This window comes from Sorex fumeus, unplaced genomic scaffold (genome assembly GCF_029834395.1).
Source record: "Sorex fumeus unplaced genomic scaffold, SorFum_2.1 ptg000126l, whole genome shotgun sequence".
NCBI lineage: Eukaryota > Metazoa > Chordata > Mammalia > Eulipotyphla > Soricidae > Sorex > Sorex fumeus.
Window position 1 is genome coordinate 6,382,041 of NW_026606183.1, and position 68,457 is coordinate 6,450,497.

Below are 68,457 nucleotides of genomic sequence, written 5' to 3' on the forward strand. Positions count from 1 at the left end.
TGGTCTGACCTTTGCTGGGAGTACACCTGGTGATGTTCAGGGACCATGCAGTGTCCAGGAATAAAACTGCGGCACCCACACGTAAAGCGTCTGATCCAACCTTTGACCCTTGGTAGAGCCATGACCCCTCAGTACGCATGGGTTAGTTTTGGTGACCCTGGAGGGCATTCTGGTTTCGTCTTTTCCAGTATGTACTGAGCATTTAGCACAGGTCAAGACTATTTAAGAACATAACTTTGGGGGGGCCAGAGAGATAGGCCTTGCATGTGACTGGCCCTGGTTCATTTCCCTAGTACCACATATGGTCCCTTGAGCTCTGCCAGGAATGAACCCTGAGCACAATCAGGTGTGGTGCAAAAGCCGAAAAATAAAATAACATGATGTGTTAGTTCATTGAATCCTGACAGCAATGTCTGAGCTAGGGGCTGTGATTATCTCTCTCGATAAGGAAACTGAGACACAGAGAGTCTTTAGTCCTCTAAATCACACAGCTAAGAGGGGATGAGGAACTCTCAGGATCCGATTCTGCCTGAGTTGTCTGGCTCCAATGTCTGTGTTCTTTATCTTTTGGAGGAGTCTCAAGCAGTACTTAGAGAGCCAAAGGGCTACTTTCAGCCATACTCAGCCAAAGAGTGCTCAGGCTTGGTAGTGCATGAGGACCATGCAGCGCCAGAATGGAATTCAGATCCTTGTGTTTGCCACGTCCTTGAGCCAGGGCTGTCTCCTTGGCCCCATCAATGTTTATGCTATTTTTGGGGTGGGTAGGGGGGCTTGGTTTCTGTTTTTCTGGGGTTTGTTTTGTATTTATTTGGGACCACACCTGGCAGTGCTCAGCGCTTTACTCCAGACTCTACACTCAGGGATCACTCCTGGCAAGGTTTGGGGGACCAAGCATTGACTCCTCACTCCCTGCCACTGCACAACATGGTCCATGTGGCCTCCCTGTGCCTGCAGAGGGTCAAGACAGCATCAGGCTGGGTGACTGCAGGCTCTGCCGTGGCCTGGTCATTTCGGCCACTGTCCATTTTATGCGGCAGACACGCAAGCAGGGGCCCTGGGCTGAGGCCCTGAGAGGGGTGTTGAGCCGCCCAGGGTCACGGAGCAAGTGTTGGTCCCTCCCAGCCCAGGCCAGGCAATGACACCCCACTGCTCTCCCTGGGGGCGGGGCCAGGGGAGGCGGAGCAAGGGGGAGACCCGGCGTCTCTTGGAAGCCAGCGGCAGAGCGGCCTGGAGCAGCATGAAGCTAAGTTGGGCACCCGGACTGCTCAGCCTGGGAGTGGTGGTGCTCATGGAGGGTGAGCCACTGGTGTCGGGGGTTGGGGTCCCCGCTGCCACCCAGAGTGTGCTGTGTATGAGAAAGCCTGCCTGTGGGGAGTGGGGTCTTGTGCCTGACTGGGTGTGACCTCAGCTGGGTCTGTCTGCCAGGACAGGCACTGTCTCTGTCTGCCTGTCTGTCTGCCTGCCTGTCTGTCTGTCTTTCAACTTCAAAATAACTGTGGGCAGGCTCAGGGCATCTCTGGTCTCTCTCTCCACGGCTCCTCTGTGAGCAGGCGGGGAGAGGTGAGGTGCTTGGGTCGAATCTGGCTCTTGCTGTGAGGTGGGGAGTCATGAGAAGAGGGGTGCAGTCGTGCCCATCTCGATCCTCTGCTCCTCAGACAACACAGGTCCCCGGGTTTTCTCGGGCCCCGTGGCTGTGTGCGCAGGTAAGCTGAACCCAGTGGCGGGGACAACAGGTGGGGGTTTTAAGTGTGGATGCGGCCTAGGCTGGGCCCAAGCTGAACCCCAGGCCTGCTCCTCAGGTCTAGGAGTGCTGAGCACAGCTGAGAGAGAATTAATTAGAGTGTAGACTCTGAATAGGTTCCAATAAAAGCTGCTATTTGACCTCATATAAATATTTTCATTCTGGGAGGGGCTGGTGAGGTGGCCGGAGAGTCATAGGCAAAGGACCTGGGGCCCATCCACCCACCCCATCTCCCCGCCACCCGCAGCCTGCAGGTCAGGCTCCCCCATCTCACGTGCATCTCTCTCTCCCCAGGTCTCCAAGCTGCTCAGCGTGGTAAGTGCTGGGGCAGGAGGGGTGGTGAAGGCAGCACGGGGCCTGTGGTCAGCCTGACTCGCCTCTCTCCACAGCCTGTGGACAGCGCGGCCCTGGCCCCCCTGAGCCCCGGGAGGACCACACTGTGCCCGGCGAGTGGCCATGGCAGGCCAGTGTGAGGAAGGAGGGGGTCCACGTGTGCAGTGGCTCCCTGGTGGCAGATACCTGGGTCCTCACTGCTGCTCATTGCTTTGAAAAGTGAGTCCTGGGGGCCAGAGCAATAGCACGGAGGGTAGGGCGTTTGCTTTGCATCTGATTGACCAGGGTTTGATCCCCGATACCTTGTATGGTCCCCCAAGTACTGCCAGAGTGATCTCTGGACAGAGCTGAGAGTAAACCTTGAACACAGCTGAGTGTGGGCCTCCCAAAACAAAAAGTCCTGGGACCAGAGAGATAGTACAGCAGGTAGGGTGCTTGCCTTGCACGTGGCCAACCTGGGTTTGATCCCTGGCACCCTATATGGTCCCCTGAGCCCTCCAAATGTGATCTCTGAGTGCCGAGCCAGGAGTAACCCCTGAGTATCGCCAAGTGTGGCCCCCAAACAACAAAAAAGGGAGTCCTGGCTAGACTCTAGCAAGGTTTCTGGGTTTGGGGGTGGGTGATTTATTCCCAGAAGGTGGAGCCCTGCTCCCAGAGTAACAAAGTACCATTTCATCTGAATGGGAACACCTGAGGCAGAAGCCTGACAAATAAGAAGATGAGGCTGAGAGCTGGAGGGGGTTCGCAGCCAGTCGGGAACTCATCTGCCCTTTCCCGCTCCCTTGTCTCCTGGTGTGTCACCTTCCTCCTATGCATGCAATGCCTGGGCCTTGTCCCTCCCTTTCTAGGGCGGCAATGACAGAGCTGAACTCCTGGTCAGTCGTCCTGGGTTCTCTGCAGCGAGAGGGGCTGAGCCCAGGGGCTGAGGAGGTGGGCGTGGCCGCCCTACAGCTCCCCAGGGCCTATAACCACTACAGCCAGGGCTCTGACCTGGCCCTCCTGCGCCTCGCCCACCCCATGGCCCCAACACCCCTCTGCCTGCCCCGACCTGCCCATCGCTTCCCCTTTGGGACCTCCTGTTGGGCCACTGGCTGGGATCAGGACATCAGTGATGGTAAGCGCTACTTGGACTGACACCCACCCACAGAGGGCTGTTGCCAGGGTCACCCAGCTGCAGCTGCCCAAGGGCCCTGCTCCCGGTCTTATTAAGTCTCCTTTTTGGCCAGCTCCTAGGACCCTACGGAACCTGCGCCTGCGTCTGATCAGCCGCCCCACATGCAACTGTCTCTACAACCGGCTACACCAGCGGCTACTGGCCAGCCCGGCCCGGCCTGGGATGCTGTGTGGGGGTGCCCAGCCTGGGATGCAGGGGCCCTGCCAGGTCAGAGCTGGGGCAGAGGAAGCAAGCAGTGGGCGGGGGAGGGTCCTGGCCTTGGGCTGGGCAGAGCGGGAGGGGATCTGCCCGATTCCATTGCTTGGCTCCAGGGAGACTCCGGGGGCCCTGTAATCTGTCGTGAGCCCGATGGACACTGGGTTCAGGCTGGGATCATCAGCTTCGCATCCAGCTGTGCCCAGGAAGACACGCCCGTCCTGCTGACGGATATGGCTGCTCACAGCTCCTGGCTGCAGGCTCGAGCGGAGGGGGCCGCCTTCCTGGCCCAGACCCCTGAACCCCAGGAGATCAGTGACGAGGACAGCTGTGTAGGTAGGAGCAGGGCTGTGAGGCGTGGCACACATGGGGACAGCATGGGCAGGAAGGAAGGTGCAGGGTAACACATTTCAGCTGGGAAGAGAGAAATAGTCCCACATTGCACCCCAGGGGCAGGGTCGGAGTTGGGGGCTCCTTTCAGAGAACTGGGGTATGGATGGCGTGGACTTCATAGATTTGTAACTTGGGTGAAAAGAAAGATCTCCAAGGTCTGTTTGGTTTGCGGGGGGCACACCTGCTAGTGCTTGGGGGCCCTTCCCAGTGAGGCCAGGGGAGCCTCACGCAGCTGGGCTGGGGTGGAATCAAGGCGCCCACATACAGAGCACAAACTCGTCCTCTGAGCTGCTTGTTCTGGCTGAAGGTCTGGGGTTTGATCTTTTGGGGTTTGATCTTGATCTTGCTGAAGGTTTGGGGCCCAGAGGTCTGGGTACTAGGGCTCCACTCAATTCTGGCGTTAAGTGACTAACATGCTAATCCCATGCAAAAGGGTTCCCGGGAAGGGAGCGCTATCTTGATAAGCAGGGCAGTGTTGGTAAACCAGGAATTCTGGGCCAGTCCAGGTAGTGGGTGGAGCTGGACCATCAGGATTCACAGCCTCCTAGAATCTCGCTTTTCCGTTTTGATGCTGGGGACCAAACCTAGGTTTTTTTTGCTGAACCATATCCCACATCCCTGGTTGGCGTTTCGAATCTCAGTTGGTAACTTGCCTGTGATTACCGCGGCTATAAAGTCCTTACTGGAAGTTTGGTTACCTTCAGGAATGAGAGAAACAACATTCAACTTGAAACGTTGTTTTAGAGCTGGGAGTGCTGGCTGAACTGAATGCTTTGCATGCAGGAGTCCCTGATACGATCTCTAAAGCCAACAATGAGCAGGGATCATGTAGCCCCTCAAAAGCAACCAACTGAAGGTTATTTCCCAACTTAATAACTTGGGGAGTGCTTAGCACAGGGGGTGGCAGGCCATGAACACTTGTCCCGGTGTAACGTTTCAGCCTGCGGATCTCTGAAGGGAGGGCCTACTGCGGGAGCCCCGTCCCCATGGCCCTGGGACGCCAGGCTAAAACACCAGGGGAGGCTGGCCTGCGGCGGAGCCTTGGTGTCGGAAGAGGTGGTGCTGACCGCCGCCCACTGCTTCATTGGGTGAGGACCCTGTCCCTTGCTGCCCCAGCCCCCAGCCCTGCTGGCAGCCTCCCCATATAGTGCTGTCAACATTCCCCTGCATAGGCGCCAGACCCCAGAGGAATGGAGTGTGGGGCTGGGGACCGAGTCAAAGGAATGGAGCTTGAAGCAACTCATCCTCCACGGGGCTTACACCCACCCCAATGGGGGCTACGATGTGGCCCTCCTGCTCCTGGCTCAGCCCGTGACACTGGGTCCCAGCCTGAGGCCCCTGTGCCTGCCCTACGCCGACCACCACCTTCCTGATGGGGCACATGGCTGGGTCCTTGGGCTGAGCCACCAAGGCACAGGTATGCAGAATGGGGGGACATCAGCGACTGTCCAGCCAGCCAGGAGGCACGGGGAAGCTGCATCATAACCCTTGCCCCACAGGCCTCAGCTTGCCTCAGACAGTGCCCGTGACCCTCCTGGGGCACAGGGCCTGCAGCCACCTGCAAACAGCCCTTGGGAGCAACAGCACCCCCATCCTGCCAGGGATGTTGTGCACCAGTGTTGTGGGGGAGCCGAAGCACTGCGAGGTGAGCCCCCACCCCGATCCCTGCCCCCACCCTTCAACTCTGGAGCACCTGGGCCAGATATGGCCTCCAGGTGTATGTCTCCCCAGCCCAAGTGGCTCCCACGGCATCAGCCCAGCTCATCCTTCTGACTCCCTGACCCCCACGTGCCCATCAGTGTCCCCTGACCCTGACAGGGTCTGTCTGGGGCGCCAGTGGTACACGAGGTGAGGGGCACGTGGTTCCTGGCCGGACTGCACAGCTTTGGAGATGCCTGCCAGGGGCCGCCGAGGCTCGCAGTCTTCACGGCACTGCCACCCTACGAGCACTGGGTCACCAGCCTAGACTGGCAAGTCTACTTCGCCGAGGAGCCTGAACCCGAGCCTGCAAGCTGCCCGGCCAACACGAGTAGGTGGCCAGGGGCCTCCCTGAACACTTCCGGCCCTTCCCCTACCACCCTCCTACCCAGGAAGGCAGAGTACTGGTCAGAGTCTGGGCGCCCGCCTGGGTGCTTGGCGGGGTGACCGGCTGGGAGTGCCCGAGCTGTTTGGCTCCGTCCTTCCTCTCCTTCGGGAGGGAGAAACGGTATGAGGCCGACCCGCCCTCCTTCCTCTGACAGGCCAGCCTGGCAGCTGCTGACAGACACACAGACACAGGGAGGCCGCTCCCATCCCCCCGCACGCCACTGCAGGCCTTGGGACAGGCCCAACAGCTGCCTGTGCCCCCACCCTGCTGGACAGGGAGCTGCCACCGTGGCTGACCCACCCGGCTCCACTCCCCAACATTCTGTTCTCAGGCGCCCCTGTTCTACAGCCCCTTGGACACAATCACACCATGCCCTTACTTTGAAAATTTCTGTTTTTTGGGGGGAGCAGTGTTCCTTTTTTTTAAACTTAAATAAATTGTTACAAAATAGACTTTAGAAAATAAGTTACAAATTGTAGCAAAAGGCTCCCCTTCCACAGGCAGCGCCCCCGACCCCTGTGGCTCTGGCCTCTGCCTCACCCTGGGTTTCTTGCAGGAAGAGCAGAGTGAGGAGGGCAGGCCGGGGGTTCCCCCCACCCAGAACCAGATGGGGGGTCCTCTTCTCAGTGGGAGAGAAGGCATGAGGATGCCCCAACTACTCCTGAGAAAAACCTGGAGATCACTTCTGTCCCTGCACCATCCCCCCAAATTCTGATCTTTGGAGATTTGAAGTTCAGAGGGAGAAGCTGAGGTCTGCAGGCCACTGGGGTGAAGGGTCCAGGAGTGGGGTCGAGGAGGTGGGTGCAGGGGATGACAAATCCCCTCTGCCTGCTGCCGCTGCCTTTGGGGCACCTGAGGAGAGAGCAAGAAAGGTCATCACTGGCTGAAAAGGCCAACTCTGCCCAGCCTTAGGGTCCCGGCCAGCCACCGCCCCCTGGTTAGGCACCAGAGGCCTGAATAACAGCACCAATGGCATCCCTAGCCCTGGCTAACTGGCTCCTCATTCATCCCCAAAAGGTGAAAGGCGTCTCTCAGCTCTCTGATGGCCCCCACCCTTAGTGACCTTAGAACGGGTCCTGATGCGAGAGGCCAGGACCACGCCCCACTCTGCTGCAGCCTCTGTCCACAGGGCTAGGTGGAGCGGCCGGGAGATGCCCTGATAGAGCTGGAGACAGGGCTAATGACTGTTGTTGCTAAGTGAGGCCTGACTTCAAAGAAGCAATTACCCATGACTCAGTCCTCCAGTTACAGGGGTGCTGCTGGGGAAGGGGGTGAGGGTGGGAGGGGTGGTTTGGTGGGATCCTGAAAAGGAGATAAGTAGCAGAGAAGACAAGGGGTGACTAAAAGGAAGAAGTCATGTGGGGACTTACTGGTAGGCAAGATGCCAAACCCAGGGTTGGGGAGGGGGAGAAAGGGGAGGGCAGAAACAAGATGCAGGGAAAGAGGCTGGGGAGATGCTCCAGATGTGGGAGCCCCAGGAACTGCCCCCAAGCACTGCTGGGCATGGCCCCAAACACAAACAAAAAAGATGCAGGTAGAGATGCAGTGACCACTTTCCCCAGCTAAGTCAGCACTGGTCTGGGGGTGCCGCCCATGCCCTGTTCCTCACTCCCTGGCTCCCCGTCCGCTCTAGGAGCCGCCACTACCTCTGCCCTTTGTTATTTCATTCGTTAGGGGAGTTTCCAGAAGCCAAATCTTCCTCCACCCCTGGCCAGTCCTCTGCGGCTCTTGCATAACAGAAGGCCTGACCATTGCCTACCCCGATCTACTTTACTGACCCAGACACGCAGGTCTCAGCCCTTCTCACCCAGCATCCCAGTGCTCCTGGAACCCTCACCCACCACCTTCCACCTGGGGGCCAGACTGAACCCCGGAAGCATGCACATTTAGGAAGTGACCCTTCAACCCTCGGCCCAGCCCCTCACAATCCCCGTACCAGAACTGGCCTCTGTCCATTCCTCCTGGTGCTGCTGCTGGTGCTGTAGGAAGCTGATTCGGCGTCGAAAGTGGCGGGGACAGTGGGGGCAGGTGAAGGGCCCCTCCCGGGGTGCGTGGACCCGTCCATGACCTTCCAGCCGGGCAGCTGTCCGGAAGGCTTTGCCACAGATGCTGCAGCGGTGGCGCTTAGGGTCCGTGTGGGTCCTACCATGGTTCTTAAGGGACAGTAGATTGGGGAGAAGTTTGGGGCAGAGGGCGCAGGGATAGAGGCCAGTGGTGTGGGCTTTCTGGTGGTTTAGCAGGCTGCCGGCATGGCGGTAGGAGCGCCCACACTGGGCACAGCGGAAGGGCCGCTCCTCATCTGCAGCCACTGGGGACTTCACTCCTTGTCCTGGCGTCCCTTCATTCCTGGCATTCTCTTCTGAGACCCTCGAGGGTGCAGACAGGGCTTGCCCTTGACCAGGGACAGCCACTTCATCCTCCTTGGCCCCAGCATGAGCCTTCAGGTGGGTGGTTAGCTCGTGGTGGGACTCAAAGGTCTTGCCACAATTGGGGCTGGCACACGCATGGGCAGCTCCGTGACTAGGACTGTGGCTCTTCAGGAACTCCTTGGAGCAGAGCTGGCAACAGTGGTTTTCTGGCCGGTGGGCACTGTGGTTCAGGCCCTCTGACTGGAAGGTCTTGCCACAACGGCTGCAAGACAAGGAGCGGCCCTCTGGCTGAGTGAGGGCATCTCCGTTGTCCCAATTATCGACATGACTCAGATGAGGCCCATTGTGTTGACCATCAGCAACATGGCGAGAACTCCTGGGGACACTACCTCCTGCCTCATCCTCTGGTTCGGCTGGTACCTGACCCTGAGGCACCCATTCGCCACCATGCTTCACTGGGCCCCCATCTTCTCGCCACCCTTCTGCTTTCTCCAGCCAGGAGACTGGCTCTACGGCTTCTGGCGCTGCCGCCGTGATGGGGCCCTGCGTCTGCTCCCCCGGCCTCACGGTCCCAGCCTCCAGCTGGGGTACTGACTCAACCCCATCTAAGCCGACTTTCTGTTCCTGGCCGCCGGCCACATTCCCCTCACCACCTTCTGCGCCATTTGGGCCATCTTGATCACTTCTGGTCTCCTCATGCTCTTTCAAATGCCGCTCCAGAGACGCCCGGCCAGGGAAGCCCTGGCCACAGAGGGCACAGCGCACAGCTACCCGGCGTGAGCGCCCCGCGCGTCTCCGCCTGCTCTCCGAGTGCAGTCTCTGGTGGTCCTTCAGGGCCATGCGGTTGGAACAGGTCTTGGGGCATGTAGGGCAGCTGTACTGGCCTGTCTCATGGCTGCGCCGGTGGTTCAGGAGGCTGCCAGAATGGCGGTAGGTCCGTCCACACTGCCCACACCGGAAGGGCCGATCTTCCCGAGGCAGCTTTCGGGTGGTCCCACTCCCACTCCGGTCGGTGTGGACCCGCTGGTGGCTGGCGAGCTGCTTCCGCAGGCGGAAGGCCTTCCCACACTCCCCGCAGCGGAAACGCCGGGGGTCGGCATGGATACGCCGGTGGTTCTTGAGGGACATGAGGTTTGAGAAGCCTTTGGAGCAGGCCTGGCAGCCAAAGTGGCCAGTCTGGTGACTCTGCCGGTGATTGATGAGGCTGCCAGCATGTTTGTATGACCGGCCGCACACCTCACAGGTGAAGGGCCGCTCGGTGCTGGCCTCGGTTTGGCACCCTTTCTCTGCGGTCTCCAGCTTCAGCTCCATCTCTTCCTCTCCCTTCACGGTGGTCTCCTCCCAGGCCTCTTCCTTCACCCCGGAGCCCTCCTCCAGGGGCTCCACTTTAAATTCTTCCTGGAGCTTCACCACCTCAGCCTGTCCCAGCCCCTCCTCTGTCATGTCCTGGGATTCAGTGCTGCCTGCCTGCTCCGGAGCGGGCCGCACCAGGGGCTCAGACCCTTTGCAGCGTGGGTGGTTCCGCAGGTGGTTCCGGTAGGCCGCCAGGTTGGGGTAGCAGCGGGAGCAGACCGGGCAGAGGAAGTCTCCGGTCTGGTGGATCTTGCGGTGGTTTACCAGGCTGCCCCCGTGGCGATAGGTCTTGCCACATTGATTGCAGCGGAACGGGCGGGGCTGGGCCTCAGCCTCCAGAGAACTTTCCTCCCCCTGCACACAAAGGTTGTCTGCTGCTGTGGCGCCTGCTCCCAAATCAGACTTTGTGTCCCCACACTCCTCAGAGAGAGACATCACAGAGCTCTCAAACACGCTATCTGCGGCATCACCTGCCTCCCGCAAGGGGCTGGGGGCCTTGTCCATGGTGTTACCAGAACTCTGACTTTGGTGGTGACGCTGGAGGCTCCCCAAGTCATCATAGGTCTGACCACAGCAGCCACAGATGTGCCCATAACCAGCTCCATCGAGTGCCTCGACTTCCCGCTGTAGCTGATTTAGCAGCTCTGCTTCCGAGAGCTGCAGTGGGGGGCTCCGGTTGCAGCCTGCCCCCGCGGCTCCTTCCTCTTCTCCCTCCTCCTCTGAGCCCTCAGTCATGCTGGAGGAGCCATGGGCCTGGCGCTGGTGAAGCCTGTAGCCCGCCCGCCCAGGGAAGATCATGCCACATAGAGAGCAGAGGAAGGGTTGGGCTGAGGCTGCCTCCCCAGGCCTGTGGTTCTGGAAGTGGCTGCGCAGAGCAGGCAGAGAGTCAAACTCCTTTGGGCACAGGGAGCACTGGTAGATGCCAGGTGGATGGCAAGGCCTGTGGTTCAGCAAGCTGCTGGCATGGGGGAAAGAATGGCCACAGTCAGAACACGTGTGGGAGGCCTCAGCCTGCCAGCTACTGAGAGCTTCAGCACAGTGAGAAGGGCCGGGCTGGCCAGGGGTTGGCTTCTGATCTTCATCCATCCCAGTCGGGCTGTTACAGAAGCGAGTCCCACTGCTTTCCTCATCACCTGAAACATCCAAGTTGTCAAGGAAACAGGACTCCTTCCGCTCCACTCCTTCCTCAGTACCTCTGCTCTCTTTATCACTCTGGAGACAGGCCTCACCCCTTTCAAGCTCACATTTGTCCCTTTCAGAGTCAGCCTGCAAACAGCCCTCATCATTTTCCAAGTTGACTTCAGCTCCACTAGAACTTTCCCGTGAACGATCTTGGCCACAGTCCAGGCGCACAGTACCTCCCACTGATTCCTGAGCCCAGATTCCAGCAGAGGGGGCTTTGGCTTCTCCCTCGCCACCAACGCTACTGACTCGCCTCCGGTGCCGCCTGTTCCGCCGTCGACTGTGGCGTCGCAGATGGTTCTTCATAGCAGCCATGGTGTGGAAATGCTTAGCACAGGTCCCACAGCTGAAGTCCCCCGTCTGATGAGTCTGCCTGTGGTTGATAAGACTGCCTGAGTGGCGATAGCTCTTCCCACAGTCGCGGCAGGCAAATGCACGCGGAGGCGACTCCCTTGTCTCTGTCCTGCTCTCCTCCCCTTCCTCATGGGTCCGGCCATGAAGTTCAAGGCTCTTGGGGTCCTCAAAGAACATCCCACACACACTACAGATCTGTGGTGCTGTCATCTCTGCTGCCGGGAGGAGGGCAGGGGCCTCTTCCGTGGGTTTGCACCAGGACCCTGAACCTGTTGGTGGGGATGCCTCTGCTCCCACTGAGTCAGGCGGCAGCTCCCCCTTGAGGTGGCCAGGGGTACCCTCAGTCCCCAGGTCTGCACTGTGCCGAGCAGCCTTGCAATGTACGCGCACATGGTTGCGCAGGGCCATAAGATTGGGGTACTTGCGGGGACAGAGTGAGCACTGGTACTCTCCCGTCCGATGGCTGTGGCGGTGATTTACCAGGCTCCCTCGGTGACGGTAAGCTCGACCACACTCATTGCACTTATAAGGGCGGTGGTCCAGGGTGCTGGTGGGCCCCTCTTCCTCTTTGGGGGTGCTTGCAGCCAGAGTTAGGGGAGCCGGCGGCAGGGATGACCGCCCATCCTCCCCAGTTCCTTGCCGAGGTCTGTGGTGAGCCCGCACATGGTTCTTGAGGGCCGCTGCATTGAAGAGCTGCTTGGAGCAGATGGCGCAGGGGTACACACCGGTCTGATGGCTCTTGCGATGGTTGATGAGGCTTCCAGCATGGCGGTAAGTACGGCCACAGTCCCCACAGCGGAAAGGCCGGTATTCCTCCAAGCCACTGTCCTCTAGCTCCCCTGAAGTGCTGAGCTCCCCCGAGCCATTCAGCATCTGAGAACTAGGGAGTTGGTCCTGGCAGTTCTTGTCTATGTGCCCATTGGTAGTGGGCATCCCCTTCTCTTTCCACAGTTGCCCCTGACTTTCTCCTTCGTGGGACTGCTGGTGTTCTAGAAGGTCTCGGGGAAGCCGAAAAGCGCGGGGGCAGTGGGGACACTGGTAAGGCCGATACTGGGCATGGAGTCGTGAGTGGTTCTTCAAAGCCATGAGGTTGGAAAACTCCTTAAAGCAGATGGCACAAGGATAGACACCCAAGGTGTGGCTCTGGCGATGATTGGTGAGGCTCCCAGCATGCTTATAAGTCTTGCCACATTGATTGCACTTGTACCTCCGCTCCTCCTCAGCAGGAGGAGACTGGGAACGCTCCTGGCCCCCTGTGAAATTCACCACTGATTCAGCCAAATACTGTTCCAAATTGCTAAGAAGACTGCTGGCTTGTGATGGGAGTGGTGGGGCTCTGGCAGAGTTGGTGGAGGGGCCCCAGTCCTCTGCACCTTCCTCAGGACCTGGTTGGCTTTCCCAGGCTTCTTGTTGGAGGGATGGATCTCCCCAGTTGCCCGGAGCTACTCTGGGTTCGGACCCAGACTCACAGCCAGAAGTCTCTTCAGCATGCTCTTTCTGGTTCCCCCAGTCTTCTGCAGGGCCAACTCTTTGGGCCCAGGAGTCAGTAGACACTGTTGCACCCGGGAGATGTGGAGTGGCTTCCTTGGGGCGAGGGGGCCTGCGCCTACGGCGGCCCTCAGGAGTATGAGTTCTCATGTGGCTCTTAAGGGCCACGGGGTTGGTGCAGTCCTTGCCACAGGTGGTACAAGGGAAAAGGCCAGTCTCATGGGTTCGGCGGTGGTTGACGAGGCTCCCTGGGTGACGGTAGCCCCGCCCACACTGCTGACAGCGGTAGGGCCGTGGTACACCGTCAGCCTCCTCACTGTCCTGACTGGAAGACGGATGGAGCAGTTCGCGGTGCCGTGATAGTTCCGGGAGGCTAGGAAAGTGGCGTTCACAGTCAGAGCAGCTGAAGGAGGTGGGAGTGTCCTCCATGAGGCAGAAACTTGGAGGCTCAGGAAGAGCACAGAGGTGGCAGCAGCATCTTCCTCTGGGGGAGAGACCAAGACCTAGGAAGATGGGGGCAGACGTCAGAAGAAAGGGCTGAATTAACCTTGTCTCCTGGCTCAATAAACAGCAACTATCCCCAGAGACATTCCCCAATAACCTTTTTCTTCTCCATTCCTCCCTCACCATCATCATTTTACCCCACACACCTGTTTTATAACTAATCTAATATGGAAGCACCAACATTTAAGGCTTTCCTGCATATAAGTTCCCCCAGACACGAGCGCTCCCTTTAGAACTAACTAATCCTTAGAGAAAACTAATTCTAAAAGCATGCAAGCTATTTCTGATCACAGACTTCTATTCTTAAAACCAAACCCAGTGGTCAGAATGATAGTAGAGCAGGTCTGGTGCCTGTCTTGCACGCAGCTGACTCTAGTTCAATCCTGGCACAACATATGGTTGTCAAGCCTCACCAGGAGCAAGCCCCCAGCATCACTAGGTGTGGTACCAAAAAATTACAAGAAAAAACTCGAAACGTTTAAAAGTGCCTAACTCTGTTTTCTAAAATTCTGAAATCACAGGTCAACTTATCCGCCGTAATTTCTTAAAAAGGAATTCTAGTTCTGCAATAAGAAAAGTCCAACACTCCCTTCTACATCCCTCAGTTACAGACTAGACCAGAGGCACTGAAAAGGGAGCCTCTTTCTCCAATGACAGCAGAATCTGAGGTGAGGTTGGAGCCCAGCAGGAAAATGTCAGGCTTCTTCTTCACCTTCCCAGGTCCTTTTAGGGAAACTAACTTTTCTTTCCAAAGCATCTCACTTTCCTGCACTTATCTGCCCTTAACCCAAATATCTTGGAACTTCCACTTCATTTCTGGTTGTTGTCCACCCCTTATCTTTTTCTTCCCCCTGCCTCCTTCACCATCATTCTACGCTCCCTAACCTTTCTCATTTTTTCCTCCTACCCCGTTCACAGCACTGATGGAGGAGGCAGTGCAGGCTAAGCCAGGAATACCGTGCACAGGGCAGAGAGCACCGAGGCCCACGACAGGCTTATCCTAACACTGCATTGCCTCTGCGGCGGCCGTGGTTTCCACAGGCGCAACCTCAAGGGCTCGGGCATTCTTTCCACAGCACTTGCTCTCTCCTCTGCCGCCCCTCCCCCACCCCGGCCGGCGACATCACCTTGGCCTTTTCTCACTCTGATTCTTCACTCCGGTGGAACTCCATACAGTTCCTGTCTCCGACTCGACACTCGCGTCCGACTCCAAAACGCTCTCCCCTCACGAATCCCCTTCGCTCAAAAAACCCCCTCTTCCAATCAACCGCCCAAGAGGTCCTCTGGCTTCACTCATCTCTGCTCTTATTTTCCTCTTAGGATCCCTACCTCGAACGGGTGGTCTCTTCTTCCCGCCGCGGGTGAGTCCGTTGGGGACCGCGAATGGGAGCGCGCCTGCGCACTGGGACCCTCAGCCTAACTGCAGCCGCGCCACTGAGGGGAGTTCTCGCGCTCCCACACACGCACACGCAGCCGAGACTCTGAGAAGTGGGAATGGAGGGAAGAGGAAAAGGTTAAAAGTGAGAAGGAAGGAGGGAAAGGGAAAAGGGCGCAGCTGACTCTAACTAGGAGTCTACCGCCAGGTCCGCGAACACTTCCTATTGTTACTAGGAAACAGGAAGTGTCCTGGCAGCAAAAGCTTCCCCGCGAAACCGCCGCCACTGGAACATTTCCTGTCCCTCCGCCAGCGGCCGTTCTACAAGGCACTTCCGGTGCTAGGGAGAAGTCGCTGAACGCGACTCTGACTCCGCCCCCGTAGGTCAAAGTACTTGCTCGGTAACCCACTAACCTTAGCCACACTTCCGGCAAGAGCAGCTAAAATCGTTCCGGCGCGGAAAAGGCCGAGCGCAGAAAAGAGAAAAAGGGGTTCTCCGGCCCTAGGCGCGCTACTATGGCGACGCTTTTCGTGAACAAGCTTCCCAAGATGGTCGATTCATTCATTCACTCCACACATAAAAGGAAATGTTGTGTAACACTAGAGGAACTAAACACTCTTAAGTTTGGACACGATTCTTTCTTTCCTCCCACCTTCGAGTTCTGGGTGACCTGGCCCCAAGCTAGCCCGGTGTATACCATAAACCTGTCCGACGTTCCCTGCTATTAGTACCCACTGAGGCCCCTCGCAAGATGTTGCTCCACCTCCTTCAGCTGGGGGTGCTCGGGGAAACTTTGCCTTCTTTCGTAGCCGGGAAAGCTTCCGTCCACTTCCGTTCGCTGGCCCCGCCCCCCGCCCTCCCACTCAGTCACACCCCACCCCCCCACCCCTGCTGGGTCCTAGCGCCTGCCAGTGTCACGGGCTCTGTCGGCTAGAGGAGCTGCCTCTGATTCCACGGAGCCGGCCCCAGTCCATTCAGGTAGGAAACGCCCGCAGGGAGCCGCGGGCACCCCCGAGCAAACCCAGCGTGGAAGCAATCCGAACCGTCCTCAGTTTCTCTGTGAGGGCTGAGGGCGGATGGGGTTGGCCCCGCGCGGGCGGGGCAGGCGGAGTACGGCCCCGGGAGAGCGCGGGCGGGCTCCGGGCCCAGCGGGTCCTAGAACCCGCCGGCTGTCCCCGCGGGCCCGCTGCTGCCGACGCTTGGGCTCTGGCGGCGGGGTTGCCCGCCTGGCGCGGTGCGGGCCCGGGGGTCCTAGAGCCCGCCATGTTGCGGGCTTTTGTCCCAGGCGCGCGGCTCGCCTAGCGAGGTCCGCGGCTCCGGCAGAACCCCCTCCCGGACTGAGGTTCTGACGGCCCCTCCCGCGGTCCTAGAGAACGCCATTTTGCAGGCCTTTGTCCAGCGTCCCGCCCTCGGTCCATTCATTTGTTCGGCCTGTCATCTTTCGTTCGCTCCTTCTTGCCACCTTCTCTGAGGCCACATTTTTTCCAGGGCTTATACCGAATCGAGTCATCCCAGTGCCCTGCCCTGCCCTGCCCTGCCCTGCGGCACTGTACGTCTGGAAATGGTTGCAGGGAGCCAGCCACAAACGGTTTCCGCGGCCCTTGAGCCCCCTCTTTCTCTTGCGCAGCTCTTAGGCCCAAACGTTGTCAAGTTTTCTCGTATGCCTGAGTCCTCCCTGTTGTAGTGATGAAAAAACTGAGGCCCAGAGTACCTGGGGCCCGTTCCTCTACTCCTTTTTAGGTATTGAGAGCAGTGGGGAAGGATGCAAGAATTTTTATTGGGAGAGGTCAAGAAAGGATTGCGCCTGGAGCTGAAGGTGGAAAAGTGGGTTGGGGTTAGTTAATAAACTGACCAGATTGGAGTTCTTAGAGATGATTAGGGTTTTATTTATTGTGTGTGTGTGTGTGTGGGGGGGGGGTTATACGGGCTGTACTCAGGCTTACTCCTGGCTCAGTGCTCACTCCCAGTAGTGCTTAAAGGACCATAGTCTATGCTGGGGATCAAAGCCAGGTGGGCCATGTACATTGCAAGCATCCTGGCCCCTGTACTATCTCTTCAGCCCCTGGAGATGAACTTTCACCTCTGCATGCTTCTCATTTACCAATACACCATCTCTCAGATCTCTCCTGGCCTATTGGGACTACTTGTTTAGAAATTAAGAGTGGAGGGCTGGAGAGATCGTACAGTGGGTGGGTGCTTGCCTTCCATGCAGCTGGCCCAGGTTCAATCCGCAGCACCCTGTAAGGTTCCCCAAATCACCAGGAGTGATCCTTGAGAGCAAAGCCAGGAGTAAGCCCTCAGCAATGGCCAGGTGTGGGCCAAAAACAAGCAAGAAAAGAAATTAGAAGAGTGAGTAGAGCAAATACCCTCACAGTTGTGAAGCCCTGAGTTCTGTTGCTCCAAAGACAGGGGAGTGGGTAGGAAATGTCTCCTTTTCCACCTCATCTCTTAGGTTAACCCTCTGACATTACAGCCTGTTAAAACTTCATCGCTCTTCTAAAATAGAGGTGAAGTAAAGACAGTTTTGGTCCCTCACTTTGAACCCACAGTATGGGATGGGAGCAGTAGTTGAACCTTCTGACTTGAAAGGCAAAGAAATTTAGTTAGGAGTTATTTACCAGCATTCTCATTAACTCTTACTGTGGAGAAAACAGAAGTCTAGGCCTGGACTAGAATACTGTGGCAAATGTTGATTCATTTGTTTGGGGGCATCAAGCACCATTCTTGTTGTAATGAATACAGAATTTAGGGGCTGGAGCAATAGCATAGCGGGTAGGGCATTTGCCTTGCACGCGGCCGACCCAGGTTCGATTCCCAGCATCCCACATGGTCCCCCAAGCACCGCCAAGAGTGATTCCTGAGTGCAGAGCCAGGAGTAACCCCTGAGCATCAACTGGGTGTGACCCAAAAAGCGAATTAAAAAAAAAAAGAATACAGAATTTAAAAAAGCTTGTGGCTCTTCAGCTTATACCAGAGATTGAGTTAACCAGTTGTGTTCGCAAAGCAGTAATCAAGGGACCAAGAGTTTGAGCAGCATCACCAGTTGTGATCACCACCAGTTGTTTTCCTTCTGTGTGCTTCACTATCCTTGTCTGAAAATGAGGAAAATAATATTGTTTATACCAACAACAGTAAACCCCAGGCTGGGTGGCTGAAGCAACAAATGTATTTCTCAGTGTTCTGTAGGTTGGGAAGGGCAAAAGCAAGATGCTGACCTTTTTTTTTTTTTTTTTTTTGCTCAAGGGTTACTCCTGGCTCTGTACTCAGGAATTACTCCTAGAAATGCTTGGAGGACCATATAGAATGCTGGGAATCAAACCCGGTTCAGCCGCATGCAAGGCAAACGTACTACCCGCTGTCCTATTGCTCCAGCAATGCTGACCTGTTTAGTTCCTAGCGAGGCTCTCTTTCTGGCTGCAAGATGACAGAGCTTTCATCGTATTCTATCCTCACGTGGTCTTTCAGCCTACATTCATCTATCTGGCTGACAACAAACTTTTTGGCTTAGTTCGGGTAGTACACAAAAATATTTCAAGGGGCAGGAGAGATAGGGCACTTGCTTCGCTGACCTGGGCTCAATTCCCTGCATCCCATATGGTCCCCCAAGCACCCACCAGGAGTAATTCCTGAGTGCAGAGCCAGGATTAACCTCTGAGCACAGCTGAGTGTGACCCCAAAATCAAAATAAATATATGTTTTTAAAAAGTATTTCAAGGATTGTTGAAGTGACTCAAGTGAGGACCTGTATTTGTGAGGCCGTAGGCTTGATCCCTGCTTCTCTGACCTCCAGGTACTGCTGGGTGACAAAGGAAAGAATAGATCATCAGCCTAGGGAAGTTAAAGGTGGAATAGTTATTAGCTAGCGTTATCAGGGGGCTGTCATGAAGACGGTCTTGCATGCAGCTGACTTGGGTTCAATCCCTGGCATCCCATATGCCCCCCGAACCCTGCCTGGAGTAGTCCCTGAGCATTGCCTGGTGGAGCCAAAAACAAAAACAAAACAAATTTGCAAACAAACCAAACCCCAAAGATAGTTGGCGGCCTGAGAGATAGTACAGTGGGTGAGGGGATAGCCTGGCTTGGCTGCTCTCACCCTGTTTGGTTCCCTGAACACCGTCCGAGGTAAGTCCCGACTCTACTTGGGTAGTAGTGCTTCTGACACTAGTACATGGACCCCACTGGGGAGAATGTGACTCACAGAGTGGGTAGACTTCCCTGAACAGGAAGGTGAGGAGCGAGAAAGGTAGAATTTGGGATCAGGACCTGCTTATCTCACCCTCCACTTTCCACAGAGCTGATACCTGCTAGAAATATCGCTCACTTCTACCAAAGTGCCTTAGGGGAGGGGGTTACCCTTCCAGCCACGTGGTTTCTGGTTCAGAGGCAGGAAGACAGAAGCCCAGAGTGGAGAACCAATGACCGCTGCCTCCGAGAGGAAACCTTGAGGCGAGTTTCTCAGGCAGAGTTGCAGGAATGAGGAGACCGGGGTGTGGCCGTAGCTCAGGCCGTGGTCACTGTGGCTGACCCAGGCATCTTCAGATCAGCTATACCCCTAGATTCCAGTCCCGTGCTGACTGTGGCCACGGAACCTCAACTTATTCTGTCAAATGAGGACCATTATTCTCAGGCAGTGGTGAGAGAAACAGCAAAGTGCCTCTGAGAAAGAACAATTATCTCATTCAACCCTCACCCAGCCGTGTGAGGTAAAGACTTTTTATCTCCATTTTTCAGATGAGAAAACTAAGTTTGAAGGCACAAATTAGTTGTACAGGGCCATGGCTAGGAAGTGAGGGAAGTAAGACTCAAAGCCAATCAGTTTGATTTAATAAACCGTGATGGGACTGGAGCAATAGCACAGTGGGTAGGGCGTTTGCCTTGCATGAGGCCAACTCAGGTTCTATTCCCAGTATCCCACATGGTCCCCCGAGCACTGCCAGGAGTAATTTCTGAGCTCATGAGCCAGGAGTAACCCCTGTGCATCACCGGGTGTGACCCAAAAAGGAAAAAAAAAAAAAGAAACTGTGAGCTTTATTCCTGGGTTCGGAGGCCACACTCAGCAATGCTTAGGAGCTATTCCTGGCTCTGTGCTCAGGAGTGACCGCCGGTGGTGCTCAGGGTGTTCTGGGGATTCATTTGAACCAGAATTGGCATGAGTGAGGCAAGCAAGAGCCTGAACTGGAGAGGGACCTTTACCACAATGATATTTTGTTTCTCTGGACCACACTATCTTGCCTGTGAAAAGAATGATAATAGAAGTTCTCATTCTGTTGGAGAATGTGAAGAGCTTAGAGTACCCTGTCATTTAGCAGTTTCTCTAAATGTAAGCAATTGCTTTTGTTCAGGAGAATCTGCTCAGTCTACTGCCCAGGGCTCGCTAGGAAAGTGCCTCAGCCAGGGATAGTGAAGGATCCCTGGAATTCCAGGGAGGAATTTCAGCTCTAGAGAATGTTGGGCCCTCAAGCCCTTTAACTTACTTTCCAGTCGCAGAATGTAGTAGGAAAAATGAAGAAACCAAGCTTTGGGTGAAACAGTTTTGTGATATTGGGGCTAGTAACAAAAGAGGAGAATACAGGAAGTGCTTCCTGAGTGAAATGGTACCATGAATTTACAAATCCAGTATTCTAGCTATTATTTCCTTATGCATTGAGATGTTTTTTAACCTTATTCCATGAGAACTCAGTCACATTATATAGCATAAGTGTTATACAGAGTAAAGCAGTATTCCAATCCCATTTTAAAGACATCTGACAGCGGAGACTAGCTAAATACTCACCAAGCAAAGTAACATTTCTAGGCACATCAGCCAATTCACACTGCAGTTTGGAGTCAATTTGTCCTTGAGTAGTCCATAATTTCCCAAAGGTCTCACGCCATTTCTGGAGGAATTCCACAGTCTACGTTCTTTGCTTTAGAGCTAAGTCTGCCATGGCAGTTGTTATTGTCACTGCAATGATCCCCATGATAGCAGCGATTGAGCAGGCCAAGGAATCTCTTGATCCATCGAAGGAGATAGATGATCAGTTGACAACGCACTCCAGTCGTTGAATTCTCCTTCCATGGTCGATGAAAAGGCACCAGCATTCAAACATCTACTCAGGCTCTGGAAAAATAAAAACTTCTTCAAGGAGTCTCACAGATGGGTAAATACAAGTATACATGGAACACTGTCTACAGGAAATCATTCCTTCATATCACATAAGGAAAAGGCACACAAGCTAAAAAGAAAGGATTAAATTTCTGTTGAAATACATCAGATCAATAGTATCATTCTTAATTTGGCCTCCCTGCCAAAAGGCTGATTCATACAGAGCAAGGCCAATTTTCCATAAGTAAATTCGCTTTAAAAATCCAAATTAAAATGATGTAGGAAAGGAAAACCCCTCATTCCAATAAGTGGAGTCATACGATAGGTAAAGGTAAAGGTAAAGACCCTCCCGTTGATCATCGATTTGCTCGAGCGGGCCCAGTAACATCTCCATTGGAGACTTTGTTGTTACTGTGTCTGGCATATCGAATACTCTCGGTAGCTTGCCGGGCTCTCCGAGAGGGGCGGAGGAATCGAACTTGGGTCGGCCATGTTGGCTGCGTGCAAGGCAAATGCCCTACCCGCTGTGCTATACTGCATCCATATACTGATCATCTTTAAATTGCCATAGCAGGCTTATTTCTATTCCTCTTGTCTGTTTAAATAACATAACTTTTAGGATTCCAATCTATAATTTCAACAGAATCATTAACATAAAAGTTCACAACTAATTCTCTACAATTTTTCCAAGAAATCTAATAATATAAATTTTCTATACTTTTCAGATAGATATATTTGCAACCAAAAGATTTCCTTATTTTATTTTGTTTTTGTTTTGTTTTGGGTCACACCCGGCAATGTACAGGGGTTACTCCTGCCTCATGCACTCAGGAATCACTCCTGGCGGTGCTCAGGGGACCATATGGGATGCTGGGAATCAAACCCGGATTGGCCGCGTGCAAGGCAAACGCCCTACCCACTGTGCTATCGCTCCAGCCCCAGATTTCCTTATTTTAAATAAGTATCACTTCGTCCTATTAGGACGCACTCCTTACTAAAGGTAAATTAGCAAGATAAGCCCAATAGGTTAGATTTTGAGTAGAGGCACTTACTTATTGTTTCATTAGAGATACGATAACTAAAAAGAAAGCTTCAGGAGTTTTCTTTGTGTTAGTGTTGTTACCTTCTCAGCTCGGTTCATCAGGGCCCTAACTTCTGCCTATCTTGGAGTCACCTCTTGCAGTGTTATTGGAAGGCATCTAGCCTGAGGGAGTGCATTCTGGTCCAGATTCAGATCATTAATCCAAAAGTTTTTTCATCTGAAATTTTTCATAGCTGTTTCATCTATTTCTTCTTGATCAGATTCATGGAGAAGTTTGAGCCTTTTGGTGGGACACCAGAAACGTTCTTTGTCTGTGGAAATAAAAGCAAAATCTCACCCCGATCTTTCTGCCTGGCCTAGTATCCAATTTCCAGAGACTGGGTCCCTATAAAGGACTTTACATTTCTGAATAGTTTTATCTGAGTTATTTCTGTTTGCATTAGAACTTGTTTCTTCTGAGCTATTTTGAACTTCCCAATGTTTTTCTGCAGGTGTTACGTTATTAGAGCAATTCAACAAATTTAAAGTAAACAATGCTCTGGATAACTGCTGTTTGGGAGAATCCGTATATATTCCCCCTTTTTGTTTAAGCAACATTTTCTTTAAGTGAGCTATTTGCTCTTTCAATAATAACTTGTCCAGTACTGTTATAGGGAATTCCTAGTAATATGATTGATACCATAAGCAGAGAAAAAAAGCACGCAATTTTGCTGAAATATATGCAGGGGCATTATCAGTTTTCATAGTTTTAGGAATGCCCATAACAGCAAAGGCTTCTAACAAATGAGTAATCACAGATCCTCTTTTTCTGTAGGTAAGGCAGAAGCCCATCTACAATGAGAGTAAGTGTGGATTGACTGATCCAGTGATCTTGTAAGAGAAATAATTGCAAACAATTCATTCTTTTGAATCAAATTACATGGAGTTTGTAAAACTTTATCATTTTGCGTATCAGCATAAACAGTAAATTTAAGAAATTGACACATCTTTTGCTTTGGAAAGCTGTTATGAATTTTGCCCAGATAATCAGTACAAGCAATTTGCCAATCCTCATCAAGTTCCCATAGTGCTTGGATTTGTTCATTGGTCAATGACACAATAATTTCATCAGGATCACTCCCTATTAATTGTCTAGTTATTTTTCTTCCCTTTAAAATTATTTGAGATACTTTATACACATAAGCGGCCAATTTTTAATAGGCTTATTACGTAAAAATCTCCGTTCCACAATATTAGTTCCTTGTACCAGAATTCCAGTGGGAGAATGTGAAGTACGCAACACTATCAGATTTAAATTTTCTAAAGAATCAATTCTATCTATCTGAGCCTTATTTACAGTTTCCTCAATTAATTCCAATTCACATTCAGCTGCAAGGCTTAGTTGCCTCGTGCTCTAAAGAGAAGAATCACCTTCCAATATATGGAACAATTTTTTTTCAGATGTACTAAAGTTTCTTTCTTTCTTTCTTTCTTTCTTTCATTTTTGTGAGTGAGACACCATGAGGTATAGTTGTAGACTTACAAATTTTTGTGCTTGGGTTTTAATTATACAATGATCAAATACCCATCCCTCCACCAGTGCCCATTTCCCACCACCACAGATCCCAGTATCCCTCCCACCCCCCACCCCCCATCCCACCCTGCCTCTGTGGCAGGGCATTCCCTTTTGTTCTCTCTCTCTCTCTCCTCCTGGGTGTTGTGGTTTGCAAAAGAGGCATTGAGTGGCAATCATGTTTGGTCTATAGTCTACTTTCAGCATGCTTCTCCCATCCCGGGCTGCTCTGTAACCAATTCAAAACAAAGCCAAGTTTTTCTTTTGTCAAGGGCCACTGCTCAACCCAAACTGGATGAATCTGTTTCCAGACTATTGGGAGAGCTGTTTTTTGAGCAGCGAATTTTTTGGGAAATGCGATCAATACCCGTTTACAATGGGTCCTAGTTAAATCAACAGAAGCATTAAGTTCTGCAGAGACAGAATATAGTTTAACAACATCATGTCTAACTAAACGTTGGTTTCCAATTATCTAGGAGCACTGCAATGGGAGTCCAGATACTAAAATAACTCTACAGATATAATCTAGAGAGTTCTTAAGAAGATTGTTAGTCATTCTCATTTTCCATGACCAAGCTATACCCTGTAGTACTCCTTCAAAAGCATTACATTAGTCCTATATATTTTCACGTCCTTTATTTATTTATTTATTTTTTGCTCTTTGGGGTCACATCCGGCGATGCACAGGGGTTACTCCTAGCTCTCTCTGCACTCAGGAATTACCCTTGGCAGTGCTCAGGGGAACATATGGGATGCTGGGAATCGAACCCAGTTCGGCTGCGTGCAAGGCAAACGTCCTACCCCCTGTGTGTGCTACTGCTCCAACCCTAGTCCTGTATATTTTCAAAAGGTTTGCAATGCTCATAAAGATCTTATGATATAGAATTCCAAACTGTAGAACACGAATAAAAGAGGGTTAAAATGCTCACAAGATTCACATATTTCATCCACCTACACGTTCTTTCAATCTTTGCCCACCTCATCACTTCCAGTGGACTGCACCTTGCATTTTATTAAACAACTTTAACCTAAGTTTTTAATTTTCTCTCCAGTATGCAACTCAAATGGTCATATATGTAGTTCAAGCCTGTATTTTAAATAATTCTTGAAAATCACATAAGATGAAAAAAGGGAGCAAAGTTTTAGATTGTTGATATCTATCTTAGTATGAAAGCTAAATATTCCTTCCAATTTCTTGCTTTATCTCTTATTTCTTTTGATAATTCTTAAAATAAAAATCTTCTGCCAGAATACTTTAAACCTTAAATTTCTTTTTATCACAAATACATATTTTGTTTTCTGGACATACTCAATTTGAAAGCCATTCAAAACTTTTAACACTTTAGATATTAACTTCCTAACTTAAAAACTGAAATCAGAAGGCTGAGAAAGGGCGGAGGGAGAAAAGGAAAAAAAGATGGGAGGAGGCAACTTCCTCTCTTCCCCTGCAAGATCACCAAAGCCCAAAAAGGGCAGTTTTCAGCCACTTTAGGCTGTCAGTCTGATATCTGAGATCAACCCATCATAAGAATATTGCTAATTAGCTCCAGAAATTTTAGTTACCAAAACCTCAGATCAAATAAGACACTGGTATGATAAGTTTTGCAACCAATTTTATAACTCTAGAAACTCATGTTTTCAACCAAACCAGTACTTTTTGAACCTGTTTTTAGATCCCACAATTATTTCAACTCTCATTTTAACAATCAAAGCAGTGCAGATGCAAACAAATAAATACATATTTATTTTTACATAGCAGCATAAGAAGAACTTGGAACCAATTTTTACGAAGCATGAGGAAAACCTCTTTTGGCTTAATTTCAATAGTTCTTATACCTTAGTTCTTTCAAATTATGAACTTCCTACGCCAAATACTTTAACAATTCCACAATACAAACATGCTGAAAACACTTGAACTGCCAATGTTTATGGAAGCAAGAAAACTTTCTTGGTTTATTTTGATGGCTTTTGTTTGTAAAACAGCCTAAATTCTTCATTAAAATTGGCTGAGGCTTGGGGGCTGGAGAGATAGCACAGCGGGTAGGGCGTTTGCCTTGTACACGGCCAATCCAGGTTCGATTCCCAGCATCCCATATGGTCCCCTGAGCACCGCCAGGAGTAACTCCTGAGTGCAGAGCCAAGAGTAACCCCTGTGCATTGCCGGGTGTGACCCAAAAAGAAAAAAAAAGTAAAATAAAATAAAATTGTCTGAGACTTGTAAAATAAAGCCTTAGATTCCCTGAACTCTTATTTCACTTTAGTTCCAGGCTCTAGTTACGCAGCTCTTCCTAGATAGAACAGATTCTTAAGTTAAAAAGAATTTCAACTGTTAATAACCATTAATGTTTCTCCAAAAAGAGATTTTAGATTGAGAATTTCAATTTCTCTGTAGGCACCACATTCTGATTAGTAATCTTTGTTTAAACCACTATCTAACAAGTTCCAAAAACGCCTAAACTTTTTAAATTGCTGGATTGCATATCACTGACCTCTGTGATGGGACTTCTTGCCCAGGTTTAATTAAGGATTCTACTTCTGATTTTAGCCTTACTCTAACATTTGAGTACTTAAGACAAACAGACAGACAGAACAACAAACATCACATGTACAAGTTCATAGATATATATTTGATTGATCAATCTGACACTACAAAAATGGTAGGGAATAAACTGAGAGACTAAGAGAGGGAGGGCAGTCCCCAGGGTAAAATTTCCTGTTGCCGATGAGATTGTTCCCTGTTTCTCAATCTAACTAGCCTATCTCCTGCTTAAGATTGGGTGAAAAAAGCGCTTTTGTTACTATAAAACCGGCAAAACAAATTATTACAGTTACTGAAAACCTAAGGTGGTGAAATGTTGGCCATCTTTTACTTTGACTTCAAAAAGTTCTTAATTACCTTAAATCATAAAATCTTCACACCAGACCTGGACACTTTAACAATTTGACACTACAAACATGCTTTCAGATACACACACACACACAATAAAGCCATTGGCATTCACTAAACTTTTAAATAGCAGCATAAGGGACTGGAGTGATAGCACAGCAGGTAGGGTGTTTGCCTTCCACCCGGCCAACCCAGGTTCGATTCCCAGCGTCCCATATGGTCCCCTGAGCACCGCCAGGAGCAATTCCTGAGTGCAGAGCCAGGAGTAACCCCTGTGCATCGCCTGGTGTGACCCAAAAAGAAAAATAAATAAATAGCAGCATAAGAAAACACCAGAACTAATTTTATCTCTGCACTGTTTCACAAAAGTTCTTGTTTTTAACTAGGCCAGTTAAAAACTTGGAGTTCAGCTAACTCCTCCCAGGCCAGGATGTCCTACCAAACAGTGTCCTGTTCCTGGGGTGTCCTGGGGTCAGTGGAGATGTCTCCCACACTCCCCGACCAGTGACCTCTCCAGCGGGCCATGCATTTTGCATTCATACTCACCATCCTCTCTGGGAACAAAGGACCAGGCTCATACGGAGGAGCCTCTTCTGACTCTTCAGACTGGAAAGGAAAGGAATTAGGGCCGTGGTGATTGCAGCGTATGCAGCGTATCCTCTGCAGGGATCAAATCCCCTTTCTGATGGGCATGAAACAATTCTTTTCCTACCCTTTTCCACAGTTCTAAATCGAACTGATCTCTATTTCTGGGCTCAAACTAATAACAATACTTATGTACCCTCTCAAGGAGGGCTCGCACTACTTGTTCCTTTCAAAGGTAGACCAGCTGCTGTTGTCAGTTCAAGATATCAAAATCAACTTCCCTGGGCGACATTACGGAATTGCCCATCGTCCCTTTTTTCTCCGATCTGCCGAGAGGCTATGCAAGCTCGGTGCAACGTTTTCCCTCTTGGTTTCTTCCATACCGGTCCTTACCTTTGGGCATACATGCTTGGGCGCCAGATGTTGCATAAATGTTTGTTCAGTCGGAGGCACTGAGACAAGGAACGTGAAAGAAATTTATGTCATGGAGGGCCCAGGTTCTCTCAGACCTGTGACAAAGGTAGAAAGTCTCGAAATCTCCTTTCATTGATCATGGTACCTCTAAAGGGTGCAATACATTGATGTCATCAAAAGGAGTTACAGAAAGAACACTGAGACAGGAAAACATTGTTTCCTTGAGTCAGTAGGCCAGTAATTTTGGCCTCCAGAAAGATACAAAACCAAAACCTAAATCGAAACCTTTCTTGGGCTATAAGTATTTGGATTTTCATCCCAAAGACTAGTCTGGCTTGGGGCTGGAGTGATAGCACAGTGGGTAGGGCACTTGCCTTGCACGCGGCCCACCTGTGTTCAATTCCCAGCATCCCATATGGTCCCCTAAGCACCGCCGGGGTGATTCCTGAGTGCAGAGCTGGGAGTAACCCCTGTGCATTGCCAGGTGTGACCCAAAAAGCAAAAAAAAAAAAAAAAAAAAAAAAAAAGACTAGTCTGACGGGAGCCTGGAATCTACATCCCAAAGATCAGGCTTGGCTAGCACCTGAGATCTGCATGTCAAAGACCATCCAGGCTTCTTGTGAGAAAGAAAAACTGCCCCTTACAATATACTGAAATTATTGTAATTTTGAATTATTTTAATTATTTAATTTTGAATTAAATTATTGAAGGCAGTTTGAAGGGGAAAAATGTTCAGCCTCATCCAAACTAGTCAGGACGCACGAGAAATCTTGTCCATTTTCATGGGTCCCTATGTTCCTGCCCGTTGTGCGGTGCAGTCTACAAGGGCTCACCTGGACAACTCAGTCCAGCCCCAACAAACTGACAACCAGGAAGGACTTGTCTGGTGCAGTGGATGTCATGGAAGGCTCCTGAGCACGGGAACGTGAGGGAGACGATTCTGGCTGCCTGTGAGACCGTGTATACTGGGGTACAAAGGCAGGACCACAAGAAAAGCGTGCTGACTACAGTGGTCACCCTTGCTCCTCACCCCTAGGGCTTCAAGTATCTCTGGTCATAGCATAGATGCCACCAATCCCTGAGATAAGTAGATAAGGGAACAGGCTAGGAACACAGGCCTCCCTGCCTAGTTTCTCTGCACACCTGGCTCCCCCTGTGGCACTATCTTCCCCCACCCCCACCCACCCCCAGCCCCAGCAGCAGCTACTGAGCTCTCCTTAAGTGGATCTGCCATAATCCTCTTCCCTTCATCCCCAGGGAGGATGAGCTGGTGTTAAACTAACTACAGCCATTAATCCTATTTCCTCCCAACCATGATCTCCAGGAACAGCTGGGGAGAGGGTATATTTGGGTTCTGAATGGACAGAGAAAGAGCCTGAGCTAGAGCAGGTGTCCCAAGAAGCCAGCTCAGAGCAGATACAACAGCAGTCTAAAAGAAGCTGCATCTCTCTCTCTTTCTCTCTGTAGTGTGAAGAATTGAATCCAGGGCCTCCCATATACAAGGCAAGGTCAGCACTACCCTGAGCCACCCTCCACCCCCCATCCGGAGTGAGTGCTGGCAATGGCAGAAGCTGCTAAAGGCTAATTGAGCTCCTCATTACCAGAATTACCCCAGCCAGGAGCCCAGCAGTTCCAGAGGGTGGACCCGGATTCCTCTCTTGGGTGGGGTCCCTTACAGCTGCACTAGGCCAGGCTTCTTTGTGAACACTTGAGCTCACCAGGCAGCAGAGGCAAATACATGCGCTTCGAGAGAGAATTGCCAGCCGCTAGTGAGCTTAGTGGTGCCCCCTCTTCTGGCCCCACATCTGGGTCTGAAGGAGGAATATGATGAGATATGGAGCCTGGGCCATCAGCAGTACCACTGTAGCACTGTCCTCCTGTTGCTCATCGATTTGCTCAGCAGGCCCAGTAACGTCTCCATTGTGAGACTTGTTACTGTGTTTGGCATATCGAATACATCACGGGGAGCTTGCCAAGCTTGCCAGGCTCTTCGAAAGGGGTGGAGGAATCGAACCTGGGCCAACCAGGTTGGCCTCGTGCAAGGCAAATGCCCTATCCTCTGTGCTATCACTCCTCACAGGTTTTAGAAAAGCCAGAGGCCAGTAGGGGTGAGGGGAGGCACAGGTGGACACAGTCATGACCCTGGCTCCCTGTCTTAGCCTTTCTGAGGTTGCGTGGTCCAGCTCCTTTCATCAAGGAACAGGCCAGAGAGGACCCTTCAAACCTGACCCATAGTGTTAAGAGTCCCAATGCCTAGGAAGGAACTGGCATCTGGATGGGAAAAGCAGATGAGAGGAATCCCACACCCCCACCCCACACCCGCATCCTGGAGGCTTTGGGGAGAAGAGACCTGGTTTCCCTCTAATTGCAACTGTAATTTTGTGTCTCTCGCAGAGAAGTCCTGCCCGGTGGCACCATGGAGGTGGAGTCCGCAGAGGCCAGAGCCCCAGCTCCCGGCTACAAGCGTTCCGGCCGAAGATACAAGTGCCTCTCCTGCACCAAGACCTTTCCAAATGCGCCCAGGGCAGCACGACATGCTGCCACCCATGCGCCCGCAGATTCTGCAGAGCAGGCAACCGAAGAGTCGCTGAAGCCAGAGACAGAGTCCAAAGCGGAGGAGGCCAGTGGGGACAAGGCGTCAGATGCTGCGGCCAAGCCCCGGCCCTATGCGTGCCCCCTGTGCCCCAAGGCCTACAAAACTGCTCCCGAGTTGCGCAGTCACGGGCGCAGCCACACGGGCGAGAAGCCCTTCCCGTGCCCCGAGTGCGGCCGCCGCTTCATGCAGCCAGTGTGCCTGCGCGTGCATTTGGCCTCTCACGCCGGCGAGCTTCCCTTCCGCTGCTCCCACTGCCCCAAAGCCTATGGCGCGCTCTCCAAGCTCAAGATCCACCAGCGCGGCCACACGGGTGAGCGGCCCTACACTTGTGGCGACTGTGGCAAGAGCTTCGCAGACCCGTCGGTGTTCCGCAAGCACCGGCGCACGCACGCCGGCCTGCGGCCTTACGGCTGCGAGCGCTGCGGCAAGGCTTACGCAGAGCTCAAGGATCTACGCAACCACGAGCGGTGAGGGCGGGCCCCGGGGAGGAGCGGGCCAATGGGGTGCCGGCGGAGCAAGAGGCCCCCTTGAGTGGCCAATGGGACTTGGGCCTGGGTGTCAAAGGACCGGCGAGTGGGCGGAGCCATAGCGGAGATGCTGGGGTTCTTGGTCGTGGTGGCTCAGTGCTGGGCTGGGAAATTGATGGGGGTCGTGGGGGTTGGTTTCCATCTCAAGATAGCAGAAAGGGAACAGGACTGGAGGAGGCAAGGAGAGCCCCAGCCCAGGTGTGAGTGGGCTTGGTGCGTGGTGTCAAAAATGAAGCCTGAAGCTTTCTCACTTGGGACTGCCCTATGGCTCTCAGGGCTCCCGGGGAGACTAGGGGGTCCTAAATAGCTCCCCAAACAGGCATGGGTGGAGGTGGGTGGGTGTTCAGGTCAGGGGCCTGTTCTCTTCATGCCGACTTCTCCACCCTCCCACAGGTCCCATACAGGCGAGCGGCCCTTCCTCTGCTCCGAGTGCGGGAAGAGCTTCTCCCGCTCCTCCTCGCTCACCTGCCACCAGCGCATCCACGCGGCGCACAAGCCCTACCGCTGCCCGTCCTGCGGCAAGGGCTTCACGCAGCTCAGCTCCTTCCAGAGCCACGAGCGCACGCACTCGGGCGAGAAGCCCTTCCTGTGCCCGCGCTGCGGCCGCATGTTCTCCGACCCGTCGAGCTTCCGGCGCCACCAGCGAGCTCACGAGGGCGTGAAGCCGTACCGCTGTGAGAAGTGCGGCAAGGACTTCCGGCAGCCGGCCGACCTGGCCATGCACCGGCGGGTCCACACGGGGGACCGGCCCTTCAAGTGCCCCGAGTGCGACAAAACCTTCGTGGCGTCCTGGGACCTCAAGCGGCACGCGCTGGTGCACTCCGGCCAGCGGCCCTTCCGCTGCGAGGAGTGCGGGCGGGCCTTTGCCGAGCGCGCCAGCCTCACCAAGCACAGCCGCGTGCACTCGGGCGAGCGCCCGTTCCACTGCAGCGCCTGCGGGAAGTCCTTCGTGGTGTCGTCCAGCCTGCGCAAGCACGAGCGGACCCACCGCACCAGCGAGGCCGCCGTGGCGCCCCCCCAGCAGGAGCTGGTGGTGGGGCTGGCGCTGCCGGTCAGCGTGGCCGGTGAGGGTTCGGTGGCCCCGGCCTCGGCCGATGGGCTCGGGGACCCGCAGGCAGGGCTGCTCGGACTGTCCACTGAATCAGGTCTAATGACCACCCAGTGGCAAGTGGTGGGCATGACGCTGGAGCAAGTGGAGTGCCCGGAGGCTGAGGTGGAAGAGGCCCCGGGTCCCCTGGGGGAGACCAGCGAGGTGGTCGGGGAGGAGGTCGACGAGAAGCCCCCCCAGTTCGCGTGCCGCGAGTGCAAGGAGACGTTCGCCACGCAGACGCTGCGGCGGCGGCACGAGCGCTCCCACCCGGAGCTGCGGCCCTTCCCCTGCACCGAGTGCGGCAAGAGCTTCTCCGACCGCGCAGGGCTGCGCAAGCACAGCCGCACGCACAGCACCGTGCGCCCCTACCCCTGCCCCCACTGCCCCAAGGCTTTCTTTAGTGCCAGCGACCTGCGCAAGCATGAACGCACCCACCCTGTGCCCGTGGAGACCCCCACACCCCTCGAGCCACTCGTAGCTCTGCTGGAAATGTCTGAAGAGGGACCAGCCTGAAGTCCTTCCACCACACTCCCAGAGCTCGGCCCCCACAGGGTCTTCCCGAACCTCCTCTCGCCCCCAGTGCATTCTAGACTCTAGGTGTCCGCCCCCCTCCCTCGGCAGTAGCCCCCCCTTGCCCAGTGTGAGAGCTGAGGACGGGATGCTGGGAGCAGCTGTTGAGAAACCTGGTTCCTTTGAGCAGACTAATTAAAGTATTTGCTTCTGTACTGAGTTGTCTTCTGTGTTCTGGTTGGGGTTGTGGGACTGGGAGTTTGGGCATTAGAGGTTCAGTAGAGACGCTGAAACTGATAAAGACCAGAAGACTGGGCCGGGGAGTTATTGCAGTGGGTTGGGTGTGTGCTTTGCGTACGACCAACTGGGTTCAATACCAGCATCCCAATATGGTCCTCCGAGCCCTGCCAGAAGTGATGCCCAAGTGCAGAGCCAGGAGTAAGCCTTGAGCACCGCCAGGTGAGTATGGTCCAAAACCAAAAATAATTGGAAGAATTGGGTGAGTGAGAGAGTACAAGAGGTAAATAAGACACTTGCTGACCCAGTTTAGATCCCCAGCACCCCATAGGGCGTCTGAGCACTGCCAGGAGTAATCCTAGAGTGCAGTCAGGAGTAAGCCCGGAGAACTACTGGATGTGCCCCCCCCCCCCCAAAAAAAAGAAAAACCCAGAGGAGTCTTTGGGAGTTTTGTTTCACAAAGTGTTTCAGAATGTCTTATGACAAAGGATTCTGTGGACAAGTCCTGGAAATTCTAGTGCACTCCTTGGGAATTCTTGGTGATCAAATGTGTATTAAGACCAGTGATAGTAGAACAATAGGGCATTTTCCTTGCACATGGCTGACCCAGGTTTGATCCCTGAGCACAGTTGGAAAGGCCCTAAAAATTAAAAAAAAAAAAAAATTAAAAGATTTCAAGTTGCTGATGTGCTCCAAAATGAATAACTACCTTTGTTCAGCCCATTTTACTGATCATCCTTTTACAGGTAAATTGTAGCCACAAATTAGCATCAATCCTATGTAATGTAATAACAGAAATATAATGTGTGTATGAGTGCGGGAGGGGGGAGGAGCTTGGGGGGATAAAGGGCTGGAGCACATGCCTAAATTTGTACAAGACCTGGGGTTCCAAACCTGGCACCCCCGGCACCTCCCACACACCAAGATACTGGTTGCCGCCCAGTTTAATCCTTAAATTCATCGCCATCTAAATGGTTCTTTTCTACGAAGGCTACACTTGGGGGTTTCAGAAGGTCATCTGGTATAAGGGATTGAACCTGGGGCTTCCACATACAAAGAATACATTGTAGTCCCAAAGAATTTGTCAGGGGGGTGGGGGGGAGAGTGTTGTATATACTCAGCTGTACTTAGATTTACTTCTGGCTCCATGCTTAGGGATCACTCTCCAAGCTCAGGGTTCAGAGAACGATGTATGGTGGATCAGATAGGTACATACCCATTGTACTAATCTTTCTGTCCCCTCACCTGGGATTTTTATCTTTTTTTTTCCCATTCAATGTAGAAAAAAAGCATCAACTGTTGATACAATTCTAGGATTAAAATGGGATTATGGGGCTGGAGCCATACCACAGTGGGTAGGGCATTTTCCTTGCATGCAGCTGACCCAGGTTCAATTTCCAGCATCCCATATGGTCCCCCGAGCACCGCCAGGAGGAATTCCTGAGTGCAGAGCCAGGAGTAACCCCTAAACATCGCCGGGTGTGACCCAAAAAGCAATAAATAAATTAAATTGAATTACATAACAAAGTTGCAGTCAATCTAGAAAATAAATTTGTGTGAACACCGTTATATCTAATTGCAGGGTTGGTCAGTCCTTTTCTAAGAATTTGTTAAGCTTTTTGTTGCTCCAAGAGGTGTCCCACGTATGGCCCCGTGGTACAGTCATTTCCAGATCTGTGGTCTGGGCCAGAGTCAACAAAGCGGCCACCGTGGGAGGTGAGCGTGGCTCCTGGGTCTCCTGGAAGTGTGGGGGATGGAGAAGAGGCTACCGGCCTGGACTCCCAAGAAAACACCAGCATTCTAGGTTCAGCCCCAGGTACCTGAAATTATTTAGTGATTGGCATCTCTTCAGAGAATGTTTATTTGTGAGGGGGTGAAGTTGAGCCCCTGGCTTAGCTGCAGTGGTGGGATGGGTGTTCGCCTGCCTGCCTTCCTTGGCCCTCTGGAGTTTTCAGTGGGGTGTTGGGAGGCGTGGGGGGCCTGGGGAGGTGGGGGACATCAGTTCCATAAGGTTTAGCTCTTTGGCCTGCATCTCCTTGGAGATTTAGTCGGGATTTGCTGAAGCAGGGCCTGTGAGTGAGTTGACATGGGGGCAGACGTGGCTGGTGGGCCCCACCAGTGATTTTTAAATTGAACATGAAACTACAAACTGCACTGTAGCACTGTCCTCCCATTGTTCATCGATTTGCTCGAGCGGGCCCAGTAACGTCTCCTTTGTGAGACTTCTTGTTACTGTGTTTGGCATATCGAATACGTCATGGGTAGATTGCCAGGCTTTGCCGTGCGGGAGAAATACTCTCGGTAGCTTGCCGAGCTCTTCGAGAGGGGCGGAGGAATCGAACCTGGCTCGGCTGGGCAGGCGGCTTGCAAGGCAAATGCCCTACCGCTGTGCTATCGTTCTGGCCGAAACTACAAACATATATGCAATACATTTTTTAACATAGTGGAGGTGATGCATTTGGTGGTTACACAACCAGAGCACAGGAGTAACAGTAAGATTTGACTGAGAGGGGCTAGAGCTAGAGAACAGCGGGTAGGGCGTTTGCCTTGTATGCAGCGATCTGTGTTTGATCCCCAGCTTCTCATATGGTCCCCGGCGCACCGCCAGGAGTAATTCCTGAGTGCAGAGCCAAGAGTAACTCCTGTGTATTGTTGGGTATGACACAAAAAGCAAAAAAAAAAAAAAAAAAAAATTTTGACTGAGACTGGAGAGACAGTACAGGAGTAAGGTACATGTGGCCAACCCCTTTGGTCCCTGGTACCACAGATTTCCTGAGCATGGCTGCAGCCCTGAAAGCTCTGAGCATAGCGGGTGTGGCCCTGAGACCTCCAGGCCCTGCCAGGGTGACCCAGATAATCCCCGGCACCTCAGGGCCCAAGAGGGACAGGGCCCAAGAATCACCATGTCCTTGAGACACTGTTGACTGAGAGGTTCACTATGCTCTCCACAGTGCTTGGGAGGACCAATGATAAAAAACCAACACACACACAGGAAAAAAGATAAGACTGACATAAGTTCTTAGAAAAAAGATAAGACTGGCCTAAATTCTAATTCATCAATGAAGTCGGGGAGAGGGCTCTGGAACAGCTCAGGCTTGACAGTTAAATCCACACTCTGTAAAGCTTACATTTTTTGTTGTTATTTTGTTTGTTTGTTTGTTTTTGCTTTTTTGGATTACACCCATGTTGCACAGGGGTGTGACCCATTGGCTCATGCACTCAGGAATTACTTCTGGCAGTGCTTGGGGGACCCTAAGGAATGCTGGGAATCAAACTGGGTCAGCCGTGTGCAAGGCAAACGCCCTACCCGCTGTGCTATTAATCCAGCCCCAACTTTTTTTTCTGTTTGGTTTGGGGGTTGCATCCGATGATGCTCAGTGGTTACTGCTGGCTCTGCACTCAGACTTGGGGAGACCATATGGGATGCCAGGGATAGAACCCGGGTCAGCACTTGCAAGGTAAGCTCCTTACCCGCTGTATTATCACTCCATCACTTCGCTCTCAAGTTTACAACTTTTTTTTTTTGCTTTTTTGGGTCACACCCAGTGATGCTCAGGGGTTGCTCCTGGCTTTGCACTCAGGAATTACTCCTGGCAGTGCTTGGGGGACCATATGGGATGCCAGGGATTGAACCCAGTTCAGCCTCATGCAATGCAAACGCCCTACCTGTTGTACTATCTATTCCTACAGCCCCAAGCTTACAACTTTTAAAGAAAAAATTTGTTTTGGAGTTTTGGATTCTACCCAGTAATACTTAGGGGGCTACTCCTGTGCTTTGAGCAGGGGTTGCTCCGAGCGATGCTTGGGGGACCATGCTGTACCAGGATCTGATCAAACCTCAGAGTTTATTGCTGGTTTACAAAGCCAGCATTAAACCCTAAGCGGCAAAAAACAAAACAAACAAGAAAACATGGCTAATAATATTGCTGAATTTTTTTTTAATAGGTGAAAAGGCAAAGCACAGAGCACAGTACAGATTGATTAGAATGCCCCCACAAGTGCTCGTTTATCCTTCAAATGTCCAGGATTCTCAAGAAGGCTAAAATAAAGTTCAGAGGTTCAAAGGTCAGAGTAAACTAGATGCCTCTTTCTATACTCATATCTAGCATTTTGTGGTCCACCAAGATGGACATCTTGGCTAGTGACCATGTGTACCTCAACCTCTGGGTGCATGTGTCACTCACGGTGGTGGGGGGGTGGGGACACAGGTCAGAACCCAGTACTGGTTCATCAGGTAAAACCAGGAGCAGAAGTAACAGATGTTATTGATGTTATTCTTGATGTTGAGGGTCTCAGGTTGTCATACACAGACCCTCGTTTCTGTTCTCCTTAGCAGAACTTTTAAATAACTTTTTGTTTGTTTGCCACACCTGGTGACGCTCAGGGGTTAAGCGTCTGACTCTGTTCACAGAAATCACTCCTGGTGGGCCTCAGGGGACCAGATAGGATGCCAAGGATCAAACCTTGGTTAGCCACATGCAAAGCAAGTGCACAACCTGCTTTACTATAGCACCAGCCCCTTGAATAACTTTCAATGTTATTTTCACTACTTTATTGAGATATAATTAACATGTCATACAATTGTATGGTAATCTGCTCAACACTATAGTTCTAAGTTTTTTAATATATTTATTTTTGTTTTGGGACCACACCCAGCGATGCTCAGGGGTTACTCCTGGCTCTGCACTCAGGAATTACTCTTGATGGTGCGTAGGGGACCATATGGAATGCTGGGAATCGAACCCCAGTAGTCTGCATGCAAGGAAAAGACCCTACCCACTGTCTTATTGCTCTGGCAAGTTCTGTGTTTTAAGTGTATGCATGGGGTCATGAAACCATTACTATTTTAGAATAATTTCATGTCCCTGAAAGCTGTTACTCCTTTTCACCATCATCCCCAACTCTTTCCCTTCAGCCCTAGTCAATTGCTAATCTGCCTCTCTGGATTTGCCTGTTAATTTCATACAAATGGAATCATGGTATGTGGTCTGATGTGACTGGCTTCTCTCTTAAGCATAATGTTCTCAAGTTTCATTCATATTGTAGCTCATAGGAGCTTTATTCCATCGTCAAATATTCCATTGAATGAGTGTACATTTTGTTTTTCATCAGTTGACATTTAGGTTTCCTTTTGTTTTGTTTTGTTTTGGGGCCACACCCAGCAGTGGTCAGAGCTGATTCCTGGCTTTGCCCTCAGGAATTACTCCTAGTGGTGCTTTGGAGACCATATGGGATGAGGAGTGAGGGGAATCAACCCAGGTCAGCTGCATGCAAGGCAAATGCAGTACCTGCTGTACTATACCTCTAGGCCCCTATGTTTGCTTATTTTTTTTTTTGTCTATTGTGAATGAACATTCATTTGTAAATTTTTGTCTGGACATATTTTCCTTTCCTTTTTTTTAAAATTTGTTTTTGGGTCACACTTGGTGATGCTCAGAGGTTACTCCTGGCTCTGCACTCAGGGGACCACATAAAATGCCAGGAATTGAATCCAGGCCAGAATTGTGCAAGGCAAGCATCTGATTCACTGTATTACCTCTCCAGCCCCTGGACTTATTTTTCAGTTGTCTTGGATATAGATCTGGGAGTGAAACTGATGGGTCACATGATAATTCTAAATATAACCATCTGAGGAATGTCAGTCTGTTTTCCCAAGTAACTGCATAATTTTACATTCTCTACAAAAATATATTAATGCTCCAATTTCTTCATATCTTAATCACCAGCTATTGTGTCTCTCTAATTATAGGCATCCTTCTGGAAGAGAATTAGTTGTTCTGATATGCATTTTTCCCTAATGGAAAATGATATTGAGCATTTTCTTCTGTACTTTGCTGTCATTTGTGTATCAATTTTGGACAAAAATTACTTATGTTCTTTGCCCACTTTTTTTGGGGGGGGGTACATCTGACAGTGCTCAGGGCTTATTCCTGGCTCTGCACTCAGAATCATTCCTGGAGGGGCTTGGGGGTCCATATTGGGTACCAGGGATTGAAGCCAGGTTGGTTGCATGCAATACAAGCACTCCACACTGCTATACTGCTTCTCTGTCCCTTTCAAATTTTTTCAACTATAAATATTTTATAGCTAATGGCTTTTACATTTGATTTTTGTCTCATTTTGATTAATTCTCATATATTACTTGAAAGCTCAACTTTTTTTTAATGTAGGACTACTGCTATTTATTCAGCCACTGATTAGCTGATTGAATTGGGTATGAACTCCACCTTTTTTCCCATTTTTTATGATTTTATTTATTGAATCACCATGAGAGCAGTTACAAAGCTTTCCGGTTTAAGTCTTGGTCATACAATGAAACATCTGTACCTTCGCCAGTGCCCATTCTCCACCACCAAAAACCCCAGTATATCCCCATCCCACACCCTCCCCCCTACCCTATCTGTAGGGCAGATGATTTCCACATTACTCTCTCTCTACTTTGATTACATTCAATATTTTGACACCAGACCCATCATTATTATTTGGGATTTTACCCCAACACTCAAATCTGCTGAAAAGGGAACAGTAGACAATTTGTTTTCTATTGCTGGTTATGAATAACATATGATGTCGTGTGGCTGCAGTAATGGCCACGAGATTTTGAAATTCCGAAATTTTAACAATTAAATCTGCAGGTATTTCTGCCAAAACCTGCTGGGTTCCGAGATTTGTTCCTGAGTCTCTTGGATCATGGCTGTTAAGCAGCTTGATTAGGAGCCAGAAAGGCAGTTTGTGGGCGATGACTCAGGGTCTTGTTGGGACGAGGAGGAAAGGGCCAGCTCCATCCCCATCCCGTGAGGCCCCGTGTGTCTCATCACTGAGGGCCCAAACCTGACTGTCCAATGGCCTCTGGAGGACGACAGCCACCGAGCCGCCTAGGTGGAGCAGGCAGAGGGACAGCACCCTTTCCCCTCTGATGTGGCCTGGTTACAGTAACCTACAGCAGGGTCCGGACACATTTCTGCCAAAAACCACTGGGTTCCGAGATTTGTTTCTGAGTCTCTGGGATCATGGCTGTTAAGGAGCTTGATCAGGAGCCAGAGAGGCTGTTTGTGGGCAACGACTTGGACTTGAGGTCATGTTGGGACAGAGAGGAAAGGACCGGCTCCACCCCCATCCAATGAGGCCCTGCATATCTCGTCACTGCGGGCCCAAACCTGACTGTCCAGTGGCCTCTGGAGGATGGCGGCCACTGGGCTGCCAGGGGGAACAGGCCAAGGAATAAAACCTATTCCCACCTGGGGTGGCCCAGCGCCAGTAACCTACTGCAGGGATTGGTTGCATTTATGCCAAAAGCCGCTGGGTTCCGCAATTTGTTTCTGAGTCTCTGGGATTATGGCCATTAAACGACTTGATCAGAAGCCAGAGAGACCGTTTGTTGGTAGCGACTCAGGGTCTCGTTGGGGTGGGGAAGAAAGGGTCTGCTCCACACCCATCCCGTGAGGCCCCGCATGTCTTGTCACTGCAGGCCCAAACCTGAGTGTCTAATGGCCTCTGGATGATGGCGACCACCAAGCCGCCAAGGGGGAGCAAGCAGATGGACAGCACCCTTTCCCCCCTCGGGTGGCCCAGCGACAGTAACCTACTGCGTGGTCCGAATGCATTTCTGCCAAAAGCTGCTGGGTTTCGAGATTTGTTTCTGGGTCTCTGGGATCGTGGCTGTTAAGTAGCTTGATCAGGAGCCAGAGAGGCCGTTCATGGGCGCCGACTCAGGGTCTCGTTGGGACGGAGAGGAAAGGGCCGGCTCCACCCCCATCACGGGAGGCCCCGCGTGTCTCATCACTGCGGGCCCAAACCTGACTGTCCAGTGGCCTCTGGAGGATGGCGGCCACTGGGCCGCCAGGGGGAACAGGCCAAAGAATGAAACCTATTCCCACCTGGGGTGGCCCAGCACCTATAACTTATTGCAGGGACTGGATGCATTTCTGCCAAAAGCCATTGGGTTTCAAGATTTGTTTATGAGTCTCTGGGATCATAGCCGTTAAGCAGTTCGATCAGGAACCAGAGAGGCCTTGCCTCCAATTATATAGCTGTGTCGGAGGTGGTTTGTGGGTACCTTCACCACAAGTTAGGTATGTGTCTCCCACATACCTAACTTTTGGCCTTTTACTTTCTTGGTAAACTTGGCCCCAAGTTTTTGGGGTCTGGCCAAAGGCACAGTAGCAATTTTGGGGTATCTGAAAGTCTGAAGGTGCCATCAGGCTGCTGATGCACTCGCCTCACAGGTACAGATTGACCTGCTGGCAGCACCATACCCCTGAAAAGCTCAACTTTTATTTCCAAATGTTCTAGAACCATTTGTTGAAAAAGTTATTTCTTCATTGAAATTGTTTTAACGCCCTTGTTGAAAGTAAACTGTAAATATGAGGACTTATTTCTGGACTCTCAGTTTTAGCCTCTGAAATATTGGGGGGAGGGTCACACCCTATGATGCTCAGGGGCTATTCCTAGCTCTGTTCTCAGCAGTGATCCCCCGCAGTTTGGGGGGAACATATGTAGTGCTGGGAACCTAACCAAGGTTGGCTATAGGCAAGGCAAGTGCCTTAACCACGATACTATCTCTCTGGTTCCTTTCTTTATGAGTATACTACACTTTGTGTTTGTGTGTGTTTGTTATTTTGGGGCCATACCTGGTAGTCCTCAGGCTTACTCCTGACAGTGTGCGAGGGATCAAACTTGGGCAGCCATGTGCAAGGTGAGTTCCTTATCGGCTGTAGTAGCTCTCTTGCCTGGGTGCCACACTTTCACTTCTGTCGCTGTGTAATAACTCTCAAAAATCAGGACCTATGGGCTGTGGAGATGGTTCAAAGAGTATGAGCATATGCTTTACATGTGGGAGCCCGAGATTTAATCCCAAGTCCTGCATTGGCCCTGGAGTACAGGGCCAGAAGTAGCATCTCACCACGATTGGGTGTAGACAACAACCAAAAAGAAAAAAATGTGAGGGAGAGAAAGCTCAAAGGGCTAAGCCCATGTTGTGCTTGCAGCAAGCCCTTTGACAGCACAAGGTCCCCTGAGCACCGCTGGAAACACTACCGCTGGTCCCCTGAGCAACCCCCAAGGACAGAGCTGGGAGCATCCCTGGACACATCTAGGTGTGACCCAAACCATACTCCCTGCCCCCGCCCCCATGTCAGGGACCAGAGAGGCAGAACAAGAGTTAAGGAATTTGTCTTGCATGTACCTGACCCCAGTTCCATCCCTGGCACCACCAGGAGTGATGCCTGGGACGGATCTGGGAGTAAACCCTGAGCACTGCTAGGTCCAACTCCTTTACATACACAAAAATCAGGAACCTGTGAATTGGTCCATTTGTTCTTGTATTTCAATCATATATATTTTTTAGATTCCTGGCATTTTCCTAGTAATTTTATCATCAGGTGTCAGTTTCACAAAAATGAAAAGAAAAACAATAAAAAGAATGAGAGCAGCCGAGAATATAGCTTAGTGGCAGAGCACTTGTCTCGCATGTGTGAGATCCTAGTTTGATCTCTGAAACAGAATAGTAACGACAAAAGAGCGCAAGGTGGCCAGAGAGATAGAACAGCAGGTAAGGCACTGACGTCCATGCACCCAAGCCTGGTTTCAATCCCTGTGTCCCCCCAAGCACTGCCAGGAGTGGTCCCTGAGTACAGAGCCAGGAGTAAACAGTGAGCACAGCTGGGTGTAGCACCAGAAACAACAACTGCAAGGAAGGAAGTGAAGAAGGAAGGAAAAGAAGGGGGACTAGGGAGAGAGCTCCAAGGGTAAGAAGAGTAAGAAGACTTGCTTGCGTGAGGTCCCAGTGAGCACTGCTGGCTGTGGCCTGGGGCCTTCCAGCACCATCAAACACAGCGTAGCAAAGTGGGCTGCAACCGGGAGTCAAGAATCACTGGGGAGGATGGGGGAGGGAGGGGGAGAGAGAAAGGGTTAAAGATGGGAAGAGAGAGGAGGGAAGGAGAGAAAAGGGAAGGGGAAAGAGAGAAGGGAAAGGGAAGAGGAGAGAGGGGAGGGGAAGAAGGGAAGGGAAGAGAGGGGAAGGGAATTTAGGTAAGATTTTGGTAGAGAGGGCTGGAGCAATAGCACAGAGGGTAGGGCATTTGCCTTGCTTGCGGCCAACTCAGGTTCGATTCCCAGCATCCCATATGGTCCCCCCAGCACTGCCAGGAGTAATTCCTGTGTGCATGAGCCAGAAGTAACCCCTAAACATCACCGAATGTGACCCAAAAAGCAAAAAAAAAAATTGGTAGAGATTGCATTGAATCTATATATCAACTTGAGGTTGGGGCTGGAACCATAGTACAGCAGGTAGGGCATTTGCTTTGCATATGGCTGATCCCGGTTTGATCCCAGGCATCCCATAAGGTCCCCCAAGCACCATCAGGAGTAATTCCTAAGCACAGAGCAAGGAGTAACCTCTGGGCACCATCAGGGTGTGACCCCAAAAGCAAAAAAATAAATAAACTTGAGGAATATTACCATCTTAACAATATTAGATCTTCTGATCTATGAACATTGGGAATATCTTAAATTTATTTTTAATTAGATAATCTATTAAATAGATTTATCAAATTTATTTTAAATTTTTTAATGGTTTGTTTTTGCTGGGGGGGGCACCATTAGGGATTACTCCTGGCTCTCTGCTCAGAAATCTCCTAGTGGTACTCATATGGAGTGCCAGGAATCAAACCCATGTTGGCTGCATGCAAGGTAAACGCCTTCCCTGCTGTACTATGGCTCTGATCTCAAAAATGTGTTTTCTTTTCCAGTGTATAAATATCACACCTCTCACATTTACATTGAAATACTTTATTTCTTATGTAGCTGTTATAAATAATGCTTTCTTTGTTTCAGTTTTGGATTGTTCATGGCTACTGGTGAGAATACAATGGACTTAATTGTTGCATTCAAAATCTTGCTGAGTTACTTTATTATTATAATGTTTCTGTGTGTGTGAATGCCCAAGAGTTCTTTATTTACTAGATTTTTAATTTACAAATAGAAATTATTTACTTCTCTTCACTCTGGATCTCTTTTATTTTTGTTGCCTAAATTGTTTAAACTAGAACTTAAAAATTTTTTTAATTAATTTATTTTTTGGTTTTGGGGCCACATCCAGTGGATCTCAGGGCTTACTCCTAGTTCTGTGCTCAGGGATCACCCCCGCCATGCTTATGCTTGAGGGACCATTTGGGGTGTTGGGACTCAAACTGAGTCGGTTGCGTGCTTGACAAATGCCCTACGCACTGTAGTGTTTCTCCCGGCCCTTCAAACTTTAACTTTTCTGCTGGGAGTGATCCCCAAGCTCAAAGCTAAAAATGACCCCTGAGCCCCACATGGTGTGGCCAAAAGCTAAACAACTGTTCGGTCAGAGACAGCTCAACAGGCTGAGCAAAGTCGCATCGTCTGCCTGCTGAGGCCCAGATCTGCTCTTGGTACCACTTATGGTCTCTCAAGTACCACCAAGAGCAACGCCTAAACACAGAGCGAGGAGTAGCTCCTGAGTGCAACCAGGTAGAACCCAAAATAAAACCAGAAACAGGTGCTGGAGAGACAGTACAGCAGGTCACTTGCCTTGCACATGGCCAACCTGGGTTTGATCCCCAGCACCCCATATGATCCCCCAAGCACCACTAGAGTGATCTCTGAGTACTTCTGGGTGTGGCCAAAAAACAGAAATAAGAAATGTTAAAGTCACAGAGGGTTGAGTAGATAGCACAGGGTCAGGGCTACATGCTTTCATACATGCATCCCAAGTTTGAGCACAGGTCTGCATGCATGCCCACCCCTGTACTCCTGTACTTTATCACTGCTAGGTTTAGCTGGGGTAGCTCTGGCCTCGCAGGGCCCATGCTCTGAACTACAGGGCCACAGTGGCCACTGATCTCTGGGAGTGTTCCTGCCCGCCTGCCCCCCCCCCCCCCCCCCCCCCCCGTCCAAGCACAGCTTAGGAGTCCCCTCTTAAACAAAAAAGCTCTTAGGAACAGACATGAGCCAGGAGGAAGTCCTGATCACCACCAGGTGTGGCCCCAGACAAAAAATACCCATAAAACCATATGATTATTTCAACAGACACTGAAAATTTACATTTAACAGTCTTCAACACTTTCATTTGCTTGAATGGGCCCAGCAACGTCTCCATTGTGAGACTTGTTGTTACTGTGTTTGGCATATCAAATACGTCACGGGCAGCTTGCCAGGCTTTGCCAGGCGGGCGAGAAACTCTCAGTAGCTTGCCAGGCTCTCCGAGAGGGGCAAAGGAATCGAACCTGGCTCGGCTGGGCTGGCCGTGTGCAAGGCAAACGCCCTACCACTGTGCTACGTGGTATTATGAAAATACAATTTGTATTATAAAAAGTTTGGTGATGTTTTTATGCTTGATTTGTATGATGATAAAGATCACTGTCACTGTCCTCCCGTTGTTCATTGATTTGCTCAAGCGAGCTCAGTAATGTCTCCATTTTGAGACTTGTTGTTACTGTGTTTGGCATATTGAATACGTCACGGGTAGCTTGCCAGGCTTTGCCATGCGGGCAAGATACTCTTGGTAGCTTGCTGGGCTCTCCAAGAGGGGCGGAGGAATCAAACCCGGCTTGACCGGGCTGGCTGCATGCAAGGCAAATGCCCTACTGCTCCATATATAAAAAGTATTCAATGATAAATAAGGTAGGTCTTAAGCCCTGGTAACATACACATACACACAAGAGCTCAATAATGGTCCAGAGGAATGGTCCAGAAACCAAACAGAAAAGAAAAGGGAAAAAGTAAGCACTGAGTGCATCCAGATCTGGAACCTACCCACCAGGACCCACCTACTCCCATCCCACAAAAAACAAACTAAAGTGCATGCCTAGCACATGCAGTGCCCCCAGTCTCAACTCTGGTACTGATTGGGTGCCCCCATCCCTGCCTCTGCAGCCAGGTACAGCCCTAGTGGTGCCAGCACTTCTGGGTCTGAGCACTAAGACACTTTGTTGAGTATCAAAGGGAGTGGCCCCAGAGATCCCTAGGCACTGCTTACAGACCCCTTGGGGAAGAAATGTGGGAACACTGGTGATGGGTGTGGTGTTGAAATTATGTGCATGAGAAACCATTATTAATAGTATTGTATTGTAAACCATAAAATTTTGATTTGAAAAAAACCTTTAAAAAAATCACATTGTGGGGGCTGGAGCAATAGCACAGTTGGTAGGGCATTTGCCTTGCATGTGGCCGCTCGGGTTCAATTCCCAGCATTCCCATATGGTCCCCCGACCACTGCAAGGAGTAATTCCTGAGTGAAGAGCCAGGAGTGACCCCTGTGCATTGCTGGGTGTGACCCAAAAAGCAAAAATAAATAATAAATTTTAAAAAATTAAAGAAAAATCACATTGCGGGGGCTGGAGCGATAGCACAGTTGGTAGGGCGTTTGCCTTGCACTCGGCCAACCTGGATTCGATTCCCAGTATCTCATATGGTCCTCTGAGCACTGCCAGGGGTAATTCCTGAGTGCAGAGCCAGAAGTAACCCGGTGCATCTCCAGGTGTGACCCAAAAAGAAAAGAAAAAGAAAATCACGTTGCTTATCACATTTCTAAATTACTGATTTGGTTTGCTTATATTTGGTGGAAGATTTTTACATCTCTATTCAAAAGAAATATTAGTAAACTTTTTGTCTTGGAATGACTTTGTCCAGATTTGTCATCAGGATAATTCCTAGACAGTCTGACTGCTCCTTTTATTTATTTATTTATTTGTTTTGACTGCTCCTTTAAAAAAAAAATCGGGGCTGGAGCGATAGTACAGCAAGTAGGGCGTTTGCCTTGCACGCGGTCGACCCGGGTTCAGTTCCCAGCATCTCATATGGTACCCCGAGCAATGCCAGGAGTAATTCCTGAGTGAAGAGCCAGGAGTAACTCCTGTGCATCACCGGGTGTGACCCAAAAAGCAAAAAATAAATTAAAAAAATTTAAAAAATTAAATTTAAAAAAATCTACATGTCTCTCACTCTTTTCATTTGTTAACTTATTAAATCAGTGTGAATTACAAAGTTACAGAGTTATTCCTGATTGAGTTTCAGGCTAGATGTTCCAACACCGGTCCCTTCACTGCTGTCCACTTCACTCCACCAATGTCCCCACTTTTCCTCCAGCCCCAGCCTGCCTCTGTGGCAGGAACCAGACTCCTGACAGGCCGGTCTGACACTTTCTCTGCACCAGCTTCCTCCACCTGTTCGGTTCCCGGAACAGAACTGTCCAGACTGAAGCACCTTGGGAAGGCAAAATCACCGCCCCACTGAGGGGCGACAGCAGCATCACCCACCTGCGGGTCGCAGTGGCTGGATCAGTCTCTCCCAGGGCCTGCTCCAGAACCACAGAGGCAGAGGTGCATAGACAGTGGGTTCTGTGGGTGGCGATCATTCTGGAATCCACTGAGAAGGCCCAGAGAGCAGTTGTCAGTCACTCAATCAGCTGCCCAGGATCTGCCCCAAAGTGGCTTCCAGTTCCTGCCCCAGTTCTGGCTTCCTTTCCCACCTGCTCCTTGTACCCAGCAGGCTCAGCAACCAACACTAGTCTTCAGTTTATTTCTTTGGGGCCTCTGTACTTTTTCTTCCCTGGGGATGGAACCCACTACCCTAGATCTGCCTGTGATGTCTATTTTTTTTTTTGAAGAAAAACAAATTTTATTGAGAGAGAGAGAGAGTAGTGTGCTCAAGAGAAAACATGGGCTTGTCCAAGGGCGAAGAGAACCCCTACACATATCCCAGCATTAGACATGAAAGCATGAAAGTACATATCTCAAGAGGGGAGATGCAGGTGACACATGTGCTCAGTCACCACATGTGCTTGGTTACTACATGTGCTCGGCCACATGGGCACAAGCAGCACATGGGCTCCAACAGCATATGAACACCCCGTGATGTCTTTTAATGTGTTCAAATCTCAACTCAAATCTTAAGTGTTAGGTTTCTGTTGCTGTATAAAAAGTGACCACGAACTTAGCATCTTAAAAATAACGCCCATATTGGGCTGCACTACTAAGGCTGGTGGGGTGCTTGCCTCGAATGCGGATGTCCAGGGTTTGATTCCCAGCACCCTATGTGGTCTCGCTGAGTCTGCCAGGAGTGATCCCTGATCACAGAGCCAGGAGCAAGCCCTGAGCACAGCTGGATGTGGCCTCTCAAAAAAAAAAAAAATAAAAGACTACCCGTATTAGGGGCTGGAAATAATACTGGGCTTAAGCGGCTTCATTGCTTGACCTGTTTCAAATCCCGGCACTGCATATTGGTTTCCTGAGCACTGAGACACGAGTGACCCCTGAGCACCACTTGTGACACCCAAATCAAATAAGCACAACATCCATTTCTCATCTCCTAGTTTCGGAGGTCAAGCCCAGGCTCTTGGGGCTCAGCACTGGAGTGGAGGCGTTGCCAGCCAGATTCACATCTTCAGGCTCTCAGGGAGAATCCAATTCAAGGCCCCGTGTGTAAACTCAAAAAGACAGCAGCAGCAGTCTATCTCTCCCGCCGAATCCCCCACCCCGGGGAGGTTGATGGTCATGGGCAGGTGAAGTAAGGAAACGGTTGGTCTTAGCTGCAGTTTATTCCATTCCCATCTCCATTCTCCTCTGATTCTCATCCTGCTTCTTCCTCCCCCCATGCTACTTCATTCTCCTCCTCGATCCCCCTTCATTCTCCTTCTCGCTCTGGAATCTGGATCCCCTTTCTCCTTCTCCTTCTGGAGTCTGGATTCTGATCCCCCAGCCCACTCTTACAGTCTAGTTATATCCCAAAGCATGAGGGGTTGGGGTAACAATTACACATAGGTGTGGTCACAATCAACAGGGGTAGAATTCTTTCCCTCGGGGAAAGCAGCTTCTAGGACAGAGTCTCTCTCAGCAGGACGACCCACCCTAGAACGGAATCCCCTGGGTGTGTTTCTCCTCTCCTTGTCCAACAAACATATAAGCATACATAAAATAAATCATTTTGTATGGATACAGTAAAAAATACCTTAAACTTATAGAATTGCTCTCCTAGGGCCATCTCAATCTCAGACTACAGTGCTCAGGCCAGATAGTCTTTCCTATCCCTAGCAGGGTCCTAGTCTCGTCATTACTTCTGGATCATGACAACATTTGTCTATGATCAAACTCTTAACTTACAGTTAAGAATTGTAGCACTTTGGCCTGACCCATTTCAATGCCAGGGTAGCTCACAGCTTGCCCTGGGTCCATTCAGTCCCACGTCAGGACCCTGCTTTTGAGGTGTTAGGAATCAAGGGCAACTGAGGCTTAAGTCGAGAAAGCAGATAGATGCTCAGGAGTGAATAATATTCAAAGCCAATTAAATCCTAAGTTACAAAGCATAATATTAACTGTCTTCCTGTATTTATACAAAAAGGATATTGTATTAAAGTAAACTATTTGGGGCTGGAGCAATAGAACAGCGGGTAGGGCATTTGCCTTGCACACGGCCGCCCCGGGTTCAATTCCCAGCATCCCATATGGTCCCTCAAGCACTTCCAGGAGTAATTCCTGAGTGCATGAACCGGAATAACCCCTGTGCATCACTGGGTGTGACTCTAAAAGAAAAACAAAAAAAAGTAAACTATTCAAAAGACATAAGGAGAGGAAAAAGGCAATATTAACTTACAATACAATTTCAGTGTCCTAGAAGGATCTGACCTTACAAATTAACAGATTCTGACTAGGGGAAAAAGCTGATTAACTGGTTGGGGAAGAGAGCAGAGAGAAGTGGTTACAGATAAAGAATGGGAGTGACTCGGGAGCACTGTGATGGGTGTAACCTGATAAACCTAAGCTTCTTGTGCTAAGGGAGAAAGGACAAAGCAATGTCATCCTATACCCCTCTTGGACAGAGGGAGAGTCACTGCCATTTGGTTAAAGGACTGAGCTTCTGGGGGCCATATACTCTCCTTGGCTAGTTCTTTGGAGTTTCAAACTGGTAATGGGCTGGAGCGATAGCACAGCGGCTGGGGCATTTGCCTTGCAAGCGACCAACATGGCCAACCCGAGTTCAATTCCTCCACCCCTCTCGGAGAGCCCGGCAAGTTACCGAGAGTATCTCGCCCTCACGGCAAAGCCTGGCAAGCTACCCGTGACGTATTTGATATGCCAGACACAGTAATAAATTGTCACAATGGAGACGTTACTGGGCCCGCTCGAGCAAATCGATGAACAACAGGAGGACAGTGACAGTGACAATGGTACAGAGAGTCTGGCTTAAAATTTCTCTGATTCTTATGGATGGAGAGATAGCCCAGCAGGGAAGGTGCTTGCCTTGCACACAGGGCTGACATGGGCTCAGTCTCTGGCACCCCATAAGTTCCCCCAATCATCCCCGAGCCAGGAGTAAGCCCTGAACAATGCCAAAATTTCTCTGATTTCCCTTCCATCTTCCACTTCTGATACTGGTTGGAGAAGATCGCATGACTACATTGGGCCCCTGTTACCCCCCCACCTCGCTTTTGCCTCTTTTATGATTTTTTTCACCCCCCACCTTATAAGGCAAAAAGGACTTTGAGGATGGGAATTTTGTTAAGAGTATCCAGGGTTCCAAGGAAATTATAAGGGCCCTTAAAGGAGGGAGAAAATAGGGCCAAATCAGAGAAAGAATAGGAGGGGCTGGAGCTATAGCACAGCGGGTAGGGCGTTTGCCTTGCACGCGGCCGACCTGGGGTCGATTCCCAGCATCCCATATGGTCCCCTGAGCACTGCCAGGGGTAATTCCTGAGCGCAGAGCCAGGAGTAACCCCTGTGCATTGCCGGGTGTGACCCAAAAAGCAAAAAAAAAAAAAACCAAAAAAACCAAAAACACAGAGAAAGAAGAGGAATTGAAAGGACACACTTTTGAATGGAGGAAGGGGCACTACACTAGTCAAGAAACGCAGACACAAGAGCAATAGCACAGTGGGTAGGGAATTTGCCTTGCACATGGCCAACCCGGGTTCAATTCCCAGCATCCCATATGGTCCCCTGAGCACCGCCAGGAGTAATTCCTGAGTGCATGAGCCAGGAGTAACCTCTGAGTATCGCTGGGAGTGACCCAAAAAGAAAAAAAAATGCAGGCACAAAATTTTAAAAAGCAATTCCACAGCCGCTGCTGTAGACACCACAGCCCAGCTTCACAAATTCACAACTAACCTAGAGATGTAAGCCAAGCCGCAAACACTCATGAGTACCATGGCCTTCAGGCTGAAAACTCTGGGTGCCCTTGGGAGGAAGGGCAGGCTGAGTCCCACCTTGCCAAGGCCTCAGCAGCCTCACCCACAGACCAGGTCATTGCCATGCAGATGGCTCAGCTTCATAGCTGCATGACTGGGGCTGGAGAGATAGCACAGTAGGTAGGTCATTTGCCTTGCACGTGGCCGACCCGGGTTTGATTCCCAGCATCCCCTATGGTTCCCTGAGCACCGCCAGGAGTGACTCCTGAGTGCAGAGCCAGGAGTAACCCCTGTGCATCGCCAGGTGTGACCCAAAAAGCAAAAAATAAATATATAAATAAATTAAAAAACATAGCTGTATGACTTATCTCTGCAGAGATGCCAAGCCAAAGAAACTTCCAGGGGCACTGGTCTTCAGGCTGAAGTTCTGCACCCCCTTCTGCCCACCACGAACCGTGGGAAAGGGGCAGGCTGAGAATCCTCCTAGTTCTACAGATCCTGGAGCTGCCAGAACAACGCCTTCAAATTCCACATTCCTGAGGGCCCTGTAGGAGCACCGCAAATTAGATGGGAAAGTAGCAAAGAAGCCAGTTAAGCTCAGTAAGCAAAATCAGTAACATATGGAGCTGGAGCAATAGTACAGCGGGTAGGGTGTTTGCCTTGCCTGCGGCCGACCCAGGTTCGATTCCCAGCATCCCATATGGTCCCCCGAGCACCGCCAGGAGTGATTCCTGAGTGCAAAGCCAGGAGTAACCCCTGAGCATCGCTGGGTGTGACCCAAAAAAGCAAAAAAAATCAGTAACACAAAAGGCTCAACTAGCAACACACTAGCAACTAGTAAACCCTCAAATAATAACTCCACTGTGAGATAAAACAACTTTCACAAATTCTACTCAGGTATTTTTTGATAATGCCACTGGCCAATTTGTTGAAACAAGAATATAAAATATAATTGTTTTGTGCCTACGATAGGGGCACACTTTGGGGAGGGGAAAACTGGGGACAATGGTCACACCAATAGTGGGACTGGCGTTGGGTAACATTGAGTGCCCAAAACAACTGTCTTATGAACAACTTCGTAAACCATGACGTTTAAATAAAGTAAAATAAAATTAAAAAGCAAGGCTGAGTGGGGGCATGGCTCAAGTTGTGGAGCACAGACCTCATATGTGTGAGGCCCTGGGTTTATTTTATTTTTAAATTTTTTTATTAGTGAATCACCGTGGGGTACAGTTACAGACTAACAAACTTTCGTGCTTGCATTTCAGTCACACAATGGTTGAGTACCCATGCCTCCACCAGTGACCATTTTCTACCACCAATGGTCCCAGCATCCCTCCCACCGCCCCCAACCCCGTTCCCTCCACCCCACCCCGCCTCTGTGACAGGGCATTCCCTTTTGTTCTCTTTCTCCTTTTGGGTGTTGTGATTTGCAATAGAGGTATTAAGTGGCCATCATGTTCAGTCTCTAGTCTACTTTCAGTCTGCATCTCCCAACCCGAGCGGGCCCTCCTCGCACCCTTTACTTGGTGGTCCCTTCTCTATCTGAGCTGCCTTTCCCCCCAGCATGTGAGAGGCCCTGGGTTTAACGTTCAGTACTGCATGGCTCCCTATGCACTGCTGGGTGCTGGCCCCAACTCTCCCCCAAAATGTAAGCAAACAGTCCCCCAAAAAAAGGTGCTAGGCCTGCTGACTCTTATTTTACTACAGTGAAGCTAATTTTGTTTGAGGGCCTGTGCTCAGGGTTTATTCCTGGTTCTGTGCTCAAGGATACCTCCTAGTGGACTTGGAGGAACATACAGGGTGCTCGGGTCCGAAGCCAGGTTGCTGCCTACAAGGCAAATGCCTTGCTTGTTGGACCATCTCTTCAGCCCTGAAGCTAATTTTTTTTTTTTTTTGCTTTTTGGGTCACACCCAGCGATGCTCAGGGATTACTCCTGGCTCATGCACTCAGGAATTACTCATGGCAGTACTCGGGGGACCATACGGGATGCTGGGGATCGAACCCAGGTCAGCTGCGTGCAAGGCAAATGCCCTACCTGCTGTGCTATCACTCCAGTACCTGTTTTGTTTTGTTTTTTGGACTACACCTGGTGATGCACAGCACTTACTTCTGACTCTGTGCTCAGGTATTAATTCTGCCGGTGCTCAAGGGACCATATGGGAAGCCGGGGATCAAACTCGGGTTGGCCTCATGCCAGGTAAGCACCCTCCCCGCTGTACTCTTGCTCTGGCCCTCCTCTCCTATCTTTCTAAGCAAGTTTCATTTAATAAAAATGACCTGGCTTCACTAAATATAAAATAAAGGTGTGGTTTTCTTAGGAGGTGTCACACTCAGCAGTGATGGGGGCTACTCCCGGCATGCCATGCAAGACTTCAGCCTACAGTGCGTGCACTCTGGCCTGGGAGCATCCCAAGCCCTAAATGTATGTTGTTTGGAGCTACTAAATTTGTGGCGATTTTATCCCAGAAATAGGAAACGAAGACAGTAGGAGTGGGTTAATTCCCAGAGTCTGCCTGCAGCTGTTAGCGCCCCAGCACTCATTCTTCCAGAAAGGCCTCGCTGCCAGAAATAGAGCCTCAGTCCCAGAAGTTTGTGTGCGAGAAAGCTGCTCTGGGTAATGAGTGTTATTCTCAGCATCCCTTCAGCTCTTCGTGCCTGTGTGACTATGTTCTGGCCACTGGGTTCAAGCAGAATTTGTAGAGTTTCTGCAGTTTAGGATAAAGGGCAAGCCAGTGCCTTTCCCCATTCTGATTCTTGAGGGATTCACTGGGAAGTGGCACCAGCCTTTCTGGACCAGGGAGCCATTCCCCAGAAACAGGAGAAGGAGATAATACAGAATTAAAACACTTGTTATTTTATTTAAAAGTAGTCCAACGGCTAGATGGCTCAGTGGCTAATTTCTCCCACCTTGCAAGTGTGAGGCCATGAGTTCAGGCCCTAGTGCTGCCCGCATGCCCCGAGGGTGTACCTCAAATCCTGCTGTCTGGGACCCCCAGTACCAGAGCAGAGCGTGCAACCTCCAGCACACAATGTAAAGTGCTGGGCTGGGGATGTGGCTCATCACTTGCCCTGTGTATGTATGTGAGGCTCTGGGCTTGAGCAAAAAATAAATTCATAAATAAAGGAAAGATCCCCTTTTGCAACACACATACGCAAAGGTTAAAAGAGAAGTGTGAAGGGGCTGGAGTGATAGCACAGCAGGTAGGGTGTTTGCCTAGCATGCGGCCTGCCTGGGTTCAATTCCCAGCATCCCATATGGTCCCCTGAGCACTGACAGGAGTAATTCCTGAGTGCAGAGCCAGGAGTAACCCCTGTGCATCACCGGGTGTGACCCAAAAGAAAAAAAAAAAAAGAGTGTGAGGGGCCTGAAAGGTAGTACAGTGGGTAGGGCACTTGTCTTGCATGGAGCCAACTCAGAATCAATCCCTAACATCTCACATGGTGCCCTGAGCCCCCAGGAGTGATCTAAGCAGTCACACAGATCCAGGAGTAACTACTGGTGTGGCCCTTAAATCAAAAGAAAGAAAAAGTATGTGTGACCCCAGGCAAGGCTGTGAGCTTCGTGGTGACCCCTGCAAACACTTCAGCCAGAACATGTATAATCACCACAACGATGGCAGAACCACCTCTGTTGAGCATGACCCCTAGTGAGCACTGCAACCAAGTGAGTGCAACTCTTGGTCACTGCAATGACAGTGACAATAAGGGAAGCGGGAAGGGGCCAGGATGTAGCCCAGCCATATAGCACTCGGCTTCTCATGAAAGACCCTCCGCATCCCTGGATTTGCTCACCACAGAGAAATGAAGGAGTGGGAGAGGGAGAAAAACAGTTTTTTATTATTCATGAGTCTTCATGATGCAAAGACCCATCATACTAACTTGCATTTTTATCTAACGAAGTCAGGTTGGTTTAGGTCTGTTTTTCATGCAGTTGTACGTGAAACAGTTTGTTTCTGTATACAAACGAGACAGAATTACCATTTGCCATCCCTCAGGCTGGGGCTGCTAGGAGGGTGGCCTTCCCGCAGTGAGGGCAAGTTTAGGCTTCTCCTCCTGGGGCCAGAAGGCCCGGGACTGAGCACTGGCCGGGATCAGTCCCCCATACACACGTGGGGCCCGGACACAAAAACAAAACCAGCAAAAGCTTTCCTTTCCGTCTTGGTTTCTGTTCTGGTGGCGAGGGGGGCGACTTCCCAGCTTTGTTCTGGGGGTTGCTCCAGGTGGTCAGTAATTAGGGGATCAAGCAGAGCATGGCCCCAAGCAAAGCCTGAGCTCCAGCCCTTTGAACTCCTCCCTCCCTCTCTGCCTCCCCGCCTTCCTTCCTTTATTGGCAGTGCTCACTGTTTACTCCTGTCTCTGCACTCAGGTATCACTTTTTATTTGTACGGAGGCCACACCTGGCAATGCTCGGGGCTTACTCCTGACATTCAGGCATCACTCCTGGTGGTGCTTGGGGATGGGATCAAACCCTGATTGGCTGTCTGCAAGAAGGTAAGTGCCCACTCGAGTCTCCTTTTCCTCCCCCTTACCCCCGTTTTGACAGCTTAATTTTTTTTTCTTTTTGGGTCACACCCAGTAATGCACAGAGGTTACTCCTGGCTCTGCACTCAGGAATTACTCCTGGCAGTGCTCAGGGGACCATATGGGATGCTGGGAATTGAACCCGGGTCAGCTGTGTGCAAGGCAAATGCCCTACCCTCTGTGCTATTGCTCCAGCCCCCAAGACAGTTTAATTTTTTTGGTTTTGGTGTTTGGAGCACACTCGCTGCTTATGGCTGGCTCCTGGATGTGCAGTGCTCCGGGGACCACAAGTGTACAGGGAAGAGCCTTCACCCATATACTTTCTCTCTGGTCCTTGACAGTTTTTTTGGTGTTTGTTTATTGGGTTGTTTTTTGTTTTGTTCTGTTTGTACCTTTTGGATCACTACCTGAGATGCTCAGGGGTTATTCCTAGTTCTGCACTCAGGAATTACTCCTGGTGGTGCCCAGGGGACCATGTGGGATGCCAGGGATGATTTAACCTGTGGCCGTGGGTGCAGGGCTGATGGTCCTGGAGATTCCACTAGTTGGTTTTCTTTTTCTTTTTGGGTCACACCTGGCGATGCACAGAGGTTACCCCTGGCTTTGCACTCAGGAATTACTCCTGGCGGTGCCCGGGGGACCATATGGGATGCTGGGAATCGAACCTAGGTAGGCCGCATGCAAGGTAAACACCCTACCCGCTGTGCTATCACTCCAGCCCCAGTTCCACTATCTGGTATGAGCAGTTACTCCCTGCTGCCAAGAACCAGCAAGAATCAGAAAGCTCACAGGCTAGAGAGAGGTCAGGCAGGAGTATCTGCTTTGCATGCCAGAGGCCCAGATTCAATTCAATCCTTTTTTTTTTTTTTTTTTGGTCAGACCCGATGGTGCTCAGGGGTTGCTCCTGGCTCTGCACTCAGGAATTACTCCTGGTGGTACATGGGTGGACCATATGGGATGCTGAGGATCAAACCTGGGTGAGCAGTGTGTAAGGCAAATACCCTATCCACCGTACTATAACTCTGGCCCCCAGATTCAATCCTTGTTATCACAATGTCCCCCAAAGACCTCTAAGAGTAACCCTGGAACACTGAGCTGGGAATGACCCAAAACTGAGTATACTATCCAAAAAAGAAGAAAGATCATAGATAGGACATGAGAGTAAATATCTCTGAACAGGGCACAGAAATTCAGACCTAATGATTATCTGGTATGACAACTGTTGCTGAAAGGAAAGAGATATTGATAAGACCAGAGCATTGGGAAGAGAGCTTTCATCAGTTAGAATCAAATTATGCTGCACCCCAAAATCTCAGTGGCTTGCAGTAACATGTTCTGTCACCCTTCCATGTCTCCGTGGGAAAACTGGAGGCTCTGTTCTACATCACCTTCATTTTAGAATATGATCTGAAAGAACAGCCTCTACCTCAAGGAGAGGAGATGGGGTCGACCCCATGACGGCTCTTAATGTTCTCATTCCATTGTTAAAACAAGCCCAAAGCTGATATCAGTAGCATGGAAGTATAGAACCTTTTAGAATGTTGCATGTATGAGGCCCTGGGTTCAGTCTTTAGCATTGCTTAAAACAAAAATCAACCCAGACCCATGGTAAACTAGAGGGTCCATGTTTTAGTAGGGTGGTGGGGCGCCACAGGGAAAAATACATTTTCAAACAGTTGAAAACATTTCTCCAGTCTTCCCTCTTTGCCACAAATAGTGCCTTTGTGGTCCAGAGTGATAGTACAACAGGTAGGGTACTTGTTTTGCACGTGGCCAACCCAGATTCGATCCTCAGCACTACATGTAATACCCTGAGCTCTGCCAGAAGTGATCCCTGAACACAGAACTAGGAGGTAAGTCCTAGACACTACCAACTGTGGCCCCCAAACAAAATAAAACAAAGCAAAAACGCTGCCTGCAAAATAAATGCATCCCTTTCTCAAGGGAGCCTGCCCAAATTACCCTATACTCATGGTATCAGGTCCAAGCCAGGATCTCAAAGTCTCTCTCTCTCTCTCTCTCTCTCTCTCTCTCTCTCTCTCTCTCTCTCAGATTTCGGGCCACACCTGATGATGCTCAGGGGCTATTCTTGGATCTGCACTCAGGAATTATTCCTGGTGGTACTCAAGAGACTGTATGGGATGCCAGAGATCGAACTCAGGTTAGCCACATACAAGCCTTACTCACTGTACTATTACTCCAGCCCCTCAGAGTGTCTCTTTATCCAGTGGTGCATTCTCTAGATCAAGAAACCTATGACCCCAGATGAATAAGCCAAGTTCTCTCTGCCACTGTCCCATAATCAATCTTCATGTCCCTGAAGGAGAACAGGGACAGCATGAGAGAGGCCAGCACTTCTGTTCAGAAGGAAGGGAGAGACACTGCAGCCACGGTCCTGAGTCGCTGTAAAATCCTGAGAGGCCTCCAAGGACGACCTTGCCCCGAACAGCCCTGATGGTGGACTACTCCCCGGTTCATTCTCCTCCAAGTTCTTTCTTCTACCCTTAGCACGGCCCATTGCTTTTCCTTCATTTTTTGAGGGGTATGGGGTGGGTGGGGTGGTCATGCCTGGTGAAACTCTGGGATCACTCCTGACAAGGCTCAGGGAACATATAGGGTGTCAGGGACCAACTCGGGTTGGCCACGTGCAAGGCAAGCACCTTACTGCCACATCTCCAGCCCCTCATCTTTTCCCTTTTTTTCTCTTTGGCCACTTGAGAAGACACTGGAGGTGACCACTTCCTCAACATGTTTCTTAGTCTCCTTTATTTATCCAGGCATTTGGGGGCCCTCAATGGCATCCTAAGCTTGAATATTCTTTCTTTCTTTATTTAGTGCTGAGGATCAACCATACATATGGCCTTACACATGTGAAACATGTGCTCTACCCTGCTCCCACACTCATGACTTAAAATACTCAAACCAATGTCTCTTTGGCCTCCACCTCAGAAGCAAGAAGACAAAGTGGCTGTCACTGTTCAGAAAGTGTCACAGGGGCCAGAGCAACAGTACAATAGGGAGGTACTTGCCTTGCACGTGGCCAACCTAGGTTCAATCCCTGGCATCCCACATGTTCCCCTGAGGACCGCTGGGAGTAATGCTGAGTGTGGCCTAAAACAAAATAAATAAAATTAAATTAAAAGGGGAACCTGATAAAACATTTTTAGGGGCCAGTATGATAGTACAATGGGTAGGGTATTTGCCTTGCACGCGGCCGACCCATGTTCAATCCCCGGCATCCTATATGGTCCCCCAAACACCGCCAGGAGTAATTCCTAAGTGCAGAGCTAGGAGTAACCCCTGAGCATCGCTGGGTGTGACCCAAAAAGTAAACAAAAAAAAATTCATCATCATCATCATCATCCTGTTAATCGTCGATTGCCTCGAGCAGGCCCCAGTAACGTCTCTTTCATCCTAGCCCTGAGATTTTCCCGGACGAGAAAAAAAAATTAAAAAATTTTAAACATCAAATGTGAAACAATCCACACAGGTGCTGCTGCTGTGACTCCCTCCTTCGGAGAGCACCTGTGCCACATGGCGCCCTGGCAGGTACCTGGCAGGAAGGGAAAAAGGATAACTGAAGCCCCGCGGAGAGCAGGAACAGCATCATGGCAGCTGAGACCCCCGAGAACTGCGTACTGAAGATTCAGGCCCAGACTCTGAGGGGAAACAGCACCCACCACCACGACAGCTGCTGCAGCATCCTCCGCAGCTTAAGGATCTCAACAACTTGCCGTTGTTGAGAATAAACATTCTTGTTTTTAAAACTTAAGAAAAACACAACGTATGATTTTAATGAGGGCCAGGGAAAGGGAGTTGTAGTTATTTGATTCTGTTAAGTTCTACAATTCTATTCTTTTCAGGCTGCCTCTCTCTACATCTACCTATCTCTTTTCTTTGATCTCTGTGTTGGGGTCACATCTGGTTTTGCATCAGGGATCACTCCTGGTGGGCTTGGGGTGCCATATAAGATGTCAGAGATCAAACCTGGGTCAGCTGCTTGCAAGGCAAATGCCCTACCCGCTGTACGATTCCTCCAGCCCCGAGCACCTCTCCCTTTAAGATTTAATTTTTGGCAAACAGAATCTACTAACTCTTGGGGCTGGAACGATAGCACGGCGGGCAGGGCGTTTGCCTTGCATGCGGACAACCCGGGTTCGATTCCCAGCATCCCATATGGTCCCCTGAACACTGCCAGGAGTGATCCCTGACTGCTGACCCAGGAGTCACCCCTGAGCATGGCCAGGTGTGACCCAAAAGGAAAAAAAAAAAAGAAAAAGAATCTACTAACTCTTTTGGGAGAATTATACCTTTCATCTCTTCTCGAAATCACCTTAACTAAAAGGATTTATTAGGAATCATTTGATCAATTCAGAGTTTTAAACAAAAAGTATCACTGTATCACTGTCATCTCCTTATTCACTGATTTGCTCGAGCGAGCACCAGTAACGTCTGCATTTGTCCCAGCCCTGAGATTTTTAGCACCCTCTCCTTACTCGTCCTTCCCAACGCTGCTGCACTGGAGGCTCATTCAGGGTCAGGGGAATGAGACACATCATTGTTACTGTTTTTGGCATATCGAATACGCCGCAGGAAAGGATGAGAGGCAAACTGTGGAGGGAGGTTTAAAAAAAAAAAGAATGAGAGGCAACTGATAATGCTCTTGCCACAGAGACAATACTTCTCTCTCGTTTTTAACCACACCCAGCAGTGGTCAGGGAATCATATGCAGTGCAGGAGAGTCAAATCAAGCTCATGGTCACAAGTGCATACAAGGCAAGAGCCTTAATCTCTGTGCTATCTTCAGGCTCATGTAGATAAGTTTTGATCAACTATGCGAGTTAAGGGCCTTGTTAGCTGATTTTACCTTTTATTAATTGAAAATGTAGATTACTTGTCTGTAATTTCTCTATTCTCCCTTATGTATACTTAAAAACGGGCCACATTGGGCTACAGAGATAGTAAAATAGGTAAGCCACTCGCCTTGGGTTTGATCCCCATACACATGGTCCCCTGAGCACGGCCAGGAGTGTTTCCTGAGCACAAAGCCAGGAGTAACACGTGAACACCATCAGGTGTAGCAAACAAACAAAAAAATAGGGAGGGAAAAGGCCAATTATTTCCTCATATCTTTGTTTGCTTGTTTTTTTTTTTTTACCTACATCCAGTGGTGCTCAGGACTCTCCTGACTCAGTGTTCAGGAATCACTTGGGACAAGTTTGTGGGACCAGCTGGGATGCCAAGGATCGAACCCAAGTAGGCCACTTGCAAGGCAAGTGCCATTACCCCAGCCCATGTCACTCCATGTCTTAAAAGTCACTTACAGACACACCCAATAGCAACCAACACATACCCTCTTTCCCACTTTGTTGTTCTTTTCTGTTCTTTTTTTTTTGTCCACTGCCTCATGCTCATTTGGACATTATTTGGTTTCTTGATTATTTCCAACTTCCATTTAAATCCAGTGCTTCACCACTGCATACACATAACACAATCACTGTCCAGCTCCAAAGCCCAAACCACATTATTTCAGTATAGTTTTTATTTTAGCATTTAGTATATAACTTACATTTGTATAAATTAGTATTTAGTTTTTACTGTTCTATAAAGTAGGTTTGGGCTTATTATGATGTGGTAACAACTTCATTCTTCCCTTCATTCCTCCCTCCCTGCATTCTTTTCTTCCTTCTTTCCTTCTCTTCCCTCTATCTTTCCTCCCTCCCTTCCTCCTTGAAAAAAAAATTAACATCCAGATATGTAATTATAAGAGCAGTTCCTCACAAATAATTTTGGGCCAGGCCTGAAGCAATGTACAGCAGATAAGGAACTTGTCTTGTATACAGCTAACCTGTGTTCGGTCCCTGGCACCCCAGATGGTCCCCAGGAGTGATCCCTGAGTACAGAACCAGAAGCAAGCTCTGAGTTCAGTCAGGTAAGGCCCCAAAACAAACAAAAACCATTTTTAAATTATAGGTCATCTTGGGGCTGGAGCAATAGCACAGCAGGTAGGGTATTTGCCTTGCACACAGCCGACCCGGGTTCAATTCCCAGCATCCCATACGGTCCCCTGAGCACCACCAGGGGTAATTCCTGAGTGCAGAGCCAGAAGCAACCCCTGAGCATTGTCGGGTGTGACCCAAAAAGAAAAAAAAACAAAACTATAGCTCATCTTCACGTGATTTTAATTCTAGGATCCACGTTGAAATCTTTTTTTTTTTTCCTTCCTTCTTTCTTTCAGTTCTTGGGCCACAAACAGTAGTGCTCGGGTGTTATTCCTGGTTCTGTTCCGGAGTGCCCCATGGCAGCACTCGGGGGACCATATGTGGTGCCAGGGATTCAAATCAGGCACACGGCAGAGGGGAAAAAAGAAGAGAAGCCACCAGAATACTTACAGGTGCCTCAAGCTTTATTTAGAAGTGGTATATTTCTACTCACATTCAATGAGCCCATAGTGTAAATAGAGCATGAACATGTAATCCTATTGCTCAGGGGCCGAGCAGGAAAATTGTCTGCTTGGAACGATTTCCCACAGGGCGGAACGGTCAGTGTTTATCTGCTCCTCCTTCACATATACCATGGCCACGGGGAAGGTCTGGACTTAAGGTGGACAACTCCTGGACAGATTAATATAGCCTGACCTATACACTAGATTAAACTAATCTGGCCCCTGTTCTTGGAGAGATGAACCGTGAAACACTAAGTGCAGGAGGCAGGAAGGGGAAAGCACTGTGACTGAACCGTGGCCACGCAGCAGAGGTCCGGGTAAGGTGCACCCAACCAACATCCTGCTCCCTACAGGTTGGTCTGCGGGGGGCCAGGCCAGGTTTCCATGGAAAATTCTTCAACTCAGGTTGTTTTCTCACAGAAAAGGGGTATAACCAAGGGACCCTTGTCTGCTAGGTCACCTCCAAACCTGCCCTCACCTCTTCAAAAACCTTCCAACGGTCCCCGCACACCACCGGGAAGTTCAAATGATCCCACCTGAGGTCTCACTTGCACCAAGCCAGAGAAGTGCGGTGCTTCCAGGCCACGGGGCACGGGGCCACGCAGCTGCACTGAAGTAACCTGTTCCCGGCAGATTTCGGTCTCTCGGTTCCCAGGAGGTGCCCTGGGGCTGCTGTTTTACTCTGAAGGCAGAGGATGCGTGTGGGCAAAGGTGACCCGCAGAACAAGAATCCACCAAAGATGCAAGCCACAAAGCAGGAAAGGCAGGGTCAGGGGACCCGGAGGACCCAGATCCAAACCGGTGTTCCTTTCTCTCAGGGTGCTCTGGCCCTGGAACTTTCCAATCGCTCGCGGGGACCTCCAGACTGCCTGCATACTGCTGAGAACGAGGAGCTCGTCCATCCGTGAGCAGGACAGGTGGCCAGGACGTCGGTCCCTTCCCAGTTTCCCGCAGCTGCAAATCAACGGTGAGCGGTGGGGCCCAGCCAGGCCGTTTCGCGCGATTCCCCAGCTCACCGCCGTCCGCTGTAGCCGAGGCCAGCGATGACCAACTGAACCGCCTTTGAACGCCGCAGCAGCGGATTCGCTGAGGCCCCGCCCACGGCCGCAGCCTAGTCCCGTTGCTATTGGACAGCGTTCAGCCCCCCCCTCCGCCCCGCCCCACCCTGTTGGCCAATCGGCTTCCAGTTGCGACGGCCCTGCCCTCAGCCCCGCCCTACAGTGGGGTCTGGCGCAAGCGCGCTGCAACTGCCACGCCGGGGTCACTTCAGGGCCACCAGGCAGCCTTGCCCTGGGCCCTGGACAGAGGCGGGACAGGCTGGGTCGCCAGTGGCTGCTGCCCAGTTTTGCTCTCTGGCTCTCCGCCTCCCCGCCCCATGGACGGGCGGGGTCCTAGCCGGCACCTCGGACATCATTGCCCTTACACGACTGGCCTCACGTGGGCATCCACGTGTGTGTTGAAGCATCTGGCTTGGTGGCAGCAATGGGGGCCTGGGGCGTGGGGAGGGAAGGTGGGACGGAAGCTGGCGGCAGGCTCTGGGACCGAGCTCAATGCCAGAAGCGAGTCAGGAGTTAGCTTAACTCTGAAACTGAGTTGGCACCACATCTTCGAATTTTGAAGCCCCAAATTCAGTTCTGTTATGCCCAAGAGCTTGATCCAGGCCTAACTCTGAAACTGAGTTGGCACCACATCTTCGAATTTTGAAGCCCCAAATTCAGTTCTGTTATGCCCAAGAGCTTGATCCAGGCCTGGGATCCCCAGAGCCTGGACAAAATGTGCAGTTCCTAGTACACTACAATCAAGAGTGCAAGCACTCCAGTCATTGCAATAACAACCAAAAATAGAAAAGAGGAAAAGAGCCTGGAAGAGGTTCTGAGTTCACAGGGCACAGCATGGCCCCCAAACACCACGCTGCTAGAAACTCAAAGCAAGAAAAGGGAAAGGCTGGGACACTAGCCATAGTACAGTGGGTAAGTTGCTTGCCTTGCACACGGCTGATCTGGGTTTGATCCCGAGTGCCTCCCTGGAGCTTGCCAGGAATGATCCCTGAGTGCAGAGCCAGGAATAAAGTCCTGAGCACCTCTGGATGTAGGAAGGAAGGAAGAAAGGAAGGAAGGAAGGAAGGAAGGAAGGAAGGAAGGAAGGAAGGAAGGAAGGAAGGAAGGAAGGAGGGAAGGAGGGAAGGAGGGAAGGAGGGAGGGAGGGAGGGAGGGAGGAAGGAAGGAAGGAAGGAAGGAAGGAGGGAGGGAGGGAGGGAGGGAGGGAGGAAGAAAAAGAAAGAAAAAGAAAAAGGGAGGGAGGGAGGGAGGAAGGAAGGAAGGGAGGGAGGGAGGAAGAAAAAGAGAAAGAAAAAGAAAAAGGGAGGGAGGGAGGAAAGAAGGAAGGGAGGGAGGGAGGGAGGGCAGGCTGGAAAGATGGTACAGATGGGTAGGTGCTTGCTTTGAATACAGCTGACCCTGGTTTAATTTCCAGAACCCCATATGGTACCCTGAGCCTGCCAGGAATGAACACAGAGCCATAAGTAATCCCTGAGCACTACCAGGAATAGGTCAAACCAAGAAAAAGAAAAAAAGAAAGAAAAGGAGGGGTCAGGGGTAAGGTGTTTTGCCTTGCAGTGGGTCAATCTGGGTTTGATCCAGGACACCTCAGATGGCCCCAAGCCCTCCAGAAATAATCTCTGAACACAGAGCTAGGAGTAAGCCCTAGACACCACCAGGTGTGACCCCAAAACAAAATAACAACCACCAAATAGTTAAGGAGGAACTAGAGAGCTGTTACAGGGTTGGTAAGGCACTTTCTACGCACATGGCAAACCTGAATTCCATGGAATGTCATATGGTTCCCTGAGCACCATCAAAGGTGATCCCTGAGCCCAGAGCCAGAAGCAAGCCCTGAGCACCGGCAGGTGTGGCTCAAAAACAAAAAATAATAAAGGAAAAAGGAAAGAAAATAAAACCCAATAGGGGTGAGGCCCTTCTGCCTCCTTCACTGGCTTGGCAGTTAGCTCCTGTCACTCTCCGTCCCAGGCTCCCCAAGCTGAATTCCGGTTTCAAAGGCATCGCCTGGGGCTGGAACAATAGTTACAGGGCACTTGCCTGGCACAAGGCCAGCCTGGGTTCAATCCCAGTTATCCCATATGGTTCCCTCAGCACCGCCAGGAATAATTCCTGAGTGAGAGCCAGGAGTAACCCCTGAGCATCGCTGGGTGTGTCTCCCCGCCGCCCCCCCCCCCCAAAAAAGGCATTGCCTTTGCCTTGGGACCAGAGCAATAGCACACTGGGTAGGGCACTTGCCTGGCACAAGCCTGGTCTGGGTTTGATCCCCATTACCACATACTGTTTCCAGAGCCCTCTTAAGAGTGATTCCTGAGCCAGGAGCAAGTTCTGATCATCACCAGCATGGCTCAAAAAACAAAAAAAATGAAACAAACAAAAAAGACATTGCCTTTTTTTTTTTCCTTTTTGGGTCACATCTGGTGGATGTACAGGGGTTCCTCCTGGCTGGGCACTCAGGAATTACTCATGGCGGTACTGGAAGGACCATATAGGATGCTGGGAATTGAACCCGGGTTGGCCGCATGCAAGGCAAACGCCCTACCTGCTGTGTTATTGCTCCAGCCCCATTGTGCTATTGCCTTTTTCTAGGCAGAGCCTGGCCTGCTGGATTTCCCTTTGCCTGGCAGCTTCTTCCTCCAACCTGCTCCTGTAACTGGCTTCTCACCGGACAGGGCAATCAAATGTGGTCGATGGGTCCTACCCAGGCGGCTGCATCCACACGAGCAGCTTCAAGTACTGGTCCTGGCGCCTTTTCCTCTGGGCTCAGGAATGCCCACTGACGCCACACACAGCTCTCACCTGGGTCACCCGGCCCGGCCCGGCCGGTTTCAGGGTTTGGTATTCTTGGCCATCTTTCTCCAGAACGGTACTGAGCCCGATGTGGGGGTGACCATGGCCCCGGCCTTCCCATTCCTGTTGGAGAGCAGAAGGGCCATGCCAGTCTGCGGCAGTGCCTACCACAGCCCCCAAGCCTGTCTGGGCTGGGCCAGGAGGCAGGGAGGCTGGCTCCGGCCCCCCTTCCAGGAACACACATGCACAGGGGAATCTCCAAGCTCTTTTTTCTTTAATTTCTTACAAAACCACATGTCCCAGCCAAAGAGGACACTGCGGGCGCTGCCCTAGGCATTGTGATCCAGGTGGGGAGGCCCACGAATGAAAGGCTGCTAAGCCCAGAAGTGTCTGCCTCTCTGCACGGGGCCAGAGCGAGGCACGGGCTAGCTGGAGGCTCTGGCCTGCCCTCCCCAGCCATGGGTGAGAAAGCAGACCCTGGGTCCCTGGAGTTCTCAGTGCCTGCAAGGGAAGGAAGGAGAAGAGGGTCTGAGGGGCGGGACAGGCTGAGGCCGGGCGTGGGGTGGGCCAGGGTGGGGGGGCGGGCAGGCCACAATATCTCACCAAGAATGGATGATGCTCTCAAGTGAATGAGACACTAATGATGACCACCAGAATGAGGACAGTGATGGACAGACAGATGGCAATCAACAGTTTCTTCTGTGGGAGAGGAGGGGGGTCAGGAAACTCGGGCTGCGGGACTGCCCGGGGGCACAGCAGGAGGGACGGAGCTCACCTTCCGTGCCTTCTTCTGGTTCTCCAGGGCCATCTTGACATGCTCCTGCCCACGCTCCACGTAGTCTGCTGAGCTCAGGATGTTCTTCTCAATCCGGTTAATCGTCTCCCCCTGCCCAGAGGTTGGGGGGACACTCAGGAGGGAGATGACTCAAGGAGGGGGCCCAGCAGCTATGTCTGCCCACCCATGCCGCCCTCCTCCTGGGCCCCACTGATTGAAGGACATTCGCAGCAGCAAACTCCACACCAACAGGGGCTAGAGTGATAGCACAGTGCATAGGGCATTCGCCTTGCACGTGGCCAACCCGGGTTCACTCCCCGGCATCCCATATGGTCCCCCGAGTGCTGCCAGGAGTAATTCCTGAGTGCAGAGCCAGGAGTAATCCCTGAATCCCCGAGTATCACCGGATGTGACCCAAAAAAGCAAAAAACAAAACAAAAACAAAAAACAAACAAACAAACAAACAAAAACCACCCCAAAAAAACCTCCACACCAACAAAGTTCTGGAGGGGAATCACACTCCTCAGGCGGCTGCCAGCCCTGCTCTGTCACCTGGTCCCTTTGGCCTAGCTCCCTCGTCCCCTACAACCTCTATGTGCAGTGGGGGCTTAGGGGCCTTCCAAGGGTTTTTCCATTCCAGAGAGGATGAGCTCTGTTCCCTCGCCAACCTCTCCAATTCATCCATGCTTCTAGAACCTCCCTATTCCTGACTCCCCACGGCACTACCAGGTCATGATGTGCCAAAGGAAATTCCTTCCCCATGACTTGCAGCACCAATAAGCCAGTCCCTCCAGCGTGGGGCTAGGGGCCCCTCTCATCCTGTCCAACCAGGCTCAGGGGTGGCAGCCTCCCACCAAGCCTGGGGCAGACTGGAGGGGGTAGCTGTGACCGGGGGTAACTGTGACCGGCTTTTGGTGGCCTAAGGGTGGATCCCAGGGGAGTGGCAGAGCTGGGGCTGGGGTGATGCCTAGAGCAGCAAGTTGGAGGGTGGGGTCTGTCAGGAGGAGAGGCTGTCTGGAAACACGTGACTCCGGGGTCTGGCTCCACGTGGGGAGCTGTAAGCGAGAGGAAAGCCTGAAGAGGGAGGCGAAGGGTTGAGGGGGTCATGGTGGCGGTTCTCACCCAACACGGTGGCAAGTACCCACCTGCATCTCCACCTCAGTAGCCAGGAAAGTGAAGATCTCATGCAGCTCCCGGATGCTGCGCTCGAGCTGCTGGATCTCACTGTGCCGGGCTGAGATCTCGTTGAGGGCCTGACGAGTGACCTGTGTGTCCTTCAGGATCTGCGGGGTGGACGGGGTGGAGCAGCAGGTCAGCAGCCTGGGGCCAGACATACCCCTGCACCCCTCAATCCTGGAGCAGGGACTCCTGGTCAAGCACGCGCCTGATGCCAGCACTTGTGTGAGGCTCTGGTTCGCTCAATACCGCAAAAATAAGTAAATAAATAACAAAGTGGGGGTGGGCGGGTGCAAGACGGCACCAAGGGGTGCGGCACAAGCCCTGCATTGTGGTCCCTGACACTGTCCCTCACCCTGGCTCAAGGGGCCCGATCGCTGACGCTAGCATAGACTCATCCACCTCACATCACTCGGTCGACCTCTGAGAATGGCCCCCCACTTCCCTGAGCACCACTGAGGAATCCCTGTTTCTTAAAGAAAATGGTAGGAGGGAGTCAAAAAAAATAGAGGTAAGGTGCTTGCTCTGCATACAGCTGATTCTGGGTCAATCTCTGACCCCTGAGCACAAAACGGGGAGCACCCAAGCACAGTGGGTATGGCTCAAACATCCATACACAATAAACATTTAAAGAGACAGGCAGTAGGGGCTGGAGTAATAGCACAGCAGGTAGGGTATTTGCCTTGCATGTGGCCAACCCGGGTTCAATTCCCAGCATCCCATACGGTCCCCTGAGCACCACCAGGGGTGATTCCTGAGTGCAGAGCCAGGAGTAACCCCTGTGCATCGCTGCGTGTGACCTCAAAAAAAAAAAAGAAAAGACAGGCAGAGGATTCACTGAAGGATCAGAATGCCTGCCTGAGAGCACAGGTTAAATCCTGGGTGCCCAACCTGAGCACCATCCCAGCAGCTTTTCTGCTGTGAGCTCTAGCGCAGCCATCAGATGTGTGTGGGCACCACAGGAAGGGTGCAACTCTTGAGCACCACAGCTAAAAGATGCTCGAGCACCACAGACAGGAAGTGTGCCCTCTGGGCAACACATATGTGAACTCCACAGTGACCCTGAAGAGTGACCTCCAAGGAGCACCACAGCCAGGCCTGAATGTGACTCCCTCGTTTCCCCAATGACAATAATAACAACCTCAACAAGAGCAACAATGAAGGGAAGAGAACTTAAAAAGAAAAGCGGGGCCAGAGCAATAGTACAACGGGTAGGGAGTTTACCCTGCATGCGGCCAACCCAGGTTCGATCCCCAGCATGCCATACAGTCCCCCAAGCACTGCCAAGAGTAATTCCTGAGTGCAGAGCCAAGAGTAACCCCTAAGCATCACTGGGTGTGACCCAAAAAACAAACAAACAAAAAAAGCGGACAGGGAAGATGGCTCATATGCACGGGTGGCTGGCTGCAATCCCCAGCACCACGTGGTCTCCTGAGAAGCACCTTGGGCACCCTCAAGCATGGAGGCATGAGGAAC

The 68,457-nt window shown here is 50.9% G+C and overlaps 5 protein-coding genes and 1 long non-coding RNA gene across 14 annotated transcripts in view; 3 read left to right on the plus strand and 3 right to left on the minus strand.

The window, feature by feature from the left end:
• Window positions 1–34, plus strand: part of VKORC1 (vitamin K epoxide reductase complex subunit 1) — a 3,210-nt gene extending 3,176 nt beyond the window's left edge. The window contains exon 2 of one of the 2 annotated variants that reach the window (XM_056137642.1): window positions 1–34. This exon is cut by the window's left edge and continues 737 nt beyond it. The gene's annotated coding sequence lies outside the window, so the exon portion shown is untranslated. The other variant, XM_056137641.1, reaches the window with a different exon arrangement.
• A 1,243-nt stretch (window positions 35–1,277) lies between these two features.
• On the plus strand, window positions 1,278–6,232 carry PRSS53 (serine protease 53). Its single transcript, XM_056137633.1, has 11 exons — window positions 1,278–1,295; window positions 2,036–2,056; window positions 2,131–2,293; window positions 2,923–3,188; window positions 3,301–3,455; window positions 3,560–3,779; window positions 4,777–4,924; window positions 5,009–5,253; window positions 5,336–5,481; window positions 5,655–5,865; window positions 6,077–6,232. Exons 1-11 carry the CDS (start codon window positions 1,289–1,291, stop codon window positions 6,094–6,096), a joined length of 1,602 nt encoding a protein of 533 aa, XP_055993608.1. The 5' UTR covers window positions 1,278–1,288; the 3' UTR covers window positions 6,097–6,232.
• An 81-nt stretch (window positions 6,233–6,313) lies between these two features.
• On the minus strand, window positions 6,314–15,284 carry ZNF646 (zinc finger protein 646). Of its 5 annotated transcripts, XM_056137624.1 has the most exons (4): window positions 14,962–14,982; window positions 14,502–14,653; window positions 7,859–13,171; window positions 6,315–6,774 (listed from the first exon to the last, which is right to left on the minus strand). In XM_056137624.1, the coding sequence occupies exons 3-4, from the start codon at window positions 13,095–13,097 to the stop codon at window positions 6,656–6,658; spliced, it is 5,358 nt and encodes a 1,785-aa protein (XP_055993599.1). In that variant the 5' UTR covers window positions 13,098–13,171; window positions 14,502–14,653; window positions 14,962–14,982; the 3' UTR covers window positions 6,315–6,655. The 5 variants fall into 5 exon arrangements, with proteins under 5 accessions (XP_055993602.1, XP_055993599.1, XP_055993600.1 ...); XM_056137625.1 differs by lacking the exons at window positions 14,502–14,653; window positions 14,962–14,982 and adding an exon at window positions 15,201–15,284; XM_056137626.1 differs by lacking the exon at window positions 14,502–14,653 and having other exon boundaries at window positions 14,962–15,066.
• A 145-nt stretch (window positions 15,285–15,429) lies between these two features.
• Window positions 15,430–32,007, plus strand: ZNF668 (zinc finger protein 668). Of its 2 annotated transcripts, XM_056137631.1 has the most exons (3): window positions 15,430–15,526; window positions 29,508–30,176; window positions 30,630–32,007. In XM_056137631.1, exons 2-3 carry the CDS (start codon window positions 29,530–29,532, stop codon window positions 31,837–31,839), a joined length of 1,857 nt encoding a protein of 618 aa, XP_055993606.1. In that variant the 5' UTR covers window positions 15,430–15,526; window positions 29,508–29,529; the 3' UTR covers window positions 31,840–32,007. The 2 variants fall into 2 exon arrangements, with proteins under 2 accessions (XP_055993606.1, XP_055993607.1); XM_056137632.1 differs by lacking the exon at window positions 15,430–15,526 and having other exon boundaries at window positions 29,426–30,176.
• LOC130044965 (uncharacterized) lies at window positions 20,076–50,337 on the minus strand. Of its 2 annotated transcripts, XR_008795507.1 has the most exons (7): window positions 50,234–50,337; window positions 46,353–46,461; window positions 40,704–40,864; window positions 27,093–27,208; window positions 26,661–26,720; window positions 21,757–21,986; window positions 20,076–20,648 (listed from the first exon to the last, which is right to left on the minus strand). It is a non-coding gene; the product is annotated as an uncharacterized LOC130044965 (long non-coding RNA). The 2 variants fall into 2 exon arrangements; XR_008795506.1 differs by lacking the exon at window positions 50,234–50,337 and having other exon boundaries at window positions 46,353–46,794.
• A 14,950-nt stretch (window positions 50,338–65,287) lies between these two features.
• Window positions 65,288–68,457, minus strand: part of STX4 (syntaxin 4) — a 7,549-nt gene continuing 4,379 nt past the window's right edge. Inside the window, exons 8-11 of one of the 2 annotated variants that reach the window (XM_056137645.1) lie at window positions 66,951–67,088; window positions 65,806–65,916; window positions 65,634–65,729; window positions 65,409–65,531 (exon numbers count right to left, since the gene is read on the minus strand). In XM_056137645.1, the coding sequence (XP_055993620.1) occupies window positions 65,652–65,729; window positions 65,806–65,916; window positions 66,951–67,088 (327 nt within the window). In that variant the 3' untranslated portion in view covers window positions 65,409–65,531; window positions 65,634–65,651. Of the gene's footprint in view, window positions 65,532–65,633; window positions 65,730–65,805; window positions 65,917–66,950; window positions 67,089–68,457 lie in introns of both variants that reach the window. The other variant, XM_056137644.1, reaches the window with a different exon arrangement.

What these genes read in the sequence shown, in the direction of transcription:
- PRSS53 (XM_056137633.1), top strand. An exon ending in TCTCCAAGCTGCTCAGCGTG is followed by an intron (nt 2,057 to 2,130) that starts GTAAGTGCTGGG and finishes CTCTCTCCACAG; the next exon opens with CCTGTGGACAGCGCGGCCCT. An exon ending in GGATCAGGACATCAGTGATG is followed by an intron (nt 3,189 to 3,300) that starts GTAAGCGCTACT and finishes CTTTTTGGCCAG; the next exon opens with CTCCTAGGACCCTACGGAAC.
- ZNF646 (XM_056137627.1), bottom strand. Translation starts at nt 13,097, where the DNA reads ATGGAGGACACTCCCACCTCCTTCAGCTGCTCTGACTGTGAACGCCAC. An exon ending in ATGGACAGAGGCCAGTTCTG is followed by an intron (nt 6,775 to 7,858) that starts GTACGGGGATTG and finishes CTCTCTCCTCAG; the next exon opens with GTGCCCCAAAGGCAGCGGCA.
- ZNF668 (XM_056137631.1), top strand. Translation starts at nt 29,530, where the DNA reads ATGGAGGTGGAGTCCGCAGAGGCCAGAGCCCCAGCTCCCGGCTACAAG. An exon ending in GATCTACGCAACCACGAGCG is followed by an intron (nt 30,177 to 30,629) that starts GTGAGGGCGGGC and finishes ACCCTCCCACAG; the next exon opens with GTCCCATACAGGCGAGCGGC.